At 43.8% G+C, this 56,311-nt stretch overlaps 2 protein-coding genes across 3 annotated transcripts in view; both read right to left on the bottom strand.

Annotated features, from left to right (window-relative positions):
* Nucleotides 1–5,021: 5,021 nt before the first annotated feature.
* TEX26 (testis expressed 26) lies at nt 5,022–35,584 on the bottom strand. 2 transcript variants are annotated; one of them, XM_073213129.1, is made up of 7 exons: nt 35,492–35,584; nt 30,138–30,222; nt 22,012–22,177; nt 19,793–19,943; nt 12,302–12,478; nt 10,494–10,655; nt 5,022–5,562 (listed from the first exon to the last, which is right to left on the bottom strand). In XM_073213129.1, the coding sequence occupies exons 1-7, from the start codon at nt 35,550–35,552 to the stop codon at nt 5,480–5,482; spliced, it is 885 nt and encodes a 294-aa protein (XP_073069230.1). In that variant the 5' UTR covers nt 35,553–35,584; the 3' UTR covers nt 5,022–5,479. The 2 variants fall into 2 exon arrangements, with proteins under 2 accessions (XP_073069230.1, XP_073069509.1); XM_073213408.1 differs by lacking the exons at nt 30,138–30,222; nt 35,492–35,584 and adding an exon at nt 28,997–29,052.
* A 5,329-nt stretch (nt 35,585–40,913) lies between these two features.
* MEDAG (mesenteric estrogen dependent adipogenesis) overlaps nt 40,914–56,311 on the bottom strand; it is a 16,916-nt gene continuing 1,518 nt past the window's right edge. Inside the window, exons 2-5 of the mRNA XM_017660963.3 lie at nt 47,393–47,502; nt 44,580–44,692; nt 43,853–44,138; nt 40,914–42,118 (exon numbers count right to left, since the gene is read on the bottom strand). Of these exons, the coding sequence (XP_017516452.1) occupies nt 41,994–42,118; nt 43,853–44,138; nt 44,580–44,692; nt 47,393–47,502 (634 nt within the window). The 3' untranslated portion in view covers nt 40,914–41,993. The remainder of the gene's footprint in view (nt 42,119–43,852; nt 44,139–44,579; nt 44,693–47,392; nt 47,503–56,311) is intronic.

The following is a 56,311-nucleotide window of genomic DNA, read 5'->3' as shown; positions in this document are numbered from 1 at the left end:
AAAAATGTTTGGAGATTTGTGACTATTTGAAGAAACATTTTCTTTTCTCCAACTTACTTTGTTGTAAGAATACAGTATATGATATGCAGGGCATACGAAATGTGTGTTCATCCACTGTTTACGTAACTGGTAAGCCTTTGGTCAAGAGTAGGGTATGAGCAGTTAAGTTTTTGGAGAATTGGAAGTTGTAACTTGGATTTCCGACTGTGTAGGGGTGTGTGTGTTGGGCGGTCAGTGCCCCTAACTCCAGTGCCCCTAACGCCATGTTGTTTAAGAGGCAACTGTATTCTGCTTGGCCTCCAAATCCCCTTCTGCACCTTTCTCCAGCCCCCTCTGAACTCCTGGAGGCTGGCCCTTTGGTCCCCACCTCCCTCAGTACCTTCCTGGTGGGCACCCACTGGGTGTGGCCACTGGGGGCCACTGACGGGAGGTCAGATTATACCAGAGAGAAGGAGAAGACCAGAGAGGAGTATTTCTGTTTCATGTCTGATTGCGGCTCTCTCCCTCCCAGCTGTAATTCCCAGGGGACAGCGGCTTGTCCACATAGCTGCATCTCCCTGGGCTCCAGCCACATTGTCCATTCCGGCCTAGGGAAGCTAGTCTCTGCAAACCTCACTTCATTTAAGCCCTGGCATGTGAAGCGACTGCGGTGCCTTCTGTTTGCTGCCTGGACCCTGACTGAGCTGTCAGCTTAGCCTGAGCAGGTGCAATTTGCCAACGAGGTCCCTCCTTCTGCTCAGTGAGTCTTCCTCTTTGTCACCCATTGGAATCATCTGGAATCACATTGGAATTAGGTTTAGCACAGACTGGCTGCTGGGTTCCATCCTCAGATTTTCAGATGCAGTGACTGGGGAGTGGCCTGGGCCTCTGGATTTTAAAAAAATCTCTCCAGGCCTTTGTATTGTGCAGCCAAGGTTGAGAATTATTGCTCTGGCTCATACACCCATACAGAGGAGATGTTTAGTACCTAATGAAAACTCACCTATGTATACTCCCTTGTCATTTTTTTCCTTTTCCTTCTTTCTTTCTTTTTTACTTTTTTTTTCTTTTTACAAATTATGGCAGTCGCTCAGTGGAAAATAATGTTATTTTTCTATCCCATTCATGAAAGCATTTTTCAACGCAATAAAACAACTTTGAGCATTTATATAACAATTTCAAGAGTTAAAAAACAATGAATAGATGTTTCTGGAAAGCACAGAGATCTACATTTCTTTTCACTGGGTGTATGGAGGAGTGACTTTCGCAGGAGGGTAGAAAGGGGATCGAAAGTGCCATCAGGGGACAGACACCACAAGAGAAAAAATTCAGGACCATTATCTGTGTTGAAACATTGCTTTCTTTCACATATAATAATAGAGGTACTAGCATTACATAATTAACTCAAATCAGGTGCATGGACTGATTAGTCCTGACAATCTCCTCTGAGAAGGGCACATATTAGAGAATCATTCACACCCTTTGGCACGTTAAAATCAGCAGCGGCTACTGGCCTCATGAGAACCTTTGACGTTTTTAATGTTTAAAATGCTTCCCCCATTTGGCAGGTTTTAAAACGCAGAAGATCCACAACCATACTGATTTTAAAAGATGTTCTCTCTTTCAACACTATGCATTTGTTAGTGGTGCTCAAACTTAGTATTTTTAAGAGGCAGAACTGATCCTCCCAAGCCTCTCATTTCATTTTGAGGTTTCCAGAGATGTCTGCTCTAGGTAACATGATGCCTGTACCAGTTAGCTGTTGCTACATTCATTTCTGTGGCATGCAACGAAAGGTACTGATTTCTCACTCCCCACTTGTGGGTCACTAGGGCAGGTTAGCTGGGGTAGCCCCAGCAGTCCAGTTGGGCTGCTCTAACAAAATATCACCAACTGGGTAGATTATAAACAACAAACATTTATTTCTCACAGTTCTGGAAGCTAAAATTCCAAGATCATGGTGTCCGCAGATTCAGCGTCTGGTGAGGGCTTCCTGGACCAGACGACCCTCTTCTCTCTGCGTCTTCTCGCGGCAGAAAGGACTAAACAGCTCTCTGGGGTCTCTTTTTTAAGGTCGCTAATCCTTCATCACCTGATCACCTCCCAGAGGCTCTACCTCCTAATATCACCACCTCAAGAATTAGGATTTCAGCATATGAATTTTGGGGGGACACAAACCTTCAGACCATGCCAGTGGGTCTGCTCCATGTTTCACCCTCCTGGACCAGCGGGCAGCCCAGGCCATGTCTGCTAACACCCCTTTGGCTAAAGCAAGTCACATGGCCAAACTCACAGTCAAAGGCTAGGGAAACACATTCCGTCTTCAGTAAGAGGGACTCAAAGTTACCCAGTCAAGGGTGTGGACACAGGGAGAAATAAAGACTTGGGGACACTGATTCAGGTGCCTAAAGAAAAAGAGGGTCAAACAGTACAACCCAGTGCTGTTCACTGGTAGAATCTCTGGCTTAGAGGGGCAGGCACTTTCCTGTCCTATGCCTCTGAACGTAGGATGCCTTTCTGTGTCAGGACAGATGGCTGTGTGCTCGTCCACGGGCTGCCTGCCACAGGGCTGTGGAGGTGGCCTTGGGTTTCCTTGGCTGTCATGCCCTTAGAATACCAGGACTCTCTCCAGAAAAGCAATGAGAGGTTTGGGCAGCATGAGGTGCGGAATGGTTGGTTGAGTAGTGAAGTACAGAGGATTTTTTAGGGTGGCGAAACTATTCTGGCTAATAACTGTAATGTGATAAGTGTGGATATGACACTATGCTTTTGCCTGAACCCACAGAAGTTTATAGCACAAAGAATGAAATTCAATGTCTAGAAATTAAAAAAAAAATCGTTGAGGAGGTCTGGGATGCCACTTGAGATTTCTAGGGTGTACAGCCTTCTCCTTTTGAAAGTAGATGGAAAGTTCAAGAAGCACCCACAACGTGGCTGCCATGGCCCAAAACTCCAGTCCTGGACAAGGCTTTGCCAGCACAGTTTGAAGAAGACGATTAGCATAAAGCCAAACCATGTTCATGAGCGATCCACAATGTGAATTGCCAGACATTTATCGAATACTCTGGAATACAGAAACTAGAATGAGAGAGTGCTCGCTCTCGGGGATCAAGGCACTCAGGCCGTGAACGGTCTGAGCTCTGCTTCCTTGACCTCTTTATGACCATCCCTCTGCTGCCTGTCCCCAGCCAACTCACTGTGCTCCAGCCACTCTGCCTTCTTCCAGCTCCTACAACACTTCAAGGTCTTTCCTACCTTAACGCCCTAGCTTGATGTTTCCCAAGCCTGGAAAGCTGTTGACTCATCTCTTCATATGGCGGCTCTTCCTCCTATTAAAGGCTCAGCTTAAATGATGGCTCCTCATTGAAGCCGCCCTCTGTTCTCCATCACAGCACCATTTATGCTCTATAGAACACTTAACTACTGTAATTATGATGTTCATTTTTATTTATGATACGTCCCTCCCTCTAGAATGTAAGCTGAATGTCTGTCTTTTCACTACCAGTGTGTCCCCATTACCTAAAACACTGCTGGGCACATAATAGGTACTCAATAAATATTTATTGAATAAAGGGGCTACTCTTTTTTAATCTTTGGTTCAAGATCCCAGTGAATATGGACCATACTTTGGAGAGAGTGTTATGAGGACAGACAGAAAGCCCCATACCACACACGTAAAACTGAGAATCCATGTGCAATTACTGGGTGGCTACAGTTGCAGTCTCCAGTACTCCAAGAAAATCGTCAACAGCAGCTTAATGTTTAAGCCCTGGCCCAAAATTATAAAAGCAGGGCAAACACCAACTAATAGATAGAAAATCACTGCTGTCTGGATGAGGCATAATTGGGCTCTTACTGATTCCACACAAAATGGAAGTAGAAATGAGTACAGGTCCAAACCAGAGATCCGTTAAGAACAAAGTATGGGTCAAGCTGCACCTCCATGCACGTCCTGCTGGTAATTGTTAGTCGGGGCGGAGAGAAGAGGAGAGACAGCCCCACAGGACATCCTGGGAAACGGAGGAGAGAGTCAGGCAGAGAAGCCTTGCACCTATTCCAAATCTCTCAAGAATCTGTCCTTCAGACACACTCCAGACTGCCTCCCAACAACCAAGCCGAACATCACAACAACATAACCGACAGGGGCCTGGGCTATGTGTGAAGCCACAGATTCGCCAGAGATTTGGAGAAGGTACAGGCTCTATTCTCCTTGATCTCTTGTGCTGTGATGAAAGAGCAGTAGGCTCAGAGCCACAGGAGGAGACTCTTTGGAGCCGGTGGCAAAGATCTCAGACTTCAAGGTTCTCTCACGGGCCCCAGATGGCAGGTGTGGGAAGATTCCTTGCAAAAGCGCCATACCTGACCACCTTTGCTATGATTCCTAGAGAACCTGCCCACGTGTGATGACCATACAAAACCTGAAGGGGTTTACAAGAGTGGGATGAAGTTACCCAGTCTGTGCTGCTGGGAGCTGTCTCTTCCCTGCTTGGGAGGGTGCTAGAGGGAGCATGGGGCTCTTACCTGCACTCCAGTAAGCAACTGAACGCTTTCTGCTTGCCCAGCCCCTTACATTACTGTGTACTAAATTCCCCTGTGAAAGGACCTAAAGACAGACTTTCACAGTTATAATATAAATCAGATATTTATATATTTCTGGAAACACACTGAAATAAAGTTACCAAAAGAGATTGAAAATTAAGGGAAAGGATACTCGGATATACTAAGATTAAAGATACTAAGTAAATGCAAAGAAAAAAAAAAACACCCAGCATGAATGGCAACATTACCATCAATCATTAGTGAGACCAAAGAGGAATGACATCATAATGGGGAAAAGTTAATCAATGAAAAAGCTCTGTGTAAGTCATAAACATTGATAAAAAACATGGCACTGGTATATCAAAAGATCCCAGAAATACCAGAAGACATTGATGAAAACATTTTTATGGTGACATATTTTAATATTATTCTTTCAGAATTTGACAGCTCAAGTATACATTTAAGGCACAGACATAAGGAATTTGAAAAATGCAATGACCTATACGTGTTACTCTTCTTATATTCATGTAATACACAAATCAATCATATGCTTGCATAAAGGAAACTTTGCTAAATTTCCCCAAATAGATATTTTTCTTAACTTTTAAATAGTAAATCAATAATAAAACACTTCTTAAAATTCTCTAATTACTGAAAAATTAAGAAACCTCTTCCACATAATTCCTGGGTCAAAGAGGAAGTCAAAATTGAAACCACAAATTAAGTATCAAAAAGGAAAAGGAAACAGCACTATATGGAAACCTATCGCATACAATCAAAGCTGTGTTGGAGGAATTTAGAGCGTTACATGATTTTATTGTTTAAAAATAAAATAAAATTACATGATGTCATGAATATCATCGTATTTGGAAGAATCTGAATTTTATTTTTCCTTAATTATTGAGGAAATGACCCAGTAGGCCTTAGCACTTTCACTGATTTTTCATTTTCTTCTCTTGAACTATTTTCCTTTATCATTGCCTTTATCATTCTCTTCACCCACATCACAGTATGAGCGAATAAAACGATCAAGAATTTGTCTGTCTGAAAATCACGGAGAAAAATGGGATGAAAATTTCCAGTTAACTAAGTGCTAGCTAGAGAAATTCTAGGAAGAAGGCAAATACATGATAATAGTACTCTATATACAAATTTGATGAGATCAAAATAATCAAAGGATACGATGTCTAATAGCTAAAAAGGCACATTTGTATAATTATTAATTAAAAAGGGGATCAGCAAGGCTTCCAGGAAAGAGCATGGATTTTGGAATGAAACACACCTAAGCCCCAGTTCTGCGCTGGCAAGTATTAGCAAGACCTCTCCATTTCTGCATTTGCTCATCTTTGACTATGGAAACAGTACTTATCTTGTACAGTTGTTGAAACAGATTAGGAATACTATGTGTGAAGCACCTAGACAGTACCTGGTTCATAAAAGGTACTCAATAAATAATAGCACAGCCCTTTCATTAGTGGTACAGTAATAGTGATGACAAACAAACAAAATAGATTATTGTTCTGAAAGTTTCACTGAAGCCAGGGCTGTGTTACTGACCCGCAAGGTTACTATGCTTTGCCATCTATGAAGTTGTGACTGACCATGGGAAGGCCCCTTCTTCCACTTCTTGGCCTCCATTTCTTTATGTAGAGACGGAAGGGTCTTGTCTGGTTCTGAACAGCTATGGTTTCCTAATCCTAATTATATATATTTTAAATAGTACAGAATAGAGCTGTAAAACGGCTCACTCTTAGCAATTGTTATCTGTGCAGCCAAAACTAAGAGGCTGAGAATGCAAGTGATAATATGCAATCACGTTCAAGGTCCATGTTACCGTGTTCAATGTTACAAATGTCTGCAGAGGTTTATACATCTTGGGTGTGTGTGTATGTGTCTGTGTTTTCCTGGTTTATTCTCCAATCATGTTTGCATTTATTTGTTTTTGTGATTTTGAATCCTACCCTGTCTCATATCTTTTTCAATGTCAACATTTTTAAATTGAAGTATTCTTTTTGTAAAGTGACATGCACTGATCTTCCACGTCCGGTTGGATGGGTTGGCACTTGTATAACAGGCAACCCACACCTGTGTAATGATAGAGATCATTTCCACCTCCCCTGTCACGTTCTCTCTCAGTCAACACCTCTTCTCCCAAGACAGCCACTGTTCAGATCAACTTCATCATAACAAAATTTTGCCTGTTGTAGACCTTCAAATAAATGAAATCATACAAAATGAATTATTCTGTGTCTGGCTCTTTCATTTAACATGATGTTCTCGAGGTTCATACATTTTGTTGAATATATCGATAGTTTGTTTTTTTCTTTGTCTACGGTATTTCATTTTGTGAATATATCACGTTCTCCTGGCATGGAGATGTGGGTTGCATCCAGTTTGGGACCCTGAATAATGAAGTGGTTATAAGCACTCCTGTACAAGTCCTTCAGTGGACATGTTTTCTTCTATCTTGGGTAAATACCCAGAAGTGGACTTTCTGGGTCATTGAGGAGATACATGTTTAACCTAAATGACAAATTCCCAGATGTTTTTCCAAAGTGACCATACTATTTGATACTCCTGCCAGCAATGGATAGCTCCACATTGTCAACATTTGCTGTTTTCAGTCCTTGTCTTTGTAAGGCTAAAATGTCTCTATTTTAAATCTTATACCAGAGTTAATTTTAAATAAAAAAAATCTTTCTGAAACCAAAGATAAGCATATAAGGTGTATCAAGTTTGGCATGAATTAATAAAAAAGATGAGATTGTGTCAAATTTAATGTCAACTTAATTAACTGTTCATAATTCAAACGTGACCCATATTATATACATACACAGATTCATGCCCCTGTGATTTTTTTCACGCCGGTCCTTCTGCTTAGGAATGGCCCTGCTTCTCCTGGTCTTGACGATTCATCTTTGACACTTAAAGGAGGCCTCGTCTGAGTAGCCGTCCCTAATGCCCTGTCAACCCACAGTCTTGAGAGTACCCCTTTCAGGCTTCTAATATACTCCAAGGCGACACTGATTACAGAGCTCAAGACGTTGTAGCTATGCATCTGTCTCCTACATCTGGCAATGAGTTTCCTGAGAAGAATTTGTATTTTCTATTTATCTTTGTTCAAGTGAGCATTATAAATACCAGTCAATGAAGTTTATTGACTGAGTGCATAAATATACTCTGAACACTGTGACTCACACCCTAGGAAGAAGTATTTTTCAAATGGCCATATTCATGGGAGTTTTAATTGGAGGAAGAGATGGGGAGGGAGTAATAGCGGACGAATTCTGAAGAATGGAGTTCAGATAATTTTGTCTGTCACAAGGGAGTAAGTGGGGAAACAACAGCCTTTACAAAACAGATAACAGAGACCCAAAGGATAAGCTGTGGGTGGTCTAGTCAGCGATGAAAACAATTTTGAAAATAGAATAGCCACTAAAGACATCTAGCTCAATTTCTTTGTTATAAATACAGAAACTCGATACCAATAGCGACACACGGAGTCATTGGAAACAAAAAGCCAGCCTTCAGCCGCACTCCCTTCTTGTTCTCCTCTTTATTTTCTGTTTCCTCTACCCCTGTAGTTTCCTCTATCCCCCTTCCCCCCGCCATTTTCTGCTATCCCAACCCCGACCCCTGATACAGGGCATTGTGCTGACCCGTCTCTTTGCCCACTCTCTTTCAAAATGTGCCTGTTCTGGGCCCCTACATTGTCTGCAAGAGATAATCCAGTAATGACATAATCTAAGATGAGGTGATAATGATTCAGCCTAATATACCTGCCAGAGTTTTTATTCTCTTCACACCCACTCAGCCCTACTGCAAATGAGCCCCCTGAGATATTCACCAGCTGAAAAGCATCTGTGTCGTCCCTGACACTGGAACCTGACAAGGGTTTTGGGCATAAAAAGTGAAAGGGAACCTCCTGTTTGCATGTCAACCTCAAGCTCAGCTGGCCATGGTGAGTGGGCCATTCTAAAGGAAAGTAGGAGAGAGAAACTGAAGCCCACAGGAAGCGGATCTGACATACGCCCAAGTCAAAATGGCAAGGATGGGGGCGTGAGCATTGAGGTACCTGCCCCTGTGCTGTCCTGAGGAACCCAGGAAAGCCGGGGAGCTGAGAAGCCCAAGCTTAGACTGGCGCTAAGCTTGTTAGTCATGGATATGTCTCACCTGCCCAGGCAGAAAAGCCCAGCTGGGTGGCTGGTGTTCACATGAAGGATCAGCTTGCTTGAGGGATCTTGGAGAAAGCAGATCCCAGTTGAGCAGAGGCTGCCGGAGCATTCTGAGGAGGGCTCAGGTCACCCAAGGGCCATGCGGAGGCTTGGATGGTAGATGACCCACAGACAAGACCCAGAGGTGTTGGGCAGCCACGATGGTTGCCATGTGGGCAGAGAAGGGACTGCTCCCCCTGTATTGTGAGTCCCTGGGCAGAGGGGAGCATCTGCTGCGGGAGGCAGAAACAGTCATTCTACAGGGTCAAACACATGCATCTCTAAAGGTGAAAGAGCACCTTACGAAATGCAGGTGTGGTTTCATACACATGAGGCAAGGCTGGGCAAGGAAGCAGGCTTGAGCTTGCTGCACGGCTGCCGCTGTGCCTCCTGGGATGGTCTGAGCAGCAGACCTCGAGGAGACTCGGCTTCCTTCTGAGTGTCAGACTGGTCCAGGGGCACCTGTTGGGAGGATGAGGCTCCCACTGAAACACACAGACTTACACTTTTGCCTTAGGGTGGGGCAAAACATCTGTACCCTGTACTTCCTGAAACCCAACATTCAAACTTTTTTAAGGGTCTTTGGGCCATCAACCCTCAGCCTGTCAGTGTGAAAAATGTCTCCTTTTCCTCAACACACACACGTACACAAGCACAGCCCCTTTTCAGTCTTGCCTGCAGTCGGGGTGCCAGCTTACATGGGGCAGGAAGTCCCAAGATAAAAGGGTTTTTGTGAGGATTTCAGAGGAGCAAGTTCTTCTGATTGTGGCTGGGGAAGACAAAGGACAGAGACTGGGAACCCAAGAGGGGAAGGTGACAGGGAGCAGCTGGAGGCTCACAGAGCAGCTGGTGCAAGTCCTGAGCTCAAACAAGGCAGTGACCCCAACCTAGCCCGGAGCACAAAGTGGGGTGCAGAAGACGGCCTACTGGGTGTAGGAGGCAATGGAGACATCTCTATTTACATTGGCTTTTTACTTCTTCCTTCAACATTGCATGTTTTGTAATGTAGGTAACACACTAGTTTAGAGGCACATGAATATATTTTATACAAATACACCTGTCTGCATTAGGACATATGTTCACATGTGGGGGTGACAGGGCATACCGGCAGTGGGTGCTGGGGGGCAGCTGCAGGGAGAGCTGGGATTCCTCTCTTCTAGCTCACAGTTGACCTGTTGCACACTCAGACTGACCAGTTGCCCCTGAGATATTCCTGAGCAAATCCCCGTCACTAGACCCTGAACTGGGGTAAGTCTTTTGCTATAGGTGCGAGCCAACACGTTCCTGAGCATGGCATTTGCTCTCTTTGGGGATATGATATGTGGAGATTCTCACGTACTCTAAAAAGCCTGTCACAAAAAAATGCCACCCAACAGGAGATAAGGATTACACAAAATAAAACAAAACCACGAGGTAGTATAAACACCCCCTGGAGGAATCAATTAGCTATAAGAAAAAAGAGAATTACTCATCCTGGAGTAATTCAGCCACAGGCAAAGAGAGATCAGAACTGAGTGAAAAGCTAGATGTGCGCTTTTTAATAAATGGGGATATGGTTAGTCACCGGGGCCTCTTTTAAGAAAAATTTATTTCCAGTGGGTTGAGATCTGCACAAAACCAAGGGATTTTTTTGTTGCAACACTATTTTTCTTTTTGTGAACGTTTAACAGTGGCTAGAAATGGGAACAATTTCTATTTGGCATAAAGCAATGCATTATGATCTGTAGAAGCATTAAATAGTAACTCAACCCTTCAGCTTACCTTTGTAGGCGACGCTTCCAAGGTACTCCGTAACTTGGCAGGGAGTAAATGAGTTTAAAATTGTTAAGAAATCCAGGTAGGCCTTCCCGTAATCACTTTGGTATGTAGTCCACCTCTTGGTGTGCTCTTGGTTCCTCATGTGGCTGGACGGCACGGATGGCACTGGGGGCACGAGGGAGGGGAAGAAATGCAGGCTGCCACTGAGCCAAGGACCGCTGCCCTTACTTGTGGCACATGCCCTGACAGCCCTGGGCCCAGCCTGGCGATTAATCAGCATCCTCAGTGACGCGAGGCGCGCCAGCCCGCCTCCTGCCAAGGCTCCAGGCCGTGCAGAGCTGCTGGGACTCGAGGAGGCTGCTGTTGGGAGGCCGGGTGATTGGGGAGGATGGCCAGAAGGTTGAGTTTGACCGCGGTTTTCAGAAAAGTCCCTCCCTGAAATGGACTCTCATGAAGTCAGCACGTTGGCTGCATTCACCCACGGCTTAATAAACAAACCCCTTCAGAGAAGCTTCTTTCCCTTCATGCCACCTGCTGTGCAGACGAAGACTGCCACACTGAGGCACTCGGGGACCCAGCTGACTTAGGATGAGCAGTGATGACGACTACAGTCCGCACTCACTGCGCAGATCCACCCGTAGGAGGTGCAGGTAAAACCAAAATCACCTGATTTGGTTTGTTGATGCTGAATGTTCACTAAATGTGGGTTCTGATAGTCAGACAATTATCATGAAAAAAAAAAAAACAATGAAGACATGATATGAGAACCCAATTTCTACAACTTTCTCTGTCTTTGTAAACCTTAAGGATGCTTTAAATCTGCTCTCAGGTCCATGTGTCCACTTTAAAGGGACCCTTGGCCAGATGGAGGGACCAGGCTGGTGAGGGAACTTGATGCTACATTTACCCTGAGAAGAGTACTTGTAGGGTCCAGAAATGCATTAGGTGGAGAATAAAGGAGTGTATGATCGGGTGTTCATAGCATAACAGACGTATACTGGTTAGCCTCTGTGGGAGAGGTACAACTAACAGCTAGAAGTTCAGTGAGGCAGGTTCCAGCTGTTGAGAACTTTCCGACGGCTGGAGTGCCCAAGAAGGTGGGGGCTGCCATGGGGTGGGGCCGTCCCTTGCAGACTTGATCCAGGGATGATATCACGCACCTCGAGGATGGGATACAGGGGATGTGCACAGGACCTGAGGATTTGGACTAGGTAACTTCTAGGCTACCTCTAACCCCCAGATGTTAAGATCTATTCTGGGAATTCTATCTAAAGTACTACCTGATCCCAACTGCATTCCAGGAATAAATTGCTATCTCAGACTGATACCAAGTTATCCTCCTAACCAGTACCTCATGGGTGGCTTGCTCGTGGAACTTACAAAAACTTCTCTGTTGAAAGCAATAGGCATCAGGATCATAAAAGAACACTCTGACAGAATGGTTGCTAAATCTGAAGATGCTTGAAGGATATACCATGGGATAAACTTCCAGTGGATAATAGACAAATCTATTTGATTCTCTATCTAGTTTCTCTTGAGGTCACTTTATAGTAACTAAATCCTTTCATTTTAGGAGACAGAAGTGCCAACCCAACAACTACCCCTCCCAGGCTGAGGACATCCTCATGTCGTGACATGAGCAGTCTGTTCTCTTCTGAGACTCTCTCGGGTTCTGGGTTTGAGGTTAGGCCCTACACAGGGATCACTGGCATCCTGCTGCTACCAGATCGCCTGCCAGGCTCTCTGTGTTGAGGAATATTGGAGCAATTGCAGGGTGTCTGGAGTTGTGCCGGAGTTACAGGTATACTTACCTATACCCCGAGAAGGAATTGGCAGGCTTGAGTAGCATCCATATTTGAAACTGAAGTCCTGAAGCTCAGGAATTTTAGCTGGAATTTGGTAATTCCGTCGAAATTCAGTGTCTGCCGGTTGGGAAACTAACTTTCTCCATTCCACAGGCATCTGAGAACTTAGCTTCATCTTCTGAGCTGGGGTGGGGGTACAAACAGAAGGCAGTTGTTACTCTTTGTAAGCTATTTCTAAATAGCCTATTTTCATTCCATTTTGCTTCGGGTAATACTTCCATTTTATCACACTAAAATCTACTATTCTTGTGTTTAGAGTTATGATCAATATGCTTCTTATGGACATTATAAAGCAATAATTTTCTGCTTTATCAGGTGCAGGAAGTATATGGTCAAATGATTGGAAGTAGTTTCTAATGAATATGTTGCATGTCAGTGAGGAGCGCTCTCTGGTTCTGCTCGGTGGACACAGGAGGTTTTCCTCACTCCAGTAGGTCTGCTTAGTCTCTGGTGCAAAGGTAGGGAGCCCAGTGAGGGATTTATGATAAGGTCTAGGGTTGCCACATAAAACACAGGACAGCAGTTAAATTTGAATTTCAGCTAAACAATGTATAATTTTTTAGTATTTTTAGGTGTGTGCAGGTATGCATCATTTATGTACCATATATCATCATTCAGATTTAATTGAGCCTCCTGTGTTTTTATTTGCTGAATCTGGTGACCCTAAATGGGACCGTGCATATCATCCCCATTACCTGGAAAAGCACCGCTTGAAGCATATCCCTTACTGAGGGAAGGTTAGGTAATATCATTGTCATTAATGGTCAACAGCATTATTATGCCTTTTAAAAAAACTCTGCCAATAAATATTTGTTAAATATACAATCATTGCATATCCATCAAGCACTGACCAAATGCCAGATTCCACATGCACTACCAGATACCGAAGAGTCGCAAGCTATCTATCTCATTTAGAAGGAGTTAACCCCTAATTCTTGCAGCAAAGTATTGGTTCAGAGGCACATCATACGGCACCAACTTTCTTCAGGACAAAGATGTTAAAGATGTGAATTTCACAGTGTACAAACAGTGTCAATGACTACTGACATTAAACCCAATTCTTGTTGCAAATTAGGTTTTCAATAAATCTTTCCAAAATAAATCCGAATGTACATTGTATATAGAACCATATGTGATGTCATCCACTGGTACCCAAGAGCATTTTAAGACTGATTTTTTTAAAAATGGTCTTGATCTAGACTGGCATGGTGGGAGAGGGTTTCACTCCAGGCTGTCTCTTTACTTAGACAACTCGGGAAGAGAGGCCATGGGTCCCCTGTGGCTCTCATAATGACCTCGCAAACCACCTGAGGAGAAGACAAGGTTATAGAGAAGAGGAAAGCCTTCACCTCAAAATCAGGACATGCCTTAAGATATTTTGGAAAACCATCTGGTATTGCTCCTAGCTAGCATCATCCATACCCTGGATTCTGTATATTAATGACAACTTTATAGGAGAAAAGAAGGACTTATGCATATGCTTATCCCTCTTCCCTAGATCTACCATTTAGCAAATGTTTTCAGTTCCTATATGGGTTCCGTGCCAAGGTTAAAGATAATTAAGTCATTGTTCCACTGTAAGACAGCCTCAAATTATGCGATTAGTAAGATACACACAAGAGAAACAGATATGAAATATGTCTTATAACCACACTTGGAACTGTGACTGTCACACAGAGATGATACATCAGAATCACTTAGGAAGATTTTTCCTAAATACGTCTGCTGAACCTCGTCCCAGACGTTAAGAATCTCTAGAAGTTGGGACCCAGGCACTTCTATTGTGAACAAGTTTCCCATGTGCTAAAGAATCACTGACTCAGAGCCACTGAAGGAGGTGCTGCAGAAGCCCCAGAAACAGTGTGGTCAGTTCTGTTAGGGGAAGGAAAGGAAGACAAGCATGAAAAGGCAGCCACAGCAAAGGGGTGCTTGGAAATGGGTCAACACGGTAGCTAAAGGTACACAGTGTGTGTGTGAACTGCGCTCTGCCTGGCAGGGGTGCCCGGCGTGCGTGGCAGGGAGGAGTAGCTGAGGGTGAAGCATGGGAGGCAAGGCGAGAACCAGGCTGGAAAGGGTCTCGCTGGGCTGGTCCCTGGGGGTCAGGACGGGCCACACAGAAGTGGGGCAGCTGGAGATGAAGACCCAGGAGAGACAAACATCGGGCCCAGCGCTACTCTGAGTTCTTTGGAAATAAAGTTTTATTCTTCATCGATCCTCCGTACTTATCACAGTAATAGACCCCATTAAATATTTACCAAATTAATGAGTGAACAGAAGAAAAAAATTAGAAACATAATTGCTATGGGTTAATAATTAAACCGAACCATACTCTAGTGACTGCCGATGTGATATGTGCTTAAGGTAACTCTTGGTTCTTCTTAACTAGTGCTTTTATTGTTTTTATACAATTTCATGTTAATGAGTTCCTCCAGCATTATTAAGAAAAGAAGTTCCTGATACACAGGGACCCAACCAACACCTGAAGTCCCCATACGGCCAATGATGTAGGGGACAGTCAAGACAACCGTGACACAGCTAATCAGGCCTCCAAGGCCTGGACTCCTCCCAGGGGCCACCCCTGCTCCTCAGGAGCGCAGGTCCCACTGGTTTCTTTACCACTTAAAACTGTTGGAGTGGTTATAGCCCAGAGGGGGAAACTGGCCCGCTTAAGGGTAGGTCTGGCACCGGCAGCAAGGCCCAACCCAGAAGTGAATCTACGGCAAGGACTATTCAACACCACTAGGACCACTGACACATAACCTAAAGCCACGTGAAACCGACCTCCGCTGTCTTCTCTTCACCTGTTGTTCTAGTTCATCAAAGTCAATTTCTCCCGAATGAAAACAAGCGCCTTTTAGCGCTTCTCACTCATTCACCTTAAAGCCGTAATGAGGACACAAAGATAAGACATGGCCCCTAGGCTTCAGAAGCTTCAAGTATTAGAGAAACAGATACAGAAAAGATAATTACATTATTATGTGATTAAATGCTGCAAAAGAGGTAAGAACAGGATCTATAAAGACATGCAGGAGGGCCACCGGTCCAAACTTGGGGGATTGAGGAAGGCTCCTGGGAGAGAAGTGAAAGCTTACATTTGACTTACACTGTGGATAGACACAGGCTAAAAAGAAGGGAAATACGGTCCACAGGGAGGAAGCATATGTACAAAAGGCACAGGGCTCCCAGGGGGAATGGGGGCTCTGGAGGGTGAAAGTCAGTCTCCTAAGAGTGCAGGGACCGGCGAGGGGGAGTCTGGAGTGGTAAGCAAGGCCCATATCACACAGGACTCATAGTAAGGCACTTGGCTTTTATCCTGAGGACAATGGGGAGGCATTGAAGGGCTTTAAACTGGAAGGTGACATCAGTTTGCATGTTGGAAACTCCATATGGGTATAGTATGGACAGTGGATTGGAGGAGACAGAACTGGAAAAGGGTGTTGGATTAGAGGTCATCTGGTAAGAGACACTGGTAGCCTGAACGAGGGCCGTGGCTTTGAGGGGGGGAGAAGCAGATGGGGTTCAGAGATTTAGGAGAGAGTCCTGACCAGTCTTGGTATTTATCTACACATGGGGAAACAGTGATTCACTCATGCTGAAAGAACAATTTCCATTGAAAGTTTCAAGACACCTTTTAATATACTGGCATTTCAAATATTTTTCCCTGACTCTAAATGTTTATCTGCAAGTATGGAGATCTTTCGGTCCCATACCCATCTAGCTTCAAAAAGTGTACTTTTCGTACGTTCTTTCCATTATTCAGAAAACATTTACAGAGCATCTCCTATATATCAGGGCTAGACAATATGTAATGCATTGTATTTTGAATGAATAAAGGCCTTTGCAGTGCTTACTGAATAATGGAGGAAAGAGCAAAACAAAAACAAAAGCATAGAATAAGTAAACAAATGACTGCAAAATGCAGTGTTAGAAAATAAAAAACGAGGTGGTGGTGTGCTTTTGCAGATAAAATAACAGGGAAAGCTCTCACAGGCAAGGTGATGTTTAAGCTGGAGTCAACAAAGTGACAAAGCAAAAACACAGAAATAGCTGGGAGAGGAGCATTTCAGGCAAAAAGGGCAGCCTGTGCGCTGGGCAAAGCTGGAGAGGAAATTGGCATCTTTCAGGAATTGAGAACAAGGCCTATGTGGCTGGAGTCTAGGGAATGAGGGGGATGGAGCAAACAGGAAAGGTGGGGAGGTGAGCAAGGGCCAGCTCAGCCTTGCAGGACCTTATGAATGAACCAAGAAAAGGAACTGGAACTTGGATTTTCTTTATAAAGTGCAGCTGAAAGCCTGTGTGAAAGAAATCAATAGGGTAATATAATCCAATTTACCTGTGTAAAATATCATGTAGCTTCCATGGGGTGACAGAATTAGAGGGGCCTATAGGTACCATAGGAAGATTAGTTTCTAGCAGAAGAAGAAGATGATGACTTGTGACCCTCATGAGACTTCTGCTCTGTCCTCAAATATACAGAACTGGGGGTCTGAGAAGAGATTTGGGGAAGGACACAAACGTGGAAGTCCTCAGTTGCTCTTTAAAGGAACTGAAGTCTCTCAGGAACTCTGTTAGAGGTCAAATAGAAAAATGACCAGAAAGAAGCTAAAGAAGCAAGGAGAATGAAGAAAGTATGGTGTCCCAGAAGCCCAAAGAGAGGCGTGTTCAAGAAAGAGCAAGCAGCCAAAAATATTTAATGCTGCTAGGAAAAACATCTCCCTTGAAGGTCATTGGGGACCTTGACAAAAGTAGTTTCAATGACATGATGTGGGCAGAGAGCAGATTGGAAGGGGTTGGAAAGTTAGTGGGTGCGCAGTGTTTCCCATGAAACCCAATGGATTGTCTCTCTCCCTAGATGTCACCAGAATGGTAGTCGATGAGAGGTTAGCACATTTTTAAAAGATGGAAACCAAATGGAGATGCAGCAATTGAATTAGCAAAGTAGAGGAAGCTGCAACTAAGTGCATAAAGGGGTAACAAAAAAGTGAGTTAATCTACAGAATTCCTAAAGGTTTCTGTAACAAGCTTTGCATGAAAACTTATATGCAGAGTGGTTAGAGTTCCCTGGATCACCTTCTTAACTTCATGCCATCATATGTGTATCCCTTCTAAATAGAAGTTTATTCAGCAAAAAATTGAACCCAAGAAGCTCTGGATTAGGGGAAACCAGGCACAAAAGAAGGCAAGGGTAGGGAGATAGTGGACTGGAAAAAGAGGGGTCCAGTGAGTCTGCAGCAAGCAGGAAGATCCCAGTCCCTTCCCTAATCCCGCTCTCAGAACATCAAGAGCCAAGTGTTTACCTCTCTGGAGAAACTTGTCTACAAATAATGGCATTTTAGGGTTTCTCAACAAAAAGAGGGCTTATCACCTACTCAGCGAAGTCAAGCACCAGCTAACAAACCCCATCTCTGTACACAGTCTCCAACCATATTCGAGTATCCCGAAAGTTTTTATGAACCATAGAGATTAATATTTTTGGTGCACCCACTTAAAAAATAAAAGACCACTGAAGTGAGACAAATCTTATTAGCATCACAGTAAATATGCCACTATTCCCTTGTAAATATGAACAGAAAAATAAGCTTATACTGGACCATTAAAACATGGAGAAAACAGAAATGATGCAAGAAACAGATGAAAATACTGAAAACTAACTATACAATAAGTGCCCTAAACTTTTTAAGAGAATTACTAGATGTACAAAATAAGAATAGAATACTGTTTTTAAAAAATAATCAGAGAGAGGAAGAAAGAGAGCTTGGAAATTAAAACTTCCATAGAAGAGTTTAAAAAAATTAAAAGTAAAGAGTTTTCCAAGTAAACAACAACAATACAAAGAGAAAGGTACTACGAGAGAAAAGGTAAGAAAACAGAGGATCAACTCAACTAACAAGAGTCCCAGAAGAGAACAGAGTAAAGAGATGGGAGAAAAGTAGGAAAAGACCATACAGGTAACAATTCCAAGATTTGAATGACATGAGTCTCTGGATTAAAAAGGCCCCTGATTGTCCAACAATGAATGACAAAAGATTCTCACTACTGCTTACAATCATGAGTTTTAAAATGTCAGGAATAAAGAAAGGATCTTGAGAGCTTCCAGGAAAGAAAAATACAAAAGGGTCAGGAATCAAAATAGAATCAAACCTCTTTAAGGAAATCCTGAATGCTAGAAGACATTGGAGGAATGCATTTTGAGATTTTGAGGGAAAATGATCATCAACCTCGAATTCTATATCTAGCCAAACTATCAAACAAGCATAAAGAAGAAAAGGACATTTCTGAATTGGGAAGAACACACTCAAAATAGTTCGGCCTGTGCATCCTTTTTTAGGAGGCTACTGGAAGATGTGCTTCAGCAAAATGAGGGAGTGGGGACAAGAAAGGAGAAGACAGTGACCCAGGAAATGAGATCCAACCCAGGGAGAGGACAGAGAAAATCTCAGAATAATAAAAAAGGAATTCCCAGAGCACAGTTGGGTAGCCTGCCACTAGAAACCAGTCTAGATTAGAGGAGAATGATGCAGGTGTCAGAAGATTCCCAGGAAAAATACTAGAACTGATAGCATGTGTGAAACTGCTTGGAAAAAAAAATTGGTAAATGTGTGACAAAGTATTGGGAAAAAATTAATGATAGGCACATAGAAAACAGCATATGAAAAAAAATCAATTATTAACTCTGCTAAAAAACAAATTAAAGAAGAAAACAAAAAGGAAACAATCATAAAATACCACCTGGCTCAGCAGTAAATGTTTACAAGTCATAATATGTTATCCTAATTATAATATAAAAAATTGAATTAACAAAAATTTGTAATAGAATTATTGAGAGGATGGATGGAAGGGGAGTGAGAAAGAGTGAAAGGATGACCAAATCCTCAACTATCGTAACAGTAAGTCAGTAGTAATGTCTAAAATTGATGAATCAAAAAACACAATATAAGAACATTATTTTAAAATGTTGAGGATCACTTGAGGAGAAACAGTAGAAAGGACTGACATTGTAGAGAGGGGCAGGTCAAGAAATGCTATTGCTTTGTGATAAGCCTTTATGTTAACTATTTGATGTAAGTACCTGCATATGTTAGTTTAATAAATGTATTTTTTTAATAGCAAGCAACACTTTAAGGATTGGGAGTAGTATGTTTGACTTGACCCCTTCATCTTTGCCTGGTTTATTTCTTCTCATCCTTCAGACCGAGGAAGCATTTCCTGACCTCCCACCCCACGTTAGGCTAGATGTCCTACTGTTGGCACCCACAGCACCCTGCATTTCCCACAACATGCACTTTTTTAAACTTGACTGCTTTTCTTAGTTAAATTTCCTTTTTCTGTATCTATATTGTGAGTTCTTGGGGGAAGAAAACACATCTATGTTGCTCACCACTGTGACTCCAGTGCTTAACACATTGCCAGGAAAAGGAGAAAAATGAACATGTTTACCTTTCTCTCTGTCCACAAAGTCCCTTCTAGCATTGGAAACAAACTGATTGGATATCGCCTTCTTAATGTCTTCCATGGAAGCAGTGATTTTCCAAGGGAAGTAGCTCTTTATTGTTGTTTGAGTTTGAGGGAGTGTCCAGAGAAAGAAGTCCTATCAATACAAACACAATTTTCAAGGAAATCTATCTACGTTCTCCTAATGAAGGAAGAATAGGTGTGCTTGTGGGACACATTCTTCTGAGTCCTTTACAGCCACCACACCACAGTTGCCATGTATGCAGAAGCCTGTTAGCAGGAGCCACTGTTTACGCAACTGTAACATAGGTACTGTGTCGTTTCTTTGACTTTTCACGTTGATGACAAGAGAATGTGATTGCAAAGTCCAGAGAAATGTGGCTCCAACCAGAAATCTCCAGACAAGACTAGAGGAGGAGAAGATGCGCGTCCATTGCAGCTTTATCCGCATGTGCCCAAGAGCAGCTGCTTCCCCGCAGAGCCCCAGGCCCCAAGGGACACCCTGCCTTGCCGCCGAGGCCTCAGACGCTCCTGCGGGATGGGAGGGCCCTCTCTGCTCTTTGCCTCCAAAGAGACTGGGTGGCCGTGAAGCTTGCAACCTCCGCCACCTCTTTCCATCTTCCCTGTCTGCCATGGCTTTGCTTCCTCTCTGAAATTTAAGCCATATGAAGAGAACCTCCACAGCCCACCATCTCCGGCCTCCACATCTGCACCCACCCAGGCTGCGACAGGAGAGGCCAAGCCCCCCCTCCCCCAGCCCCTACACCAGAGCCCACTACGTTTAGTCCACTCCAGCACTCACCCAGCAATTCTCCCTTCTCTCCAGAAACTTCCATTTCGCCCCTTCTGTGGGGGTGCTGCCAGGCTTGCCCTCATTCTTAAAAAGAAAACTTCCCTCTGCACTCTGCTTCCCCTCTAGTTACTAAGATGTGACTCAGTTTCCCTAGACACTGAAAGGTCTCAAAATAGTTACATACACACGCTGTCCCAAATTCGTCTTTCAAGTCTCTTTTAATCTTTAGGTTCCTCCTCATGACCTTCTTTCCAGCAAATGGGGCCACGCACGGAATCAGCTGCAGGGTCTCATGACCACTTGGCAAGTCCTCCTGGCCTCCATCCCGTTTCCCCCACCTGCCCACCGCTCCATGCACCCAAGCTGCTGCAGATACGGGCCCCCGTCTTCCAGCACCCTTCCCTGAAGGAGCTCCAGGCCGCCCGTCTGCATTTTACTGCCTCGGCAATGATCCTCCCTTGTTCCCGAGCAGCAGGTCCTCTCTCTTAGTGGAGGGAGCACCTTGCTAGTCTCGTCCAGGTCCTAAGCCACTGTCAAAACTGTTTAGCAGAAAACAAAATAAATGAAAGCTAGAGAATCCTCAGCAGAGTGAACAATGTACCACGACACGAGTGGAGCTGGGAGGGTCTGCAGTCAGGCCTGGGAACACTCATTGGTTGACAGTGCACTGAGCCTGTCAACCACATGAGCTCTCATTGGCTGAGAGAGCAAGGGGCACCCTACCATGCTCGCCCCTCATAGGTCAGAGAGCCTTCAGTAGCACTTTAAGGGGAAATAAGCTCTGTGTGCTCGTGTGTATGTGTAAGCATAATATTGCAACCAACTATTTTACGTTAATTTAAAAATCTTGAGAATATTTAGGAGGTAAATAGATTATAATGAGTGGGTGCCATGAGGAACCAAGTTACATGGTGTGTGTGTGACTGTTCTAATGACTCCCATCTACATCGACAGCTCACCTCTTCCACGCGAGCTCCAGACCTGTATCTTCAACTGCCTTATTGGACATATGCTCAACCAGCATATCTTCAACTGAACTCCCGTTTTCCCCTTTGCTTTCCCCACCAAACCTGGTCCTTCCTCATGTTCCTGCTCAGCAAACAGTACCAGCATATGTCCAGCCTTCCAAGTCAAAAACAGGACCATCGCCTTTTATTCTATCTTCTTCCTTGTCATTTGCATCCTTTCATCCATCAAATGCTATCCTTTCCACTGCCTTCTTATCTCCTGAATGCATCGAGGTGGCACCTTTACAGGTTAGAGATAAATGTGAGGGTGTGGACAAAAAACTAGTCTAAGAAAGAGCATAAATCTCTAGATGAGGAAGGATCTTCGGGATATATTCAAAATCTCATTCCTATGGCTTATTGATACAGTATTAAATTAAACAGCTATGTAGATATTATCTTACTTGGTTAGAGTGAGATTTGTGGCTCTTCATTCCTCTTGAAACCCCAGTTTTGATGAAATCATCTTTAGAATATGATTTCCAAACGTATTCATCATTGTAGTGTGTCTGATTGGGAATGGGATCACTGAGAGAATATGTATATCCTAATCTTCTGATACTCTTTTGACTATGAGAAAAGATAGTATATATATTAGAATAAGGGATTAAAGATCAAATCTCACAACAGAACACATGTCAAATAATTTAACTCTTTAACATTTTTTGAAAGATTAGCTAGATTGATCCCAGAAATAATTTAATTTCCAGATTGCCCTGAAAAGAAATAATCTTGTATTTTAGGAAGGTTCTTAACAAAAGTATGGGAGGCCTAACATGAAATTTAAAAGAATAAAAATTTGAAATTCATTAATTTAAAACATTTTTTTGAAGAGCTGAGTACTCTCTTGTATAAAATAGTGCTTCAGTGTTATAGAATACTTGAAGTTTCTCTCTATAGAAATATTCCAGTCTATAGAAAGAAATAAAATAATTGGGATATAACTGGTTTGCAAGTATCTAATGAAATCAGGCATCTAGGCAATGATCAGTGATTGCCATTCACAGTTCAAAAAGAGGGACCACTAGACATTATTTACTCTGGATGGGGATACACAACACCACCTATTAAATATTTTTGTCAAAATACCCAACCTGAATCAGATGAAGTCTTTGGAATCTCAGATTACAAGAAATAGGTGAGAGGAGGAATATTTTAAATGACATGGTGGGGATGAAATCATAAAACTCCAGAACAGTGATCTGTTTCTTCAACAAAGAAATTTTTGAAAAAAGAGGGGAAACCTGTAGATTAAATTAGGTAAGAGTCATAATAACCAAATGCAAAGACTAGACCTTATTTGGATTCAATTTCTAACCAGCTGGTTTTTTTAAAATTATGAGACGATTGGGGGAAGTTTGATTGCTGATTGGCCATTTGATATTAAGGAATTGCTTTCATTAAGTGAGAAATGGTATTGTTACATGTTTATAAAGATTTGTTATCTTTTAGAGAAACACAAGAAATATTTGGAATTTAAACGATACAATGCCTGGAATTGCTCCACCATTATCCAGTGGGAAGGTTGGGTGGAGGGTATTCATAAAAGTGCCCATGTATTGTCGATTATTATAGTTAGGCGATAGCTGGGGGTTCATTGGATATTCCTTTGTATGTGTCTAAAATATTTCATATTGTCTTTTCTTAAAAGAGGTCCGGGTTAGACTGAGATTAAGTCTGTAAGAAATCAAACATCTGGCGAGTGGGGCATATCTGGATGATGGACTATTTTACTTGTCACTCAGATGTGTAGCGTCAAGCAGGACCATGGTCCTGCATCCAACTGAAGTAATCAAAGGTACATGATGATTTGCCAAAGGGACTCAGCACAAGACCCCTGGAAGGAATCCATTTTCATATCTCCATTTCTCAATATGCTCTTTCTTAACGTGTATCTGCCTGAGAACAAATGGGCATATCTGGGCAGGGTTTTCCTTCCCCCACTTCTTTCTCCCTTCCCCATCTCACTGTAGGATTTTACTAAAGTGCATCACACGTCAAGTCATAAGAGGGGTGCCCAGTGAAGGGGAACTTCCATAGTGTTCTCAGCAATGCCACTGCCACCTTGCAATCCAATTGCCTAGGGCTTGCCATCCTAGGTCCTCCATGTTTCTGAGAGAGGTTCCAATGGTGCTCCAACCAGGGCATGATGGCCTCTGTGGGGATGCTCTGAATTTAGGTACATTGCAGATTACTGTGGCTGAGAGTAACATCTAGTTTTCATCTCCTAATAACTATAAATTGTTATCCCTCTTTTGGGAGAATCCTTGAGAGCAAATAATACAGAATGCTTAAAATGTCTCTTCTTTTCCCCCATATTTAAAGATAAGCATTTTGTCAGCTTTAAAACAAAAATCCCTAGGACACATTACTATCTGGAAAGAGAGACATCTTTGAGTAGATGGAAGCATTACAGGGTGGTGACGCTAATTCTTTTAAATATAACTGGAATTTTCTCTGAGACTACCAAATTTTAAAAGATTTACTGGATAAAAGTGGTACCTAAAAATCTTATGATTTTTGTTTCAGGTTTTGTGTTCATCATTTGAAAAGGCATTTCAATCTTATTTTTAAACCCAGTTATATTAGAAATATTTACTCCAGTATAACCATTCCTCACTTTATTTTATGCTGGAAAATATTGAACAATACATGAAACTATATGCTGGTTTGCCAGACCAATTAATTTTCACTGTATATAACTTTCCCTTTCATTAAACACATAGTGAATGTTTACTTTGTGTCTAAAGAATTCAAGAAATTATTTCTGATTTTTAGACATTATTATTTAATTTTAATTTTATTCCCCAAGTCAAGCACCAGAGTTCTACACATATTAGGATCTCTTTAATTAAGGAACATTGCATTTTTTTTGTCATACTCCTTACTTCACAGATAACTTACATATTTAGCTACACATTTCATTGCAATATTTTTATTACTTGGGTATAATTAATCATATTAAACCTGAATCTTTGCCCACTTTCCCTGTCTACTTTTAGTAATCTCCCCTAAAATACGCATGCCATAATTTATGAGTAGTTGTCATAATATTCTTCAAAACATATATTAACATTTATGTGAACTAGAAGTGTATTTGGATTTTATTTCGATAGGCAGTAAACCTAATATCACTTAGGCTTAACAACAAGGGCTGATTTTACCAACTAAGTAAACATAGTATAAGTTGCATGAGTTAAATCTTCATCTCCAAGATTTTGATAAAAATATATTTGAAGTATGTGTGACGACAAAACCATTTTTGTAAAAAAAAAAAGCTTGTATTGGAAAACATTTATTGAAATTAATGTCCCTATTTTCCAAGTCCCTTTGGGTATATAATATTAAATAAGACAAGATGATGTCACCAAGATAGCAGCATAGGTCAGTCCTGACTTTGCTCCGCACCCCAGGAGAGCAACTAACAACTATTCAAGAACAAGACACTCCTGAGAGGATCCTAGAACACAAGTGTGAGGCTGAGGCACCCTCTGAACCAGACCAAGAAAGATCGCGTCAGAAGCTAAGAGAAGCCACTACACGTTGACGCTGACCGTGTCCCCCTTCCTCCAGGCAGGTGCAACCAGGCAGAAAGGTCTTCCCTGAGCCTCTGGTCCCTCAAGTGGAAAAAAAGAACAGAGAAGCCAGCCAGCCCCCCATCACTGGGGTTACTTTTTGGGAACCCCTATTCCGACTTCAAGCCATTGTATTTCAAGGGAAATGCAAGGGGCCCGGCCAACTGGGAATCTGACTGTGACGGAGAGGAGAGGGCCTCGCAGCAGCCGACACATGGATCTTGGCAGAGACTTCATACGTGCTGTGGCCAAGGAGAAAACCCAGCCGACTTTGCTCACCTGCAGAACCGAAGCGGGCATGTGCTCTGATCAGGGACCTCCGAGGGGTGCAGATGTGCCTGGTTCAGATTCAGATCTTCAAATGAGAAGTTTTGCTGGCCCTCGCTCCCAGTCTCCCTGTGCCTGGAAAGGGAGCCGAGACTCCCTCACCCACTGGGGAAAAGGTGTCTCTGGCCCAAGCTGGCCAGAAGGACTGGCCACAGCCCAGTGGCGCTCTGGCTTAGAGTAGAGCAGTCAGAGCCGACAGCTTGCAAAGCCAGGCCAGGGGACTCGGGTGCGGTTCTGCTCAAGTTCAGACAATAAAGAACCTTACCAGTTTTAGAGCTGCTTCTCCCGCTGTGCCCAGCAGGGAGTCTAATTCCCAGCGCCGCTGATCACTGAATGCAGCCTTCAGCCTGTCCGACCAGGGATACTATCCAGAGCCCATGGGAAGCTGCATAGCCCACCCAACAGCCCTGGGCATGGTGGCACTCGGACAGAGGGCAGTCTGTGGCTTCCCCCATCTGAAGAGCAAAAGCAGTGGCCTTACCTGGCCAAAGAATATTAGGACACAATGAAAAGAACAATAGTCACATTGTAAGAATTCTAGAAAAAGAGAAAGAGGAAGGGATAAGAGTCTATTTAAAGCAATAATGGCTGAAAACTTCCTGAACCTGGGGAGAGAAATGGACACCTAGATCCCTGAGGCCCAAGGGACCCCCAAAGAGGTTGTATCTGAATAGGGCTACCCTGAGACATATCATAATTAAATTGTCAAAAAACAAAGACAAAGAAGGAATTTTGAGAGCAGCAAGAGAAAAGAGAGAACTTACATACAAGGGACCTGCCACATGACTTGTGGGTAAATTTCTCAACAGAAGCTTTTCAGGCCAGGCGAGGTTGGGATGACATGTTGAAAATATCGAAAGAAAATGAAGAATCCTATACCTGGTGAGGCTGTTTTTCGGAAACAAAGGAGGGATAAAGGCTTTTCTAAGCAAAGGAATTGAACAGACATTTTCTCCAAAGAAGCTACACAAAAGGCCAAGAGGCACGTGAAAAAATGTACTATATCCTAGTCATTTAGGACATGCAAATTAAAACCACAGTGAGACATCATCTCATGCCTGGTAGGATGACCACCATCCAAAAGACAAGAGAAAACAAATGCTGGCATGGATATGGAAAAAACCCTCATCACTGTTGGTGAGATTGTTAATTGGTGAAGCCACTAGGGAACACAGCACGGAGGATACTCCAAAAATTGAAAACAGAACCACTGTATGATCCAGCAATTCCACTTCTGAGAATATATACAAAAGAAATGAAAACACTAACTTCTGATATCTGTACTCCCATGTTCATAGCAACATTGTTTACAATAGTCAAGACCAAGAAGCCACCTAAGTGCCCATCAATAGATGAATGGATAAAGAAGTTGTGGCACAGGTAACCTTTCTAAAGTTTGCATTACACCACTCGGCTTTTATGAACGATCCATGGTAGCACCTGTTTTCGCTACACAAAAGAAATCCAAAGAGGATTTTTGCTTCATGAAGAAAGGTGAAAAGCAAAAATATTTGTTTTGCAGCACACTGTTATAAAGGCAGCACCCCCTGCAAGCAGGGGGAATGGTCCCACCACGCTGCTTCCCCAGAAGCTGCACTCAGCATCTCAGCATCAAGCTGTCGTACTTTTAAACTGTGTCTGTGGGAAACTGTGCTTTATCTCAATTTATTTTGTACATCTCTTAGTAAGATGTGTCCTAAGGTATCAGAAAAGCTTAAGGGAGGTTATTTTTTTGGGTCTGAGAATGCTCAAAATATTTCCCACATAAATTAATGGTAATTGCTTTTTCACTTTACACTATTTCAGCTTATAAAAGATTTCATAGGAATGGTCTACTTTCAGATGTACGTATATATGGAATATTATTCAGCCATAAACAAACAAGGAACTCCTGCCATTCGCAACAACATGAATGGGCCTTGAAGGCATTACAGTAAGTGAAATGAGTCAGACGGATAAAGACCAAGACTGTACGATCTCACTTATATGTGGAATCTACCAGAAAAGAAAAAACGTAGAAAAAGAGGTCAGTCTTGTGGTTACTAGAGGCAGAGGGTGGGTAGAGGGGGAAGTGGAGGAAGGTGGTCAAAAGGTATAAACTTCCAGCTACAAGAAAAATAGGTACTAGGGATCTAATGTACAGTATGATGGCTACTGTTAACACTGAAGCATGATAAAGAGGAAAGTTGTTAAGAGAATAAATCCTAACAGCTCTCATCACACGGAGAGAATTTTCTTCCCTGTTTTTTCTTCTTCCTTTTCTTTTTATTGTATCTGTACGAGAAGATGGATGTTAGCTGAACCTTTTGTGGCAATCATTTCACCATGTATATAAATCAAACCATCATTCTGTATACCTTAAATGTATGCAGTGATGTATGTCGATTATTTTCTCAATAAAACTGGAAAAAAATTAAACAAGTTTCTTCCCAGTGAAAGAGTAACAGACGTAATGTAGTAGTCATTTATTAAGACGTGCCTTTTCTGGTTACTTCTCAGAAAATCAGATAGGGAATAACTGAATAACTAGATGACAAATCATCTAATTCTTTGCTTTCAATAAAATTGAAGGCATACCCAAGCAGGTTGTCAGCCAATCAGTCATTAAAAATCACCTTATTACTTTTGGTGGGTAACTCAAAGAATTCAGAGCCCTGAATGACCGTGCTGCACTAATGGCCTTTCATTCACCTATTTGTGAACAAGGTTTCTCAAACTAGCATCTATAAATTGAAAAGAGAGCAGCAGAAAAACAATTGACACTGAATGCACTCTCATTCTAAAAATAACACTCAAAACTGGATACAAAAACTAATTAAAAACAGAGCAGCCCTGTCTGTCTCATTAAGATGCAATTCCAAAAACTTTATTTTTTGTGTTTAGTAATTATTAACATTTGTAATGTATTTATTGCCTTGAGCAATTGTTTACTAAAATTAATTATAACTCAGTCACATAACATGTTTAAAATTTAATTTCAATTAATATATTAAGATAGTTGGAAAGAAGCATAATGGAGTGATCAGTAAATTGCTTTCAAACACAAAATATAATACAACAGAATAAAATTCTATAGAGGAAATGGAGTGGGAATAAGAGTTCAAGAAGGAAAAGTAAGGAAATAAATTACCTATTAAAGAAGAATTTGTTCATATACTTTTTTTAAAGCATCATAGTTAGAATCAGTTTGCTAAGGTGTTCAGATTACCCACTGGTTGTATTTAAATAAGTGACTTACTATTATAAAATGTCAGTATTTGGGGTAGACAGGAAGTTTTATCTTTTGCAACAATTTTTTTTTTGTGAGTACTTTTTATTTTTCTGAAGGATAGGAAGTAATTCCTCTCTGAATCTTTTGAGTATTTTACATGACTTTTGTGTAATCATTTATTCAACACAGTTATATCTAGTTTTTGCAACTATTTTAACTTACGATGAAAAACTTCTTTGTGAACTTAAAAAATATGTGAATTTGAAGACCACTGACCTAGACTCCATTAGTACGCATTTGGCTTTTCTCTCAAATATTTCTTCTTCAGACAACTGTCACTATCTGGGAAGCTGGCATCATCATTACTGTGAGATAATAAACCTCCCAGTTAGAAGACATAATGTGACTCAGTAGAATGACCAATAAAACCTCAGAAATTAGGGGCCTTGAAGCCCTGTACTTTCTGGAAGTCTATCCCATATGCTGGGGGAAAATGAGTGAAAAACTTTTGAGTAACTGCATTTCGCTAGTTGCTATCTTACTGTTTTCATCTTGGCCTCAGGACCATAGGTAGAGTTCATCATTCCCCCCTCGCCAACCATTAAACGGAGCCACGGATGGCTTGTTATTTGCCTAGGGTAGCAGAATTAAAAAGGGTTGGAGCCAGGAGCTGAGATCAGAGCCCACGTCTGCATTTGCGTTTTCAGTATCTTGAACTTTTAAGATGCAAGTATCGTCTTTATCGGAAACAATTCACAGAGTCAACACAGGCAAGTGAAGTTTCTCCCTGTTGATCTCCCACCTACTGTTGGTTGAGGAGCAGTGACGGGGTTTCTGCGTCCCACTCTCGTTCACCCACCCGTGAGTTTACTGAGACAGCTGATGGATAGAAATACCCCCCACCTGAAGTTCAGGAGGAATCGGAGAACTCACAAGCCGGCGCCGCCTTAGGCAGCAGTAACTGGGGGAGTGAAGGTCAGGGTGAGGGACTGTGGCCTTCGTCTTGCTTCCCAGAGTAGCATCGGTCGTGGAAGTGCTGACAATTCTCCATTCATCATTCATTCAGCTGTCATTGCCTGCCTGCTCTTCATGCCGTAGCGGATTCCTTCCTGCTCTCTGTTTAGATAGCACTGTCCTATCAACCTGCATGCTGGCTCTGCTGTAAAGCACGATACACAGTTGCTTTGTCAAGGGCCCATGTGTTAATATTCTCAGTTTTCCTGTAGGAGGTTTGGACACCATTTGAAGGGGGATCCCTTTCTGGAGTTTGGAGGGGAGCTGTGCATGCAATAGGTACTACCTGAGTACATTTTTTATGAATCTGTTTATTTTTTCCTTTGGTTTTGAATTCTGAATAACAGAAGACGGGTGAACAGATTACAGTCTGTGTATCAATCTGACACAAATGGGGACCTACCGAATTAGAGCAGGCGCTGCTTCTGTCTTAGGAGTGAATGCTGTCTTCACTGTGGTGGCATAGGAATCCCAGCTGGTGTCTCCTGCTGAAAGTACAATAAACAGTTCAAAATATGGCATACCAGACTCTTTTGATCAAACGTTTTAGTAATTAAAGTGGTTTTGCAAGAGAGAAATTTTTGGATAATATCTTAGAGTCTAAAGAAATAAAGGCCAACTTGTGGCCTCTATTAGGAAAGAGGGGAAGCTCAATTTAATTATCTGAGTTCCTCCCCTAAATAAAACAGGCTGATGGCTTTTTTCTTGATAATTTGTACATACTATTTTAAAGAGTTCAAGCAATATGTTCAAAGCAGGAAGCTCCTTTGAAATGCTATCATTTTTAACATGCCTACTACAACTGTTTCAGTAACCAGTTTTTTTATGCATCTTATTAGATACATCGATGAACGCGTGAAATGGTTTTACATAAAGGGGCTCACAGGTCACATGTCAGGTTTTATGCTGGGCACCTTCTCGTGCCTCCCTCTTTCGGTTCATTATCACCCTCCCCCTGGGTAGTTCTTGTTAACAGCTGTACCTCGTTCTGTCCATATTTATATACCTGCTGGTGCACTCACACAGAAATTTACATATGCATGTATATATGTATAATGTATAGAATTCTATTATTTGCAATATGCATAATGTACAATATACATTGTAAATACATATGTACATTGACTGTTGGGTCTTAGCTCTCACCATTTTGTTTTATGAAATAGGCTTTTATTTCACACAGTGTCCCTTTCCTTCCGTCTGTCACTTGACAGGGTTGTATGGGAGACTCGTCTGGTGTAGCTCTGATTCATTCTTTGTAATGATTGTGCAAGATTCTGCAGCAGGTGTGTTATGCCAAGGTGGACGGGGTGGGGGGGGTGAGATCAACAAGAAGGGAGTATAGTTAGAGGAGATGGAGTCCAGAGGCCAAAGCCTGGGGCGCGTCAACATCAAGAGGCTGGGGAGATGCGGAGGAGCCAGGCAAGGAAGCTAAGAACGGTCAGTGAGGCGAGAGGAAAACCGGGAGCTCGTGGGGTCCCAAAGGCCAAAGGAAGAAAGGGCCTCCAGGAGGTGGGAGGGGCTCCCCCTGGTTAGTGCCGCTGGCGGGGTGCAGGAGGCTGAGGCTGAGAACTCACCACTAGGCAGCCACTACAACAACAGGATTTTACTGCCCCAATCTCCTGCTGTCCGCAAGGTACCACCAGATCTCTTGGGAAGACGTATTTCACATGTCATTCAGTCATTCTCTCATTCTTCCTATCTGGGTGGTTACCTATCACTTTTTACAGTTCACTAGAACCCTGGGTTGAAATGTTTGCATTAACGTCTGACTAAGCTGCTCCCTGGGGCCCGTCACCTCCCTCGAGGGCCCCGGCGCGACCTCACTTCCTGGGCTTGTTCCCACGCGCGCTGTAAAGACCTTTCTCACATACGTCCTCGATTTCCAAATCGTCCTGAAGCCTCGTTGCCCCTGCCTAGCTTATGGCGTCCTGGCCACACATTCGGCTTTGCCATCTGTGTACATTACTGCTCATCTCCTCACCTCCCAACCAGGTTTCATTTTTAATATAACAGGGCCCTTGGACCCTGCCAGGCAGTTGGATCTGCCCATCTGTGACCATCTCCCTGCGCCCTTCGTGCTGGTCGAGGTTCAGTCCCACCCAGAGGCTCCCCAGGCGAAGTCAAGCTTGAGCCCCTGCATCCCTCCCCTTTCAGACTCTGGGCATCTCTGCTTGACCCCACTCTACAAGAAATGACATTGTTCCTTCAGTGGGAATCACTTGATGCTTTAATTTTAGTCCAATAACAGAATTAAATGTTCTTTGTTAAGAGAGTTTCACGTATGGACAAGTAAGTGGGAAGAAATTAGGAGGCAGGCCAGCTCTTTAAAAAAGCCTCCCCTTTTCCTGATTTGAGCCTCTAAGTTTGACTCTTGCATCAGGAAGGACCCTCTTCACAGAGACCCCACATCACATCACACTTCTTTCCTAAGGCAAACACCACTCACCCAGGCCAGATCACTTTCCCGTTAGGCCCAGATTTGTCTCAAAATCCCTGGCAAAGCAGTGGTCCAGGCAGCACCTCCCAATCAATCACATGGCTGAGAAAGAGCCATCCCTGGATGCCCCCACCTGCGGTCTTTCCCCCTCTGAGGACCGGCTGGGGGCTGGCAGCTGGCAGCCTTTGACTGCCGAGATCCTATTCCAGAAGGCAGCAGGTGGGGCATGCCTGGCTGATCCTAGGACCTGAGACCCAGTGGGTCTCCCTCTCTCTAATTCTAACCTGCTTGGATGACTAAACTGATCAGAGGCATGCTCAATTTCTTGTACAGCTCCCTTTAATTTAATGATTTTTCTTACTACAGCTGTCTTTGTCAGGTCTATATTTCCATGCTTTTTATTTCCATTGACATAGCTTCTGAAAATAAAATGTTATTAGGATCCTCTTTACTAACATAAATGTTAATTTAAAAATCTATCATTACAGTTTTAAAAATCTGTGCCCAGCATGTGTCACTGCTGCCTCTTGCCTTTATTCTTGGAAGCAGGTGTCTCAGTATCTCTTCCTGTAACTCCGTGTTCACCTCTCCCATGAGTCTGCCTTCCGTCTCTCATGTTCAGTGTACACACAAGTCCAGAGCCTCTCCCATGGACCAGGAACCATGCTAGGCTCTGGGACAGAGACAACCTGTTCAGGCCTTAAGGAACTCACAGGCAAGTGGAGATGACAAATATCCAGTGAGCACACATTTATAAACATGCTGATGTCCTCTATATCCTAGGAACCCTGAGGAGATGGCGATTCTTTCTGTGTGGATGCGATACAGGACATCAAGGGTGCACCCAAACAGGACTTCATGGAAAAGATTGCACCTGAGCGGAGACCTCATTTAGTAGGAGTTTGACAGGGGAATTGGAATTTTGCAGAAGAAATGGAATGGGATGTGAGAGTCAGCATCAGGAAAGCGGGAGGCTCACGGGGAGTAAAACAGGGAGAAATGGCTCAGGACAGGTCAGGGAGGCCTTGTTGTCCCCGCTACATCTGTGACCTTTATTCTGCTAACTGCAGTGACCCCCCCAACTGTTGTGAACACATAAAGTTTTGAAAATATTGTAAATTAATAACTAACATGTGTATTACATTGTACTTATAAAGCGTTTCCATGTAGCTGATCTCATTTTATTTTCACAATAAATTGATAGGCAGGTATTAACAGTACCTAATAATTGTAACTACATATTGGCATTGTGAGGAGTAAAGGAGAAGATAAATTTAAAGCACATATATAGTAGGCTGAATGGGGGCCCAAAAGATATGCTCCCCTCCTAACCTCCAGAACCTGTGATGGTATCTTGTTTAGAAAAAGGATCTTTGCAGATGCAATAAAGGATCTTTAGATGAAGAGATTATCCTGGGTTATCCAGGGGGCCCTAAATGCAATTTCAATGTCCTTACAAGAGAGAGGAAGAGGGAGATTTAAAACAGAAGAGGAGACGATGTGGCCATGGAGGCAGAGACGGGACTGGTGAGGTCACAAGTCAAGAGCAGCAACAGCCTCAGAAGCTGGAAGAGTGGCACTCGGAAGGATTCTGCTTGGAAGCCATCCAAGGGAGGGCAGCCCTGCCAGCTCCTTGCTCTGGGGCTTCTGGCTTCCAGATTGTGAGAGGGTAAACTTCTGCTGTTTTAGGCCCCCAGTTTTCAGTTATTTATGGCAGTCCTTAGAATTAATATAACACTTAAGATCCCACACCAATAGTTCAATACCATTAGCCTATAGTAGTCATCATCAACCTCCTCTTATTTTTGGCCCCGAGCTGGGCAGTAACACATCAGGACCACCCTTTGGAAGGAAACACGTCTAGCCGTGGGGGACAGAGCCGTGCAGAGTGCCTGCTGGAGACCTGAGACTGGGTGTGAAGAGTCAGATTCACTCAGGAGAAGGGGAACTTTGGAGGGAGAATCAATGAGATCTGTTGATCAAATTAAAGTGTCAGCGAAGCTGCCGCGCTTCTACTTTGAGCAGCCAGGACCCTCCTGAGATTGCCAAGTCTAGGAGGACCAGAACTGTAATTTTGTATATGTTGACCTTGAGACCTCTGTGGGACATCCAATGGAACTAGCTAGTGGATGGTTGGATACTCTGGCCTGAAAATCAGAGCATCAGAGTTAGTGGTACGGTTAGGGAGCCATCAGTGCCTTATGTAGGCTTGAAGCCCTGTGGTGGGCGTGGCTGTTCCCATAGAGGATGTCAGCCAAGAAGGGTAAATCCAGGTGGACTCCAGCATTGCCCGGACAAGAGTGGGGGGAGAAGACAATGAAAGAAACCAAGCTAGGGAGGCTAGAAAGAGGGGAGGAGATTCGAAAGGAGAGCGTGGGGGAATCCAGGCAGGAGTCTGCCTTCTGTCTCCCCTTTGCTTTGCCATCATAACAGAAACAGTGCTTTAATGTATCTTCTATACTTAATTTACAAAAGGGGTGAATGGGATGAAAATGCACATTTCATTCATTCTGGTGCGACTACAGTTCTAGAGAATTTGCGGTGAACAATTTCCACTGCCCTGTAGCCATCGTGGAACCACAATTACCCAGCCAGACGGCTGCAGTGGGTTATTACTGCCTCTGCAAAGACGGGGACAGAGCTGACTACACCGCAATCAGGCCACTAGCATCGCAGCTCGAGCAGCCCTCCCTTCGTGGAGCAGCAGCAGAGAGGGTAAACCGGCTGCACTTGCCTGCGAAAGTGGCATGAGAAGTTCTGTGTCTGTTAGACACCGCATCACTTTGAGGGAAAATCAGCAAAGGTTAGAAGGACAACTGAAAGCCACAGTTGCCAGTGTCTGTTACAGCCGCGGGGTGGGGGGCGCTGCCCCTGCGGGCCCATCTGGGGGTCGTTTCCCCACCGTCTGCACCTCCCCACCCCCTGTCTGTGCAGCTTCCAGATGCTGGATGGAGGCCAGGACTCCAGCGGGGCGGCTGTCTCTTCCCCTCCCCGACCTCTGTTCCTTCCTTGTCTTTAGCCTTGTTCTGGAAAGGCACAAGCCCTTTCTTTTCCCCGTCCCCGCCTAGGCGTTTCCTGGGGTGTTTAAACGCATGAGAGAGTTTTAGGGAGAAATCTGGCAGAAAGTGTGGCAAAGGGCTGGGAAGGGGCAAGGTCATGAACACTCTTTTCTCCCCTTGCACTGACTTCCACCCAGAAGAGGCGGTGAACGCCCTGGAAGACCTGGGCGGTCTTTGCTCTCTGACCCCATCTCCCGGGAACAGCCCCCCAACCCCCGCCGCCCCGTCCCCTGCCAGCCCGCAGGTCCGCAATCTTACTTGGCGGGCTCCTGTGGCCGCACTGATTGGGGCACGGGGCCTCGGACCCAGGCTGTGCCATCCTTGTCGGAAGAGGCTGTCAGGGCCCTTTACTCCAGCAGACCTGGGCGCTGCCACGTGGCTGCTTTGTGACGCGTCGCCATGGAGACGCAGGTGGCCTCCCGGCAGCACAGCCCTGCTGTGCAGCGTGCTCAACCCCACCTGCTGCGGCCTGGGTTCCTTGAGCAAGCCAATGTGTTTCCAGTTTGGATACCTTACTTCCACGTGTTTGTATAGTTCTTGCAATGAGCTTTTCTGAGCGTTGTCTGGTATATCCGGGGAGAGCAGCAAAAAGATGTGTAGATTGCAGGGAAACTTGTATTGTCAAATTTTCAACTGCAAATTTTCATCTCCTCATAATTTGCAGCCTAAGTGACTCTGGGCAAAGGTGTCATGGACCTTTGCGGTGGGTAGGAACCATGCAAGAGGATAAAATCCCAAGTAATCTTGTTTAGTAGAACTAGAACAGTTTATGAGACGGTTGTATGCTATCAAACCAGTCACCGCCTGCACACAGGAGCCAGGACATGGCAGGAGCGTGTGTGAGAAGTGAGCTTGGAAACGAGTGGAAAGCAGTGTGTGACCCCAGCCCATGTGCCTGCACCAGCCACGGGCGTTTTGTGATCATTGATTTAGTTGTTCTTCTAGCCACACAGATTAAACTGTCTTCCACCCCCTGAATGTTAGACTTTTCCTAGAACGTGGAGGGTCTTTTATCTTCATATTCTTGGCAACTGTCCGGTAATTTGACACACAGTAGGTGCTTAGTAATACTGACCTCCTTCATGTTAGAACACAGCAATTACCCACTTTGGGTGCAAAGACAAGACATTAAGTACACATTCAAGACTGCTGGCAATGTATTTTGAGGCAATTTACAACCATTTTTTATCTCTAAAGGGATCACTCTAATATAGGACCTTAGGTGAGCAGTTCACTGCAGTGTAATGAAGGGGAGTTTATCAAAGGAGGCACAATAGGCATTAGAGGAAGGGGCCCAACTAATCTGCAAAGAACTTCTTAAAAATTAGGAGCTAAATTAGAGTCCTATTCACATAATGGAATGAGTATAATATTTGAGACTCTCAACTTTTATAGCAGTGAATGGTGGAACACATTAGAAGGCATAGACTTCTGATGTTATTAAAAGGAATAAGTCTAAATTAGGATTTAGTAGTGACATCTAAATTAAGAAAGTGGTACCCAATAACAGATTACTGACTGGAAATGGTGGTGCTAGTTAGCATAGCATCATTTAAGGAAACTTTATTTTTAAAATAGAGCGGTGAATGTATAGAATTTTGAAAGCACGTTCTTATTAATATCTTAGATTGGTCTCATTCCAAGCATGCTCTGAAATGGTGCCGTATGCCCTGAATCGAGAGCCAGATCCCTTTGTACTTTCTACCTGAGGGCCCTTGCAGTAAAGCAGATACTTCTCTGAGCCCCCATTCCTTTATCTTTAAAATGTGCATACTTGTACGCACCTTACCAGGCTGTAAAGATGAATCATTCTAATGAAAATTGATAAATTGTAAAGCTGCACAAACCTAAGGTGTTGTTCTTTTATCTTACTGCTGTTGAGGTCCCCATTCTTTCTCAGTCTTTTCATTTCTGCTTCAAAATGAATTTGCGGCACAGGCCCATCTCATAGTGAGCAGTACAGCACTATTTCTGCTTTTGAATTTGGGTTGCGTGAAGCAACCCCTTTCAATGATTAAGTAGAAATTTTCCTTTCTTCTTTCCCTCAGCAAATACTAATTATGCACTGAAAATGCGCCATATATGACATTAAGGGCGGTGTCTGGATGTTATGGGAACTCGGGGAGGTTGTTGTGGAATAGGAAATGTCTGAGCTGAGCTCTCAGGATGCCTGGGTGACGAGGGAGAGGGTCCCTGAGGCTGAGCAAGGGTCTGGGAGGCACGGCACAGCTGCGGGCTGGGGCCCTGGGTTAGCAGGGCAGCACCAGACTGTAGAGCGAGGGAGAGGGCCTGGAGAAGTGCGAGCAGGAAGCCCTCAGGCCAGGCTGGGAAGCTTGGACTTCCCCTGAGTGTGAGAAGAACTCACTGGAGCGGGGTGACCCACAGAGGGAAGGAGTCAGGTCAAAAACTGAAGTAAATCCTGGCCTCTTTTTCCAGAAGTAAGAGAAGCCAGTTCTGCATCACCTGCTAGCAAAATTAATCATTCAGAAATTAAGACATCTAGGTTCCTAATAGGCCTTTCACAGAGTTCTGAATTGACTAAAAACTATTAAGAATAGTTGTACTGAATGAGTTAAAAGTTCATTTGTTGCTTTCTAATTGAATTGCTACAATAAATTTGTGCACACACACACACATAGGCGTATGTGCAGAGGGGACCTGTTGGCAAGTAGGAAAGACAGGGTGGTTGGTAGAGGGACCAGGTGGCAAGTATTGAACACTCAAATTTTGGCTGTGAAGGAGAAAGTCTCTCTAGCTTTCACAGGCCTAGGCCTGGGACAGACAGAGGTGCCTGGCAACTGCGTGTGCCCACCCACACCTGGACACCTTTTAAGGACATGGATTCTGACTCAAGAAGTCAAGCAGGGCCCCAGATTCCGTTTTCTCAGAAGATGCCAGGTGGCTCATGAGGTTTGAGATGAATAGCTACAGAGCCTTGTGTCGGGACCAGCAGCCCGGACATCACCCTGGAGCTCATTAGGGACAGGAACGCAGGCCCCACCCAGACCTACTGAACAGAATCTGCAGTGCAGCCTGACCTCCAAGAGATTCCTTGGCACATTCAAGTTTGAGAAGCTCTGCACCAGGGCCTTTGAGAGGCAAAACTGCCTCCTCAATAAGGAGAATGGAAAAGACTTGATAGGAGAATTTACGGAGCAAGCCAACCAGGCATGTGTAAACGACAGGGCAGGTTGCTGCTTCCAACAGCCCAGAAGAGGTCACAATCTGCAGTGATGCCCGAGACTGTGGATATGAATATACCAAGTCAAGCTTTTTTCTGGCTTGGTCGCTGTATTTGGACAAAAGCCTTTCTATTACTATGTAGCATGCGATGCTTTTATTCAAATGTCTTGTAGGAAAAAAGAAAAGAATACTGCTTTGTCTCCTTTGTTTTCGCTGATTAACTTGTAAAACATTTTCTCAGTTTCTGTGATGCACTCTGTATTATTTAGGGTTCTCTAGAGAAATAGAACCAATAGAAAGTGTGTGTGTGTATGTGTGTGTGAGTGTGTGTGTGTGTGTGTGTACACAATTATGGAGCCTGGCAAATATAAACTCTGCAATTGCCACCTAGCAGACGAAAGGCCCAGGGCACAGCCAAGTTTGCAGTTCAAGTCTGGAGACCATGTGTGCATCATTCCCCCTTGCTAAGGCGAGATCGGTCTTTTGTTTAATTGGGGGCTGCAATGAATAGGCGTGGCCCACTCACACTGTGGAGAGCAATCTGCTTCAAAGTTCACCAAGTTAAAAGAAGAGTGTTTGACCAAATATTGGGAGGCCATGGCCCAGATGAACTGGCACATGGGATTAACCCTCACAGATGCAGATCTGGCTGAGTGCATCTAGTTCAGACCTGCCACTCAAGAGGTGTTGTGGGCCAGCAGTCCAAGAATGATTGCTATCCTCTTATTGAAAAATACAGAAATGCAAATTATATAATATCCTCTATTTCATTAGGACAGGCCAGTTTAACAGGGTAAATTCTAAGCTCTGCTTCTAACTTGGCCACTCACCAAGTTAAGCCATAATAGCAAGTTTGGACTATTGATTCCATCAAAACCTCATCAATCAGATATAAATGTCACCTCCCTCCCTGGGCCACCCCTGCTCTCTCTCTGATTCTTGGGCTTTTCTCTCCTGAACTCTTACCCAGCCATTGGGTAATTACAAATGCCCTACATTTTCAATTCTTTCAGGTTTATTCAAGTAGTGTATATCAAGTGTGAACACTCATTTTAAACCTGTTACACCAGCATTCATCCAAACGAATGTTCTCTTCTTCAAAGTAATAATTTATTCTAATGACACTGCTATTGCTTAAAGCATTTTTGAAATTCTTGAGCAACTCCCTTCAGAAACTGGTCACATTCTTTTGAATTTCTTAAATAGGGGCATAACTTTGCTGTTTGAAGATGGGTTGGATATTGAAAAGAGGGAAAAGACACTCACACTGGTGATTAAGGTAGGCAATCAAGTTGGGCGATGTTATCCTTTAGCCAAAAGTCAAACTATGAGGAAGAAAAACCCTCATTCCGTAGATAATGTCCAGATTTGCATTCCTGTTGTCATTTAATAGGCTCCAAGGTGATTTTTCCACTGAGAGCCTCCATAAATCAGTCACTCGGATAAATCAATCCTTACATATTTAAAACTAAACTTTACGTTACACTCATTAACTTCATCTCCAAAACTGGGTCATAAACATTTTAGAGGTTTTTGTTTTTGAACTTCTCTCAGAGCACTTATATTATTGTTCTGACTAGCTTGTATACCTGTCTTCTTTTACTAGACTGGAAGCTGCTTGAGAGCAAGGGTCATGCATGAGGCCCTTTACAGACCAGCGTCCGCCTCGGTGCCCTGCACTCAGTTACATGTAATAGGCACTCAGTTACGTGTGTTGAATGAATGAATGGTGTGAACTGAATGAGTGAATGAATTGTCTAGGTCACTAGTGTCCCACAGATTCCTACTGATCTTAAACTGTTGAAATATCTGAATTAGGCCACATGTATACCTAGATTGAGGCCCCCTTGCACCCAGAAAGATCTGGTCACATAGACTTTTCACCAATTTTAAAAGTTGCCCACTATCACTTCTTTGTAACATTTGCTAATAAAATGCATTACCACTGTGTGTATTGCCTTATGGTGAGTCGATAAACCTTTGCTGAGTGAATATTGAATGAGTGACTGCGTGGGATCAGGGTCAAATAGAAAAAAATTTTTTAATGATCAAACAAATCTTCCAGATCCTTGGTCCACTCATGGAGTGATTACTGGTGGTTTTCCTCAATTCAGCTACTTGCAAAAATCTCTGTCAATTTTTTAATAGAGTTTCTATCTCCTTTGGGAAGCATTTAATATTTGATACCCACCTAAGGTTTGTTTGCACTGGTATAAAAGTTATTTTATTGTTAATACTCTTTATTTCGTGCGGAGTGAATACCCAAGGTTTATCCTCTTCTGTTATTAAGGTGTATTCCTCTTTTTTGAAAGATCAGTATCGCATTCTTTTTTTTTTCTCCAACCACTTTATGCACCTGTTCTTCAAAAAGCTCTTCTTGAGAAAGTAGCTGTGAAAACCACAATTCTTATTATAATTTAGTAAGTTATAAAGCAAATAACCCACTGGCAAAGCAATCACACATACACACTGAGTCACAAATTTAATGAATTCAATGTTGATGCTAAGGAAAGGTTTAATTGCAGAAATATAGTACATAACATTTCAAATATAAATGAAAGGACAATCTTTAGTGCTATCAAAAATGTATAAAAAAGGAACATTTTTAAAAAAAGGATAGAAAAATTAAGCTCAGGACCCATAAAAGTTCCTCATTATAAGCATATGTAGCAATTCATTCATGCAGGTTTTTATAAGTAAATAAGATGATTTTATTTTCTTTTTGTAGAACTCCACTGCAGCTATGAGATGAAAAAATATATGGCTGTAACAATGTATTATGGTAATGTAACAGCTTTCTTCCATTTTGCTTTTAGTGTTAGGATTGCTAACAGCTTATTTCAAAGCACCCAACTGACATAATGGGCTTTCAATAAAGAGGACCCTGCTGTTTACATTACCCTGGTCACTGCTTGGTACCACAGCACCTGGCCTCTTCCTACACAGCCCCTCTGTTCAGCAGAAGGCCAAGGAAGTTCAAATTTCTGGTAGTGGGTAGCAAAGTTACCATCCTATCAACCTGGCCAATCCCCCCAGGAACCTTGCCTCGAATGTTCCTCCCAAGGTATCCCACAGGCAGGATGAGATATATACTTGTCTTCCAGTGAAAGATGTCCCAGGCTTTTTGCCCAGCCAGGTTTGCGAGAGAAAAAGGCCACTAAACCTGTGTTTGCTGGGTTTGGCTTCAAACAAGTATATCCAAGCAGAGGGCTAGACCTTGTTTATCAAGCATCATGGGTTAGCTCCCAAACCAGATTACACCCTCACTGGTTGCCAGGGATACTCCCAGGTGCCAGGGTACCAAGCAAAGCCTTCAGGGGGGCAGGTCTCTGCCATCCACTCCCTCTCCTCTTTAGAGAGGTGTAAAAAGGAAATGACATCCCAGTCCTTCCTAAAGACAGCGGCATAGGCCTGCCAGGGCATCACTCATGGAGACGGAAGTGAGGAGCCCTCCGGGGGACGACAGGGATTGACAAGAGGGCGGAAGGGCCTGCCTCCCACCTGTCTCACACCCCCTCAGCCTTCAGTTCTGGCACAGGCCCGCAGGGCAGGAGTAACTGCAAAATGTTCAGTACAATTAGACAAACTGGTTGGGTGTCTCTTCAGATTCCAGAACACTTGGAAATGATAATTCTGCCAAAAGAGGGTCTGTCAGAGATGATCTGGGTGACAGATTGCAATTAAAAACTTCATCTATTGAACCTGAAAAAAAGTAAACATGGCATGCATTATTACCATCACTAGGAAAACAAAAACAAAAATTAACAGTGCCTTTAAAACTTATACAACAGACAACATAACCATTTCAGTAACTGATAGAGAACCCTGGCTTCCTCAGAAAAACGCAAAAAAGCTAAACAGCTTTTTGCGGCTGTTTGTTTAGCACTCAGGCACAGACTGACATTGCTTTCCCACGGGCTGAAGCAGGTCTGCCGTGAGCTATAGATCCCCCTTCTCCCTTGATGACAAAAGGCCCCTGGTTGAGGAATAGATGCTTAGGACAAAGGTCAGTTTTCAAAAAGGGGCTGGGGCTGGGCTAACTGATTCACCAGGGCAGAGCCAGGAGAGACCGGACCCGACCTGCCTGCCAGCCAGCTGTGGCCTCTTGGCCATGCTGTCTGCAGTGTGTGATGACCGTTCGGGCAGGCCTCGATTAATGCTTGCCCTGCTCTGGAGGGGAATGGCCCCATGGCTGGCTCAGAGTAAACTGGCAAGGAAGTACTGCCCAACATCTATGCCCCTGGGTATCCCTGGGATGGTGGTGGCTGGCACCCTGGGGCAGCCTACATGATGGAGTGAGTGATGGTGATGTGGCCAGTGGGTGACACTGGAGGGGTGTCATATAAAGGACCGGGCATCTGGCACTGCTGCCAGAGAGCAAGTTAATCCTAACCCAGAAGCATCAGCTATAACTCCCGACATGGTTGCAATGGAGCAGAACACAAAGGCATCTTTGTAAGGGACATTCAGATGGAGAAAGCTAAAGCAACATGGCGGGAGAGAAAGCGAGAGAGGGGCCTAGAGTGAGAAAGACAGACGGAGAGCAACTACTTCCAGGATAAGAAATAGTTAGAAGGAAGCACTTGTGCTATAAACATTGGAAGAAAGCAACTGTCATGAAATGAAATTAATGAAGACTCTGTATTTTACATCTGAACTTTTTGAAAACTGCCGGTTCATTGAGACTGTTCATTTTTTGCTTGTTATTTGTTTGTTTGTTTTTGCAATTAGCAGCAAGAGTCCTGGTTCATTCAAGGAAGTTGCTTTCCAGCTCAGACTAGCATGGGTCACAGAGAATGGGCTCGGCAGAAGACAAATCCAGTCAAGACTCCATGGACGCCATCTGCCTTAGTCACACCGGACTGAAAAGTCTTGTCAGTTCCTGGGAGAAGGCACTGGGCATTAAAACCTAGAATGCACCACACATGATCTGTAGTTGGTTGAATGAAGCATTAGAGTCACTCTTTTGTGGTTTTCCAAACTCCAAAGAACCCTTCCAAATATTTTGAAAAGATAGATGTCTCAATCACAAAGACCCCTCCCCAAGGGGACACTTTTTGCAACTTCCTGTTGCCCTGAATATGCATATCAGGGAAGCATCATTCTTTTGTAATACTTAAATTATTGCTAATAATGTTTAAATGATAAATTTTCATATGTATTTAAATAACATTTTAAAATCATTTACTGGGTGTGCAGCACAATATAACCGCTATGCCAGAAAACTTTAAGGAGCTGAAAAGGAAAAGCCACTATATTTCATTCTGGTAGCAAACATTCCTTACTTGCACATCTAACTTTCTGAGTTGTGTGAACTTATTTTTCCCCCTATCAAGAAGCCTTCCCTTTTCAGTTAATTAACTCTCTTCTCCCATGATGCTATTCGACCCTTTTATTTAACCACCTTACTCATGTGCTTGAGAATTATTAACATACCTCTGGAAGTTACACTGAACTTTCGGTCAGAGAAACTGCTCCGTCGGATTAAAGGCTCACTCATTTTTTCCAGAAATAATTTGATTGTCTCCTTCTTTTCCGGACTTGTACTTGACAAATTGAGAACTTTTCCATTCACTTTTACAGTGGAATTGCTGAGCCCAAGCCAATAGAAAAAATCGAATAATGCATCAGCTTTGAATTCATACGCAAAGCTCAAGTTTTCCCCATTAATCACCTCATTTCCTGGAGGGAAAAAATTGTTTACGGCCTCCTGAAAATCAAACTGAAAGAGAGAGAAGCATTTAATTGATTTCATGGATATAGCTATGATATTACATCATAGAATTATACATTATTATAAAATTATATTATTGAGCCAACAACTGCCGCAATATCCCAAACAACATGCTCTGTTTCTCTTTCATTCTGACATTCATTTTTAAAGTTACCTTTAATTTTTTAAAAAAGACCTTTGTGTTTGTCTCACGTTCCATCTAAAGACCTTGAATGGCTTGGTCAAATTTACAGTTATTCTTACCCCATTTCTGGTGCATTGCTAGAAAATAAGCTCATTTGATGGCAGTGATAATGACACAGTAGAAAACGTAACTGTCTGGATACAGTTGAGTCACAGTGAAGCCCCAAGGACTCAGCCCTTGCATGAAATGCACAGACCCCATTCTATGTGGTTGGCAGCCCTGGAATCAGGCAGGCTAAAGTTCACCTGAAGCCGGTAGCTTTCTCCAATCACTGAAGAAATGACCATGTCCATCCCTTGCTCTATCTGTCTTCTTATCTTGGGATGCCTTGTGTTCACAAGAAACGCATATGTTCTTTCTAGAAATGAGGACGCAGAATTCAAAAAGAAGTGTACACGTGTGACATAAACATACTTCTTAGTATTTGATAAAGTAGTGATTCCCACCTTATTTGGAGGTGTTCTTCATTTATAACTTTCCTCACCACTCCATTAGACCCTCACTACAAGGCCTAATCAGATTGTTAGGAAGTTTTCCAAGAATCTTGCAGATGGAAGGAAGCTCTGGGATGCTATAAAAGCAGGTTAGAAAATCGGCCCTCCCCCAAGGCTATACTTTGTTATTCTTGTCCTCCGAAATCAAAAGCTCCATCCCATACGCGACCAGAGATGAGAACCAAGTCTCCGCCCCACGCATCTGGCATGGGGGCTAATGTGAAACCTGAGGTGGCTGGTTTGCATGTCACTGCCTTGCTGGGTATTTAAACAGCAACTGGGCTCTCGCCATGTCCTCATTTGGAAAGCAGCAAAATCAGCCAAGTCCAGGGCAGGAGGCTGCCCCGTGCCTGCCCCCTCCTCCCCATCTCCCTCCATCCTCCCCCAGAGACCTGGCATTCATTCTGCCAAAGGACTAGTCTAAGGTTCTAAAGATCAAGGCAATCGAGAATGATTCTCCTCCATGCCCCACTCCGACACAGTCCCCAGTGGGAAGGGAAGTCCTCCTGTTGTGTAAATAGCACCACGTCTGTCCTGGCAAACAATTATTTTGGTTGTTGCTATTGTTTGGTTTTCTGCCCATCCCGTAAGTCCAACTCTGTCCAGTTCTACACTGTCTAAGCAAAGGGAAGGTTGTTACTCATTAGGAAGTTTGAACTATTACTAACTGACAACCTCTGAACTTTCCCAGCCCCCTGAATCCAGCCCGGTGGCTTTATTTACTCAAGCACTTCTCTGGGGAGACGCATCATATAGCTTGTCTCCCTCCATTTAAAGGCCATGGACCAGCCCTTATGTGATTTTTGAGAACCGAACATTTTGTACTGGCTTTTGGAGCCTGCAACCCACTGATAAAAATAAAAATAATAGGATTACATCCTTGCCTTCCTTTCTCCCAGATCATTGCCTTGACACTTGGATGCAAACGACCTTGTATCCACTTTGAGACAGAGATAAATAAACAAAGGGTGCAGCTATTTGATACCTTGAATTAACTTTCACACAAACCAAACCAAGACCCTTAGGCTCATTAGACACCAAGGTCCACCACACCCCATGTTTGCTGGTCGGGCAGGTTGTGCACTGCATCACTCTAGAGGCTGCTGCTCACACTCATGGTCACTGCCTATTTGTATACCTACGACAAACTTCTGGGAAGCATTAGTAAACTGTCTTGAGTGAACAGTGGCTTTTTCTAATTTTCACAGAAGTGCAGTTTACGATAGCAGGAGGGCTGGACAATCTTAATCACTATTTTCATAATTTAAACTTGACCACCCTAAGCTTTCATTTAATAGAGTCCCTTCATTTCTTGGCTTTCCTCACAATTATGCCAACCAGAATTTCTGCACTTCCTTTCACAATAGGTGTGTACAGCTGTGTACCTTCTGAAGGACCCCACAAATCCACAATACCTCCTGTCCCAGCCTTTGCACTTTCATTAGACTGTTAAAACGGAGAGGCCCCTTAGGCTTTCTCAAGATTCCTCCTGAGAGCTGACCGTAGGTGGTACACTGGACACATCTGTGAATTACATTCCCAGAGCCCTCTCTGGCTTTCTGGTCATCAGCCAGCAGGTAACATCAGAGGCTCAGAGGCTCTAAGGAGCATCGCCTGTTACCATGTGTCGTGTCCTGTTCCCGAGTCCCTCCTGCTGAGAGCTCAGGGTGACTTTGAATCATCGAGTGAGCAGAGAATGTGAATGATCCCGAATGAAATGAGCAGAGAATCAACTCCGTGAGTCTGAATGACAATGAATGCTTGAGCAAGTCTAGCTGGAATTTGTAGATCATTTCTTATGGCCATAGACTCATTTTAAGAATGTTTTTTAGAATTGAGTTTAAGAAATTCTACCTCTACTATAAAACGTTATGCCCATGAGTTTCCTTACATATCACCCTGAGCAGGAGGAAGAAAGGGAAACTGAGGTACTTTCCTATTGGAATTTGATTTAATGTAGTTGTTATCAGCTCATCTGATTTCTGGAAAGAAACAATACAGAGATATTTCTCACACTGAAATTCAAAGGTCAGAGCATGAAACAAAAGCATCCACAACTGCTACTTTCTTTATCTCAGTTTCCTCATCTATAAAATGGGGATAGTGTGAGGACCTCATAGGTAGGATGTGTGTATCCTAGTTTGCCTGGGTCGGCGTCAGTTAATACTTTTGCCCCTGCATAATTATTAACAGTACCTACTTCCAGGCTCACAAATGTTCCCATTTGGATGATAAAGCCTACAGGGCTGTTGTGCTAGGTAGCGGCATTAGAGTGTGCCTCACATGTGTAACTGTATGATTTAGGGTGGATAGTATTGCCCAGACAGGAAGCATAACACAAAACCCAGGGACAGATGGCTTCTGCCCTAGGACATTTGAGGGTTGTCCTGCAGGCTTGAACTGTGCTTCAGATGGCCTGAGACACCAGCCTGACCCAGTGCCTGCTCCCAGGCTTGTCACAAGCTGACATCCACCCTGCTTTCTCCGTGCCAGCTCCTGCCTCGGCATGCCACCGCCCACAGCCCAGCAAGGCAGAATCGAACCCAGACTATTTATATACCTACCTTTTGAGGTGTCTTTTTTGGTGTGTACGTTAATAAAGAACAGCATTGGCTTGCTCAGTATAGTTTCCCTGTAGTTTTTATAATCGCAGTAGTTGGTAAGTTCCACATATCTATTTAGAAACAGAGAGAGATCGTTGGGAATGTGATATACCCTCCTCTCGTCTATGTCAGGAAGGGGATGTACTGAACAGGTGTTTGCCACATCCACAGATGCTTTGAGGGAATCCCCTAAAATAGGTCCTCACAGAGGCAGCCATATTTCACACCATATAAATGAAAGCCCTCCCCTAATCGGCCGAGAGATCGCCGTGAACCCAAGAGGGCTCATGCTCTTTGGGATGGTCTGGCGCCAGTATTTGGCTTTAGCGGCCCCAGCAGATCGGTGACCAATACTGTCTGACTTTTAGGCTATGAGAATTAATTTGAGGCTGTCAGAGCTCTATGTCCCTCTGGATTGAGATGTAATTACTCAGTAAGTGGAATTCACTGGATCTTCTCCAGTACAGCCGCCCTGTCTCACTGGTGGTCTGAAATTCGTGTTCGCTTCACATCCCCATTTTCCTTCTCTAATTCCAACATACACCCAGCCCCCTCCACAGATTACACAGTCAAGCAGAATTCCCATGAACTAATTCATATCTCCCCAATCCTGAACTTGTACAATAAAATAATAATAATAATAATAATAATAATAATAATAATAATAATGGGCTTTCCCCCATGACCCTATTCACTTTAGCCTCCTTGGCTGTCATTCACTGTTCCAGCTCGAAAAGCCCTCTTCTGCTGACACCCAGCATTTCAGCTTCATCTCCCTACGCTACATATTTTCCAAGCAGCCTTTCTACGTCTCTCCCTGCATTGTTGATAAAAAGGTTCAAGTGTGAAGTGTCTCCTTCAGGAAGGTGGCTAATTTCTAGCCCAACCCAAGCTCAGATACCCCAAGGACATAGGCAGGCTGAAAGACATCCAGCAGGCTGAGGGGCGTGTCTGCCACGTCCCTCTTTGGGGGAATGGTTTCCCACTGCCAGGCACATATGTGCACACCTGCACGGGTGACCGGGCTGGCCGAGCCCACAGCACGGGCTGCTCTGGCCACACTGTGGTGTGTTCACCTCTTACACGGAGTCACGGGCAGAGGCAGCTCAGGTGTTTCTGTCTGGCTTGTCCTCTGAATGCCTGACATGAAAATCACAGCCTGACATGAGTCACACAGTCCTCTCAGCCTCCTCCCTGCCCCCCTGAAACCCACTTCCTAAAATGGGCTTAGGGGGGCAGAACCCATGACCGTGACCCAGGCATGGGTCAAGAGCACCTGGGAGAATATCTACCCCCAGTCAGCAGGATGCAGCTTCAGCTTGTCTGTCTGCCAGCTTGGTTTCTTAGAAATCTGTGTCATTATCTTGTTGCTGGGATTGTCAGACCTCATTTTGAGAGCTTTTAAAACCTGACCCCTGATGGAGCCTCTAAAATGCTTCCCGCCTTCTGTTTCAGCAGCCTTTTAATGCAGTCTCTACCTCCCAGGCCAAGGGAACTGGACTGGTCAGGAGGCTTGTCCCGGGTGCGGAACGGGATACAGGGCTCGTGCATTCCAGGGAAGGGACGGGGGTGCAGGTGTTGATGTTCAGGGCTGTGGTGAGGAGGTGGGGAATGGAGAAGGGGCAGGGAAAAGGGAGGGACAAGGGAGAGGACAGGGGGAGATGGTGTAGCCAGGGTTCTGTTCGGTTCTCCCTCCCTCCCTGCCCTCACCTCCCCTGAGCAGAACAGTGTAGAGTGAGAACGGGGGAGGTGCTGGGAGGGCACCTGGAGGGGAATGGTCCTGTGTTCTAATTAGCAGAGAGAGAACGTGCCTCTTCTTTCTTGTCCCATGGACCAAATGCCAGGAGGTTCTGGAGAAAAGCAGCAGAGAAGGAAGGAGGAAGGACCATGATGTGATGGGTGCATTTGCTTTCATTTGTTCGTTCAACAACATGCATTAGGTACCCGCTCCATGCGGGGTGCCAGGCAGGCATTCATGAGAGCCTCAGCACATCGGAGGAGCCCAGGAGCTCGCAGGTGGGATGCGGGGATGGGATGGAAGGGTGGCAGCACCAGTGTCCTGTGCTCTCCCGCCCCCTCTGCCATCTATCTATTCAGGCACCGGTTCCAGCACAGGCAGGGAAGAGCAGCCTGGGAAGAGGCTGAGGAGAGGCTGGGGAGGTCTGTGGTTGCAGAGGGGCGAGCGGAGAGATGCAGAGAGAGAAAGAAGGAAGAAAACTCTTGTAGCAATAGAAGAGAGGCAGGTCTGATCGGAGCAAACATGACGCGTGATGTCGGGCAGCGTTCAGGTGGCAGGTGGCCCCTGCGATCCATGCCACGCAGCTTCACATTAGCTTGCCTTGTTTATCCTGGGCTTAATTTATAGTCAGTTAAGCATTTACTGTTTTCCTCAAGGCAATTCCTCTGTTCTCTGAGTCTCCATAGCCTGCCTGTCATTCTCTAGGGCATGTGCACGACATTTACGTACAGCCCGCCAACCTGCAGCACCATTGACACTGATGCCATTGACAGCACGACACTTGCCTCCATCTATGAATCAACTGACATCCAGTTGGAGGTACTACCAATTTTGTTCCAATGAACCCACTGCTGATAGGATAAAGATAAAAATATCGACTTAGAAATATCGCTGGCTGGGAGAATAATCAGCCTTCCCCAGAATTCTGTGGAAGGCCATTTTGAATGCTATGGGGCTCAGAGAGCAGTTACTTGTCACGAAGAGTGAAGCGGGACTGTGCAGGCTGTGGGGCTTCTGGAGAGTCACATAATGAATTTAATGCATAACCCATACAGGTGTCATTCCTTTTGGAGTCTGAATTTAATAAGGCCCTGAATAACAAAACTATGCTCAACATAATTTAATCTTCTGTTGATGATTTAGAGGCACAGTTAGGATCTTAATGGGGCTGTAAACATCATCACAGGGCATGACAGTCACCACTATATACAGATGTGTGAAAATGCTGCTTATATGAGAGCTCTGGCAACAGAATTTACAGACAAGAGATGGTGGCAAGACCCCTATTTAGTAAGTCTCCCTAAACCAGGTCACAAATAAGAAAGAACTACATCCTTAATTCATCCATGTCCAGCCTCCCAGTTACGGTCCAGTTGTTAAGCACCTTGACATGCTGGTGAAATAAATAAATAAATGTGAGCATTCCTTTAGAATTCAGTTATAAAATATGGATAGACACATCACTAAAATACAAAAAAGATTGCGGACCTAGTTGTTAAGTCTCACTGGTATTTAAGTGTCTAACATTTTCAATCACCGGTTTTATTTTAAGATGAGGCTCACTAGACTTCATTAGGAACCAGTTATTTCATTTTTAATGAGGCATATTTCTGAATACTAGTGCAAATATTGCTTCTGTGTGCTGGATATGTATTTTATTTGCTCAAGTTGTCATTAGGGACGAAAAGCAAACAGTTTAAGATAGATCCTTCAAACGATCATTTATTCATTGCTGTTATCCTGGCCCCAAAACACTTCTCAGCTGAAACTTTTTACATCTGGCATCAATCCAAAGATTAAAGGCAGACCAATGGGGTGGAAAGCATAGTGATTCAAAACAAGAAGAGCTAATTCACGTCCTAATTGGCTGTGTGAACTCGGTTCCAGAGCCACCCACTGTGACCCTGAGTGAGTTGCTTAACCCATCTGAACCTATAAAGGAGTTACTTATCTGTAAAGGAGATACTTCATTCTGTTCAATAAGCCAATGCAGTGCAAGTCACATGGACATATGTATTTGGGTCCATGGTAGGTGTTCAGCAAACCTTGTAACTAACTTTAATCCTGGCCAACTCTGCTGACCACAGTGTGAAGTTCTGTAAGCTTTTGACACACAACCAGGGCTGTGTTCATTTGAGTTACCAGGAAAGGAGGACAAGACAATATCTTAAAAATAAATGTTCTCCTTCCTTGCTTCAATTTCTTTCCTCATCATTGCAGTTTGGAAGGCTAAAGCAAACATGTTAATGAAGGTAGTATTTGAAAGAGGAGACCAGAAAGAACACTACTGTTGCTTCCGGCAAATCAAGAGTGGCTGAAAGATCACCCACCCTCTGGGACACCTACCTTTCTCTGGAGGTTCCTTCAGGATTCACATCATCTCTAGCACAATCTGAAAAGCCACCCTGAATTTTTTTACTCTGATAACTTCATGCTCAAAGACAAATAAGAACTGAAACCTGTGGCTTCCATCTGAGAGTGTGCATGTGTGTTCATTTAAAAAAAAACCTGGTGACTGGAACACAGAGGAAGAAGAATCTGCCCTGGAATAGTCCTTGTGGAGAAGGTCCAGACACTGCTGGTGGCTTTCATAATCCATCGCTGTGACACTAAGCAAAACCTTGCAGGGACATTTTTACCTTGGGATGGCCCTGCGGTGTCCCCAGTTATTAGCCTGACAGCTTTGTGCAGATCCTGAGCCTAAGTACTCAAAGTGTTCCTTCTCTTTCACTTCCTCCCCTCCTCTTCTGCCCCAGCTCTAGTGAAATTAGGCAAAAATTTCAGATTTCGCAGTCTACTGTCTCTGACTCAAATTAAGGATCACACTCTTGTTTATTCATTCATTCATCAATTATTGATTCTCAGTGCATGTGAAATACTGCGATGGGGCAGAGAATGATGCATTCATTCATTCATGCAATTAACATTTACTAAGCCTACTAGGCTAGGCACTGTGACAGGAAGTAGGCTTGGTTTCAAGAAGCATATAGTCTATTGAGAAGACATAAGAAAATGCATTTCAATACGAAATGATAGATGTGTATGACCTTGTTGCTCAAAGTGTGATCATTAGACCACTGACATTACCTGGGAGCGTGTAAAACTGCAGGATACCAAGACCCTCCTCAGTTTTATTCCATCTAAAGTCTTCATTTTAAGAAATCCCAGGAGACCTGCATGCTTATTTAAAGTTCAAGAGGCACTTGTCTAAGACATGGTCCCTGCCATTGCCATTCAGAGGCTTACAAATAGCTAACCATGCAAATATACAAATGCCAGAGGAATGCAGAGTTCTCTGCATTCATGTGTTCGACCTCCACTGGCTTATGTTCTAGTTATTTAAATACGGAGTAGCAAGGAGGAGAGGCCAGACATTAGAACCATTTACTGAACTCAAGCAGGTACTAGAAGAGGGATTGTTCTGTCAGGCCAAACACACTGCTGTCAGATGGGCAAACACAGGAGATTAATGGGGCCCCCAGGAGTGATGGGTCAGCAAAGCCTTGGGGACCACGGGGGGGTGCTGCATCCAGACCTGCAGGCAGCAGGCAGGCATTTGCAGGGACCAGGTGAGCTGAGAAGAGGGAGAAGACCAGAGCTTGGCTGGAAGTCTAGAGGCTGGCTCCTGAGGAAGGTGGGCAGGAAGGAAGACAGCAAAGGCCCATGGCTTTCCACTCACCAGATCTGTCTCTGGTTTCTATCTCTGTGATCTCAGAGCATCTTTTTACCTCGCTGAGATTCATTTCCACCCCTGTAAAAGCTGGCTAAAGATTAAGTAATGTGTGGGAAACTCTTGGCTTATGGGGCTGCTTAACGATAACTTCAGCTAACATTTGTCAAGTAATCAGTAAATGCCAAGAACTGTCTTGAGGACTTTATACATTTGAATTCTGAACAACAGCCCAATATAGTTGTTGGTATTATTGTTCCCATTTTACAGCTGACTCCAAACCCAAGAGTCAGACACTGGGACCAAGGCAGAGGCCCTGGCCACAGGGACAGGGCAGGAGCCAGTTGAGTGCTGCCCCAGGAGGCGTGGCAGTGCTGTGCCCTTTATGGAACCGGAACTGCTTCTACACCCCCAGGCCTCAAGTCAGGGTCACCTAGGGCGCGGGCCTGGGCCCAGGCGCCCCCTACTGGGTGGAGGCGACATTAAATCTGTTCCAAACTGCTCACTTTACCTCCCTGTGTCTCCTCCCCTCCGGCTCCCTGTGCCCCAAGCGGCTGTCACTCACCCAACAGCTGGCTGGACACAGGCAGGAGCAGTCACGTGTCTGCCTTTAGTGGCTTCCTTGAAACCACTGGACTTACTTTCTCCTTTAGGCTGATTATATAAGATGTGTACTGGCTGATATTTTAGTTACTTATCTGTAAATTCAGGAAACTTATGAGAAAGTTTGTTGCTGTCTGTCGTCAATCAGAATGATGTCAGGTTTGACACAGATTGCTGAAAGCACAGGTTTTATAGTTAGACGATGCTACATAGAAGCCCTGTTTCTACTCCTCACAAGCATCTCACTTAGGTAAATTACTTAATCTCTCTGTATCCTAATCTTCTCATGTGTAAAAAAAGGAAATGACGACAGTGCCAACTTAGTAAGCTTTCGTGACCTCAGAGCTGTGAAATACCTTTCACCATTCCTTGTACTCAAGTAAACATTAGTCGCCCCTATTACTATCATCCTACCAATTTTTTATTACCCAAGCATCCTCTTTTATGCTAGGGGACCACTGGAAAATGGAAATGAGAGCTCCTTTTTGCCAAACATTTGCCACTGCACCTTAGTCGGAGGCTGCATTGTGGGGGGAAAAGATTGTGTGTGTGTGTGTGTTTAATAGTGCATTGTGACTTATACCTGGCATCCTAAGCAGGTGTTGTTTGTAACATGAATGGAGATACTGAGCTTGAAAGAAAAGACTGACAATAATGATCTCATCACAAATCCTCCAAAAAATTCATCACAAATTAAAAAATATTTTTAAAGCAGCTTCTCAGGAGCTTTAAAGCTCTGGGTAGTCATCATTAAACATTCCTACCACTGAGATTTCCTTAGGTTTACTTAGCAGGTAAGTACTTAGAATACGTTCAAATATCAGAAAACACACTGGAGTGAAGCCACTCTTGCTGTCTGAGCAGGTGGATCATATGAATGTCAGGGTCAGGAGCTCTATGCTTTTTGGGGTTCGTTGGGAAAGGACCTCATGAAAGCCGCAACACAGATCTCTGAGGCCCCAAAAGAAATCCCACTTATGCTCTGGGCTTATCCCATACCAAAAATATTTGTTGAATGAGAAAAGCTAGTGAGTTAATAGGGCAAGGATTCTTAACTTGGATGCAAGTATCTCCTAAATTTGTTGAGTGGTCAGCAACATGGTTATCTACATTTCTGGGGAGATGATCTACATACGTTCTCAAAAGCTCTATGGTCTAAAATGATTACGAATCATTGCTTTGTCTACCTCCCTCCCCACCCATCTTGGTGCCATTGGATGGGGGCTGTTCTACACCTAGGGCAGGAAGATGGTGGCCGAAAAGAAGAACGAAAAAGTCGCAGAAATCCATCAATTCTAGGTCCTAATTTGGTAGGAAAAGTGGAAAGTATGTGCTGGAGTATCATCTGGAGAAGCAAAACTGGCCATCCTCGCCATCAACTGTCTGGCCTTGAGGAGACCTGAAATAAAGTGCTATGTCATGTGGGTCAAAACTGGTGCCCAGCAGTGCGGTGGCAATACTGCTGAATTAGGTGTCGTGAGCAGAATATACTACAGAGAATGTACACTGGTTATCACTGGTCTGGGGGATTCTGTGATCTTTGCAGTGTGCCCGAACTGGTAAAAAGTAATGGGTAAATGGGCAAATTTTTTTCTTCCATAAAAATGGCCAGAACTTATTTAAGAAAGGAAATGAGGAATGGTGGGGGTGGGGGGGATGAGAGAATGAATCACTGCTTTGGAGCAGTATCTTGAGAGAAGAAGTTGTATGTAATCCCCAAAGACAAAGAAAACTGGGTAGAGTTGGCAGATCTGGAGCAGCAAATTCAGATATCTAAATTTTGCCTATGTGATCCCAGACAGCAAACCCTCTCACTGCTGCCCACAACCAGTCTTCTCTCTCTTTCTAGAATGCTCTCTCCATTTCAACTCAGGATCCCTGCCAGTCATTCTTCAGGACAGCACACCCAGCTGTAAAATCTTAATTCCCCTGCCATAGTACGTCATCTGAGAGGGAGAGAGATTGTTTCTTCCAGCACCCAAATTATTCCCAGATGCTCCTTGCTATTTTCCAGGGTTCCAAGGCCCTCACGTGGTTGCTTAGACAGTGAGAACTGTGTATTTGGTGATTTCTGTTTGTGCCCTGGTCTGTGTCACCTGGTCATTGTTTTATCTGGACTCTGAACTTCCAGGGGACCACTGCTATTTAATTTTCTTTTGTGTAGGAGTGTTTAAAGCAAGAGTTTAATGAGCAGACTTCAAAATCGTTTTCGATTTCGCAGCACGGTCTGCTAAGACTGGGGGAGCTGGCTCTGTCAAAAGCCTAATCTACAGCTTCAATGAATTCAGGACATTTTTATTTGCACATTCTGTTCTCAAATACAGTGGTTATCTTCTTTTTAAGTCTTTGCAGATCTGATTTCTAACTCAGTTCCTCCCATAGGTGATGGGTTGGACTTTTCAATTCACTAAGAAAGGGAAAAATTCTTGCTGGAGAATGGTCTTTCAGGCATTCAAAGCCCTCACTATCTTTGTGTGGGAAAGCAAGGTTTTCCCCAGCAGCTTTGAAGAAGGTATTTTAAATACCTCATTTTGTTTGCTGGCCCCCATTGGCTCCATCCCACCCACAGGGTGCCACAGTAGGATGTCTTTCCCAGCAGCAAAGCCTTTGTATCTCAATAGCTGGCTAGCTTACTCATCTCTGAATCAAACTGGACTGCCCTGCCGGCTTCCCAGCCCTCCGATCTGCAGCACAAATATAAGACACCCTTCTCCCCCTCCTCCGGCCCCCCACCACACACATGCGCACAGACACAGGGTGACCTCTGCAGGCATGAGGCTGTGTAGAATCAGACATAAAGCTCCCTCCTCCAACCTTGAAGTCCACAGCCTAGCCTGCTCCAGATGGACTAAGTCCCTGCTGGCATCAG

The sequence above is a fragment of the Manis javanica genome, chromosome 1, assembly GCF_040802235.1.
Source record: "Manis javanica isolate MJ-LG chromosome 1, MJ_LKY, whole genome shotgun sequence".
Taxonomy (NCBI): domain Eukaryota; kingdom Metazoa; phylum Chordata; class Mammalia; order Pholidota; family Manidae; genus Manis; species Manis javanica.
This window is presented reverse-complemented; position numbering and strand designations above follow the sequence as displayed.

Excerpts from the sequence above, each read along its gene's own strand:
- TEX26 (XM_073213129.1), bottom strand. The coding sequence starts at position 35,552 with ATGGCACAGCCTGGGTCCGAGGCCCCGTGCCCCAATCAGTGCGGCCAC. Across the intron at positions 30,223-35,491 it reads CGGCCACAGGAGCCCGCCAA|CAGGAGACACCAGCTGGGAT; the intron begins GTAAGATTGCGG and ends TTGTACTTTCAG. Across the intron at positions 10,656-12,301 it reads AATTCCTTCTCGGGGTATAG|TGCCATCCGTGCCGTCCAGC; the intron begins GTAAGTATACCT and ends TCGTGCCCCCAG.